At 41.1% G+C, this 72089-nt stretch overlaps 3 protein-coding genes across 3 annotated transcripts; 2 read left to right on the forward strand and 1 right to left on the reverse strand.

The window, feature by feature from the left end:
* Window positions 1-35540: 35540 nt before the first annotated feature.
* Window positions 35541-37103, forward strand: LOC119778697 (phospholipase A2 inhibitor and Ly6/PLAUR domain-containing protein-like). Its single transcript, XM_038278046.1, has 5 exons — window positions 35541-35589; window positions 36373-36474; window positions 36585-36752; window positions 36846-36962; window positions 37066-37103. The coding sequence occupies exons 1-5, from the start codon at window positions 35541-35543 to the stop codon at window positions 37101-37103; spliced, it is 474 nt and encodes a 157-aa protein (XP_038133974.1).
* A 68-nt stretch (window positions 37104-37171) lies between these two features.
* LOC119778698 (GATA zinc finger domain-containing protein 14-like) lies at window positions 37172-50731 on the forward strand. The gene is made up of 5 exons (XM_038278047.1): window positions 37172-38293; window positions 39154-39791; window positions 42525-42926; window positions 43242-43442; window positions 50457-50731. Exons 1-5 carry the CDS (start codon window positions 37248-37250, stop codon window positions 50729-50731), a joined length of 2562 nt encoding a protein of 853 aa, XP_038133975.1. The 5' UTR covers window positions 37172-37247.
* A 10407-nt stretch (window positions 50732-61138) lies between these two features.
* On the reverse strand, window positions 61139-67700 carry LOC119778712 (uncharacterized protein C1orf100-like). Its single transcript, XM_038278060.1, has 3 exons — window positions 67528-67700; window positions 63809-63892; window positions 61139-61822 (listed from the first exon to the last, which is right to left on the reverse strand). Exons 1-3 carry the CDS (start codon window positions 67617-67619, stop codon window positions 61639-61641), a joined length of 360 nt encoding a protein of 119 aa, XP_038133988.1. The 5' UTR covers window positions 67620-67700; the 3' UTR covers window positions 61139-61638.
* Window positions 67701-72089: the final 4389 nt, after the last annotated feature.

The raw sequence follows: 72089 nt of genomic DNA on the forward strand, positions 1-72089 counted from the left end.
ATGGATGGATGGATGGATGGATGGATGGGTACTCTGCCTTCTCAACCTACTGTATTTTTTTATTTTAAACATTATTTGATGGCCTTTGTGGCAGGGATGGAGATCCATATTTTATGTCAATCAATGTCATTTACATTGAGTTGCAATAAATGCAAAACTCTCTGCAGGTTCTTGTCTTTGTCGTCCGTTCTATTCAGCTGGCTTTGGAAACACACCGCGAGAAGGTGGGGGCTGGGTGGTGAGGGTTACGGGGGCGAGAAACGCAAAAGTAACGCAATAGTTACTTTTACTAGTAACTAGTTACTTTTATTGTGGAGTAACTCAGTTAGTAACTCAGTTACTTTTTGGGAGAAGTAACTAGTAACTATAACTAATTACTTTTTCAAAGTAACGTGCCCAACACTGGACACCAACCACCACAACTGTTGCACCAATCACCACAATGGCTGCACCAACCTCTACATCTGCTGCCCCAACAACTACAACTGTGGCACCAACTACCACAACTGTGGCGCCAGCCACAACAACGGCTGCACCAACATCCACAAATGCTGCGCCAACAACATGGACACCAACTACAACTGTTGCACCAACCACTACAACGGCTTCACCTACCACTACATATTTTGCCCCAACAACTACAACAGTGCCACCAACAACCACAACTGCTGCACCAACCACAACAACTGATGCACCAACCACCACAACATTGGCACCAATTATGACAACCGTTGCAGCAACCACCACAAAGGCTGCAGCAACCACTACGTCTTGTGCCCCAACAACTACAACAGTGGCACCAACAACCATAACTGCTGCACCAACAACATTGGCACCACTTACAACTGTGGCACAAACCACCACAGCTGCTGCACCAACCACTACAACTGCTGCCACAACAACTACAACAGTGGCACCAACAACCACAACTGCTGCACCAACCTCAACAACTGATGAACCAACCTCTACATCTGGTGCTCCAACAACTACTACTGTTGCACCAACTTCCACAATTGTGGATCGTACTGCAACAGTGGGATCAACAACCACAACGGCTGTACCAACCACTACATCAGCGGCCCCATTAACTACAACAATGACACCAACTACCAAAACTGTGGAGCCAACAACCACAACTGTTGCACCAGCAACTACAACAGTAGTGCCAATTACAACAGTGGCACCAGCAACCCCCACATCAGTGGCACCAGCAACTACAACATCACCTACATCATCCACAGCATCTCAGTCAGCCACGACCAGTAGTGCTTCCAGCGTCTCCATGGGAACACTTAATCTCTTACTTTTATTGACTGTGGTCATTCTGTAAAAATCTTTACAAAATTAAAAGCATTGCATCAACTGTAAATTAAGAAACAATTAGTGACTGATGTAACTGAAGTGTGTTTTTACTTTCTATGTGTTATTTTGATTTTATTTAGTGAAATGGCGTGCTCAAAGATGACCCTGCACATTTTGAGTATGTTTGGCTTAACCTGCTGCTGTGAAGTATCTCAATTACTGTGATTGAGGGGGATCAGATTCTAGAAAATAGGTCAATGGAGTCTAGGATCTTTAAGAAAATCTTTTATGTGACATGAAGAACAAGCACAGCACACCTCACAGAAATGAACAAAAATACTTATTAATTTTTTAATAAGTATTAAAATACAATAATTTAACATTGATTGGAGATACTAACGGCGTTACCTTATTTTAGTAACGAGTAATCTATATAATTACTTTGACTGTAACTATAACGCAGTTACCATTGACGACACCCCGTTACTGCACGTTACTCAGGTCCCACAATTAACCTTTTTTTCATGATAGGACTCGTGCGCGCCTTGTCATGAGAGAGGGGTGGATGAGATTGGTTGATGTATAGTGAGATTCTGTCTGTCAGTTGAGTAGGTGGGTGTTTCCGCTGGCAGGTGTTAACGTACAGCACACACAGAGAGACGGAGAGTGAGGAGGACTCCAGCAGCAAAACAGCGTTTTCCACATGGAAATACCGGTCTTACGTTGAGCTGCGTTTCACCATCAGATACGGTTTCCCCTGCATCTCTGCACAGCGCAGGCGGCATGATTCACCGCACAAGCGACAGGAAATGCGCATGCTCGCTAAAGGCGTAACAGCCGCCTTGTGCTAGCGCCACTGGGGAACTACGGAGAGCGCGAACGATCAAATGTTAGCCTATATGGAGAAAGGGAGAAATCGGGATGGATGGATGGATTAAACATCCCCAGTTCTTAATTTCATACACTCACCAGATCTGAACGCCCTGTTAAAAAACTCCACACCCATGAGTAGAGGTAATGCAGCCTGATGATATTTACACCGCATCAGATACTGTTCCCCACCATGTTCGACAGGGGGAACGCTATCTGACGGGTTTTAGAAGCCCATCAGAAACCATTCCCCCCATGTTAAGCAGGGGGAACACTATCTGACAGGGTTTATAGGCCCGTCAGATAGTGTTCCCCCGTGATGTCATTCACGTCGAGTTGCAATAAATACAAAACTCTCTGTAGGTACTTGTCTTTGTCGTCCGCTCTATTCAGCTGGATTTTGAAACACACGGCGAGAAGGTGGGGGCCGGGTGGTGAGAGTTACGGGGGCGAGAAACGCAAAAGTAATGCAATAGTTACTTTTACTAGTAACTAGTTACTTTTATTGTGGAATAACTCAGTTAGTAACTTAGTTACTTTTTGGGAGAAGTAACTAGTAACTATAACTATTTATTTTTTCAAAGTAACGGGCCCAACACTTATTAGATTTCATGTACTTTGTATGACACATTGAAATGTATGCAGCATCACATGTTTTAGATTATTTGATAGAGAGTTATAGCCCTTGCAGGGGTTTTTTGTATCTCTTTTTAAGATGGTTGTGGACCCAATTTGACAGCAGTCTGGAATTTACTTCCCTCATACAATGAGTACTTATTTTACTCCGTGAATGGTGCTTCAGATGCGCATGCGCATACAACGAAAAAAACGTACGAAATTACAGTACATAACTTTTCGTACGATTTAATACGAACTTATAATGAGAATACACTGTTCCTCTGATCATGGAGCAGCCGGCTTGCTTGGTCTCGCAATGAATCCTGGGAAAACCAAGGATACATCGGACCCATCCTTCAAATCGGGCTAAAAGAAGGATGCATTTTAACGGAGAGTTTTGGAATCCAACAAAACCTCGGGGTCGCGCTATGATGTAATCGTCCTTCGAATCTGGCCCATGAATTCAAACAGGGTTCATATTTAGCAGTAGTGTGTGTTCAAATGTTAATTACACAATTAGTTTTAATTACCTTTTATTCCTTTTTTAGACTTTGCTATGTATGAATAGGTGAGTTAAGGGTGTGTTGGTTTGTTTTTAGAATTTGGGACATTGCTACTGATCTTTGACACTGTACACAGCAGACAGAGGAATGAGCTCCTCGCTGTGTGGTAAAATCGCAGAGCTAATTTCCATAACGTTATAAAACCAATTGTTAAAACAAGGGATTGAATGTTCTGCATGAAAATCCGTGTAAAACTGAAAGATTAAACTATGCAGTTATTGGATTGTCAACATTAGCCAGTATTTTGAAACTTGGGGTAGTTTGATAGACTGCATGTGAAGCAAACACAAGTGTTAATTTTTGACAAAATAATTTTAATTTTAGGTAGATTTCTGGTGTTTTGATGAAGTTAGTGTGTGCATAGAAGGATCTGTTTGCATATTTCTCTAACAAAATGTGTGTTTATTAAAATGATTATCCATCTGGATAACTGTTTCTGGTAGATGTGAGCCTGTGTTAAGAGTTTTGAACAAATATCTGAAGTATGGGTAAGTGGTTGTTAGAGATGGGAATAAAAACTGTAGTCATATGTTTTAGTTTTATTTACAGTTTCTTTTTTTCACTTACTTAGTTGTGCATCAGCAGGAGAGTTAACTATGTGCTAACATGAAATTTGACTTGACGTGCCCACAATCGGTATGTGGATAGGTACTGTAATGTCGGTGACATTCACATCGGAGGTTATGTCGTAATCTAGCAACCGCACCTCTTAGCTCTTGGCTTTTCTTTGCATTTTTAACCGGAGTTGTCCGTATTTTTTGTATATAAGCAAAAAGCGGTTGCTAGATTACTACGTAACCTCTAATGTGAATGTCACAGGCATTAACTATCCACATACCGATTGTGGGCACGTCAAGTCAAATTTCAAGTTAGCACATACTTAACTCTCCTACTGATGCACTACTACGTAAGTGAAAAAAATAAACTGTAAATAAAACTAAAACATATGACTGCAGTTTTTATTCCCATCTCTACCAACTACTTACCCATACTTCAGCTAATTGTTAAAAACTCTTAACATAGGGTGACCAAACGTCCGTATTTCCCGGGACATATCCGTATTTCACGTCCTGTCCCGGGCGTCCCGGGTTTTTTTAGGAAGTAAGGAAATGTCCTGATTTCACTGCGCACAACGCTCCGTGTGACGTAATCCCTGAGCCGCGTCAGTGCGGGCAGCCCTGTTCTTAATCAGAGGCTCTTGCTCTGTTCGAAAACCTAGGACGTGTCCTCCAAGGATGCGGTCTACCTAGACTGGATCCTTCGAAGTCCTTGAAAATAAGGAGGCCAGAAGAGTTTTGGCTGTAAATTCGAACAGGTCCTCCCTTCAGCGGGTTTTACCGCCATGCTCTGTTGCTTAGCAACCGTGAAAGCTGACACACAAAGCAGGAAAAGAATGAATACTGAGGTTTTCAAAACTGTTTGTTTATTTATTTATTTTTAAAATAGTTAAAGTGAACAAAGACTACACTCACAAGAATCCAGAGTGGAATAAAGATTCCAACCACCGGTAGCAGGAACAAATAAAATCAAATGTAATGATAGAAACCTTAGTCAGTTAAATAACCTGCTGCTGTCATTCTGCACATCTCTGATGTTGCTGCTATTGTCAAATATCCATTACTGTAAAAATGTCCATAGCTGCATATTGGTTATTAATTCTCCAGTTTTATATTGTTGAAACACTTTACAGAATTTTATTTTTTATATTTTAACTCTTCCCTATTATGTTATTCTTATACATTTTTCTAAGGTCCTCATTTGTGTGACCATTTTCAATAATCTTTCTGCTACTGTAAATTTGCCCATTGTGGGACAGTAAAGGGATTTTCTATTCTATTCTATAAAAGGGTTAGAAATATATAAGTAAATCTAAACAATGTATCTACAAAATATATCTGCAAAATCTCTAATATTCAACAACAAAAAATACTTAGTTTAGCATATTGTGCAAAACAACAATAAAAAAATTAAACTCCTATCAGATTTATAGTTCCCACTCTGCAGATTTATTAGAATCTGTCCTTAAATTACAGCCAAATCCATTTACACAGTAACAGATAAAATCCTTTAGATAAACCAAACATTACCGCCACATATCTGACTCAATAACCATTAAAACAACTAGTAACAAGTAACATTTCCTCTCATCACGGAGCAAATCCCGATGATGAGACATTTGTTCTTTCAATCAAACCCCGCCCCGCTCCAAGGTGTCCTGGTTTTCCCAAATGAAAATATGGTCACCCTACTTAACACAGGCTCACGTCTACCAGAAACAGTTATCCAGATGTATAATCATTTTAATAAACACACATTTTGTTAAAGAAATATGCAAACACATCCTTCTATGCACACACTAACTTCATCAAAACACCAGAAATCTACCTAAAATTAAAATTATTTTGTCAAAGAGAAACACTTGTGTTTGCTTCACATGCAGTCTATCAAACTACCCTGTGGGAGTGGGTTTCAAACTCACATCCTCAGGATTCCAAGCTCTATACCCTAACCAGCAGCACTGAGCAGCAGCACTGAGCAGCAGCACTGAGCAGCAGCACTGAGCAGCAGCACTGAGCAGCAGCACTGAGCAGCAGCACTGAGCAGCAGCAGAGACAGACAATCTACAGGACAACTTGGCCAACAACAGGCCGGGCATTAGCCTCCACCACCAGGCCAAGCCAGGAGCCTCCGACACCAGGCCAGGCCAACCACCACCTCCAGGCTAGGCATTAGCCTCCACCACCAGGCCAAGCCAGGAGCCTCCGACACCAGGCCAGGCCAACCACCACCACCAGGCTAGGCATTAGCCTCCACCACCAGGCCAAGCCAGGAGCCTCCGACACCAGGCCAGGCCAACCACCACCACCAGGCTAGGCATTAGCCTCCACCACCAAACCAAGCTAGGAGCCTCCGACACCTGGCCAGACCAACCACCACTAACAGGCTAGACCCCCAGCCTCCACACCAAGCCAGCCTATCAGACCAAGCCCCAGCCTCCAACGCCAGGCCAGCCACCACCACCAGGCCAGGACCCAGCCACCACCACCAGGCCAGGACCCAGCCTCCACCACCAGGCCAGGCCAACCACCACCACCAGGCTAGGCATTAGCCTCCACCACCAGGCCAAGCTAGGAGCCTCCAACACCAGGCCAAGCTAGGAGCCTCCAACACCAGGCCAGGCCAACCACCACCACCAGGCTAGGCCCCAGCCTCCACGCCAGGCCAGCCACCACCACCAGGCCAGGCCCCAGCCTCCACTATCAGGTAACACCATACTACCTTGAAAAATGGGTCCCAAACAGCAAAGAAACACTGAGGAGGATTGGGTATCACTCACTCAGGTAAATGACCTGCTGAATCACCAGAAGGACATGTTTACAGCTTTATTACAGCAACAGCAGGACATTTTCAAAGACTTTGTTAAAGTTATAATGGATTCAACAAATTCAAGGATGGACATGATTACAAAAGAAATTCAGGAGTTGAAATTAAGTATACAATTCACACAGAAAGATGTGGATGAGCTAAAGATCACTCAGGCAAAACAGTCTGATCATGGTAATTCAATCCAGACAGACATAATCAAGATATGTGAAAGCTTACAGGTAATTGTGGATAAACAAGAGTACCTGGAAGGTTTATCAAGAAGAAATAATGTGGTCATTGATGGGATACCTGATACCCCGGGTGAATCTTGGCTAGAATCAGAGGAAAAAGTTAAAGAAATTCTAAAGCAGAAGTTGCAACTACAAAGGGAGATTGATATTGAACGAGCATACCGTATAGGAAAACCTGAAACAGATAGGGAAAGACCTAGATCCATTGTGGTTAAGTTTTTGCACTTTAAAGACAAAACTGCAGTAATGCAGAGAGCAAAAAATCTGAAAGGTACCAGAATATTCATCAATGAGGACTACACAGAGGCTGTAAGGTTAAAAAGAAAGGAACTCATGCCAAAACTGAAAGCTGCATGTGAGAAGGGTGAAATAGCTTACCTCAGACACGACAAACTCATAATCAGACCTCGTACCAGCACCCCAAGATAGGATAAACAAACGGAAATATGCTTACAGGACTGCTTCTTAAAATATATGGCAATGACATCCCAACACAAGCGACTAAAAAGTGGACTAATTATTGCACATATAAATATAAACAGTCTAAGGAACAAAACAAATGATATAGCTGAATTGTTAGAAGAACATAAGCTGAATATACTTGCTATTTCTGAGACTCATTTAGACTCCTCCTTTGAAGATAGTGAATTACATATAAAGGGTTACAACATTTATAGAAACGATAGAAATAAATATGGTGGTGGAGTAGCTTTTTACATTCAAGATCATTTACCTGTGAAAATGTGTACTGACATGATGAAATATAATATTGAAATATTATGGTTACAAGTTTATTTTCCTCACAGAAAGCCTATACTAGTAGGCTGCTGTTACAGACCTCCAAGTTCTAACAATGAATATCTTGACACAATCTGTGAAATGTTAGCTAATATGAATGCGGGTCTGGATGTCTATTTACTTGGAGATTTTAACATTGACTGGTTTGCTCATAACTGTCCACTGAAGAATAAGATACAAATTGGAGCTAATGCAGGTGGATTTGATCAAATTATGAATAAGCCAACAAGAATATGTGTAAAAAAAGATGGTACTAAAACAGCTACATGTATTGATCACATTTTTACAAACTCTCCAGAAACAGTTAACAAGATATCATCGGTCCCTATTGGAAGCAGTGACCATAATCTGATTATAGTAGAAAAAAACAATAAGGTAGATAGGCAAGGACCTACAATAATTTTTAAGAGATCATATGCATCTTTCAATCCTTATTCTTTTGTTGACAATGTGAGAGAAATATGTTGGTCTAAAGTGTTGACTGAAAGAAATCCTGAGCTTGCACTGTCAAAGTTTGATGATTTATTTCTACCTGTGATTGAGAAACATGCACCTTTGAGAAGGTTTACCGTCAGAACATCGAAAACACCATGGCTGGACAAAGAAATGAAAGAAGCTATGAAAATGAGAGACCAAATGAAAAAAACTGCAATTATAACTGGTAATAAGGAAGACTGGTGCCTCTATAGGAAAACAAGAAACGCTGTGACCAAGCTAAATAAAAAGAAAAAAAAGAATTATTATGAAGATAGAGTAAAGAAGGCGGGGAATGATTGCAAAAAAATGTGGAAGATAGTTAATGATTTGACAGGTAGGAAAAATAGAACGCATCCATTATTTCTTGAGACAAACGATGGCTTCATAACTAGACCTAGAGAAATTGCTAATTATTTAAATAATTATTTCATTAGTAAAATAGCAAAACTAAGAGAAAATATGCCTAACCTAAGTAATGAAATATCTCACTTATTAATAAGAAACGAAATAATGAAAGGGAAAAGGTCCAAGTTTAAATTAGAAATGGTTAACTTGCAGAGGGTAAAGGATTGCCTGAAAGAGTGCAAAGATAAACCACCGGGTGTTGATGAACTGGATGTCAGACTTCTCAAATTGGTTGCTGATGAAATCGCTCCTGTAATTACTCACATTATTAATTTAAGTTTTATGTCTTCAGTGTGTCCACAAGCCTGGAAAACAGCCAAAATAATCCCATTACAGAAAAATAAGAAACTGCCCTTTTCCAGCTCAAATAGTCGTCCGATAAGTCTACTACCTGTGTTAGAAAAAATAACAGAGACCATAGTATATGAACAAATTAATAATTATCTGTCGATTAATAACATAATTTGTCACTCTCAACATGCTTATAGAAAGGCTCATTCTACAGCAACAGCACTAATTAGTATGTCTGATGACTGGCTTAGGAGTTTTGAAATAAAAGATATGGTGGGAGTTGTGTTTCTAGATTTTTCAGCTGCTTTTGATTTAATTGACCACCATCTACTATTAGAAAAACTTTCCTGCTATGGTTTTGAACAATTTGCACTTACTTGGTTTTACAGTTATTTAACTAACCGGTCGCAAACGGTATATTTTAATGGTGCATTTTCTGAAAAACAAACTGTAACATGTGGTGTACCTCAAGGGAGCTGCCTGGGTCCTTTATTATTTTCAATATTTACTAATGACTTACCATACATACTCAAAAAAACTAAAATAATTATGTATGCAGATGATTCCACTATATATACATCAGCAAGAACAAATAATGAATTAGAAATTATTATGAATAACGAACTAGTGGGAGTGGATAAATGGGTGAAAGCAAATAAGCTGGTATTGAATACAGCAAAAACTAACAGCATGATTGTGAGGTCAAATTACAACGTAAACAGTAATCATATATTGAATATTAATATCAATAACGTCTCGATAAGGAATGTGCATGAGGCCAAGCTTCTGGGAGTGACGGTGGATAACACGTTATTATGGAGAAAACATATTAATAACATGATTGCAAAGATGGGTAGAGGAATCACAGTCATAAGAAGACATGCAACCTTTATGTCCCCACATATTCTTAAAATGATAATCCAATCATTGATTTTTTCTCAAATGGATTACTGCCCAGTCGTCTGGTCAAATGCCCCTGGAGAGATGCTAAATAAACTACAACGTGTACAAAATAGAGCTGCCCGAATAATATTGAAGTGTGATTTAAGGACAAATATCATAACAATGCATAAAAAGTTAAACTGGTTGTTGGTTAAAGACAGACTTTCATACTCATTGACTGTTATGATTAGAAACATATCTGTATTAAAAACACCTTATATGTTATTTACAAACCTTACTTTTAGTTCAGAGAATCACGAATACAGGACTAGGCATGCGACTGAAGGAAACTTTAGTTTGCCTAAAGTAAAGTCAAATGCCTTAAAAAGAACTGTTATGTATAGAGGTATGAAAGCATGGAATTTACTGCCGAATTACATTAAACTGATAACTGATTTAAGGAAATTTAAAAAAATCATTGAAAGAACATTTATTAAATATAGAGGTAAAACACGATTAGGACTGTCTTCTTCACTTGCTGTGCTTTGTAGTTTGTTTTGATTAGTTTGTATTGTTTCTGTTTATGTATATGGGTATGTATATGTATGTGTATATGTGTGTATGTATATATGTATATGTATAGATTATGGGAGATGTTGTTTTAATGTCCACATAATTTTATTTAATTTGTAATTTTTTTTTATTTCATGTTTTGTTGTTGGACCCCAGGAAGAATAGCTGTAGCTTGCTACAGCTAATGGGGATCCTAAATAAACTAAACTAAACTAAACCCCAAGTTTCAAAATACTGGCTAATGTTGACAATCCAATACCTGCATAGTTTTATATTTCAGTTTTACGTGTATTTTCATGCAGAACATTCAATCCCTTGTTTTTAAAATTGGTTTTATAACGTTATGGAAATTAGCTCTGCCATTTTACCACACTGCGTAGAGCTCATTCCTCTGTATGCTGTCTCTGTACAGTGTCAAAGATTAGTAGCAATGTCCAAAATTCCAAAAACAAACCAACACACCCTTAACTCACTTTTCATACATAGCAAAGTCTAAAAAAGGAATAAAAGGTAATTAAAGCTAATTGTGTAGTTATTATTTGAACACACACTACTGCTAAATATTGGCCCTGTTTGAATTTGTCGGCTGCGTCCTCAGAAGGCCAGAATCGAAGGACGATTCCGTCATAGCGCGGCACCGAGGTCTGGTCGGATTCTAAAACGCTCCGTTATGCGGCCTTAAAATGCATTCTTCTTTTAGCCCGATTTGAAGGATGGGTCCGATGTATCCTCGGTGTCCTTGGTTTACCCAGGATTCATTGCGAGACCAATCAAGCCGGCTGCACTGTGATCAGAGGAAAGGTTACTTGGCGCTGAACAGTGGTTAATATTGGAAGTTCAGTTTAATATAATACGAATATGTGAATAGTTTTGTCTGAAATGAAGGAAAATAGTTGTTTTAATGGTTATTGATTCAGATATGTGGCGGTAATGTTTGGTTTATCTAAAAGTTTTTATCTGTTACTGTGTAAATGGGTTAGGCTCCTGGTCAGTTCTATTCAGCATATGAATAATACTGATTAGAAAGGTAACTGAGTTACTAACTGAGTTACTCCACAATAAAAGTAACTAGTTACTAGTAAAAGTAACTATTGCGTTACGTTTGCCGTTTCTTGCCCCCATAACCCTCACCCCCTGGCCAGGGGCGGATTAAGAAATTTTGGCCCCCTGGGCCTGGCATGGTCTTGGCCCCTCAACCCCCCGCGCGTGCGGGCGCACACACACGCACGCACTATGCAAGAAATACTGTATACTGTGAACAGACATGCACACTGTCCTGTACAGAAGAGTGCACATACTGCACACACACTATTAGGTATACCACACAGACACTGACAAGCACAGGTTTCACACAGACACAGGGGGAGGGGATAAATGGCCTAAAAATAAACATTTTGGAAAATGATTATGCCCACTTCAGTGATGGTGCATTGGGTCATTTGAGAGATATTATGTATTGGAAGTTGGTAGCTATCATGAAATAAACCCCCCACCCCACCCAAAAAACTAAATCGGACATGATTTTTGCCCCCTTTTCCTCCCTTCTATCATTAAAAATAAAATAATATCTTAGGAAAACACTTTGGCATAACGGCAGCTGTGCAGCAAGTTGAGGCTCAAAGTCTGTATCTATTTGTGGTTAAGCTTGAGGAGAAGGAGAAAGGTAAAATGATAACATGCATCGGAGAGCACCACAAAGAAAGGTGTAGGCCAGTTCATGGTACAAGGGCTGCATGCAGGTCAAGATAGCCCATTTCCAAGAATGCTATAGTGGCTGGACAGGCACTGGACATGTCCTGAACTCAGTGTCAGACGTGGCTGCCAAATACTTGGATGAAGTGAAGCAGCTGAAAGATCTCATGCTGCCCCATCTGAAGACTGTCCTGGCCAGGCAGAGGATGGATGAGGAGACCTTCCCAATGGACCCTGTCAGTGAACAGGCTAGTAACATTGATGGCACCCCTGTGCACAACATTGGGATGGAGAGACAATGTGGCAAGGTGGACTACAAACTGAAGAAGTTGGGCACACTGAAAGCAGTCAATAGGTCAATAATTTTACAGAAGTGCCAGGAGCTTCAGAGGTTTCAAGGCAGCAGCACAAGCAAAAAGGGAGGTTGAACTCAACTGGAGTAAATTCATGAAGGCAAAATTAGAGAGTAGGGCAGATGAGAAACAAGAGATGGCTCAAAGAAAGGAGAGTAAGAGACTAGACATGCTGGACACACTGAAATCTTTTGATGGCCCCTTCACGATAGTGGGGAAGTTGAAAAGTTCCTTGTGGATGAAAGTCTGCACAAGAATGCAAAGCTGCAGAGAATGAAGCTTGAGGTTCAGTTTGCCAGAGAAAGCACCAAGCTTCTGCCTAAAGTCAATCCTATCTTCACAATCCAGGTGACACTTCCCAGAAATGGCGAAAGTGCAATTCTCCAAGTCATAATGGATACTTAGAATTTTATGGTGGTGGTAAGTATTCATGAAAACAGGTAGCCTAACATTAGTGAATGGGTGAATTCAGGAAATAACCTAAAAATCTTACACAGTGCACCTTTAAGCAAGGGGTTTCTTTCGTGCTTTCAATTTTGCAAAATCATCCACCACATCATTGAAGTCCAACTCTCTTGTCAGCTCACTCTCAATTGCCATTAGAGATAACGCATTTAATCTTTTCTGAGTCATTCTTGTGCGCAGCTCATTTTTTACTCTTGACAAAAGAGAGAATGAGCGTTCTCCCTCACAGTTACTGACCGGTAGAGTGAGAAAAATCTGTAGCGCAATGTATGTATTAGGAAACGTAGGCTGTAGTCCAAAATGTATTATTGTTTTGAGCAGTCCTGAAGGGGTCCTCTCCTCATCAGTGTTGTTGAGCTGTATAAAAGATTTGAACTGTATAAGCTCCTGTCCAAGACTTTCATTGAGGTCAGATGGGTATGATTCAGTGAGAATCTTGGCCTTGTGAAGGACTGAAGCATTGGACTCTGTATCCAAAGAGAAAAGGACACTGAACAAATTGTTCAGATGTTTGTAGGCCTCCAGACGGTGATTAAGGCTTGAACTCAGTTGATCAATAGAGGCAATAAATGTCTCTATTTGAAACAGTTGCCTTCCCTCAAGCACAACATCTGGGGATGCTGATTCATCAGCAAACTTTTCACGTTTCCTCGTCCGTTCAGCCCTGTAAGATGGGGTGCCACCCAACATGTTTAAGGCTTTCTGCTCAAAATGATCAAATAGATCTCTTTGGGAGAGAACAAAGGTGCGCAGAGATTCCAGCAATCTAACTGCTGTACCAAGGTCCATGTCTGCTTTTTGAAGTTGCAGACTTGTGGCCTGAAATCTGGACAGAACAGTGTCCCAAAAGCCTGCCATGAAGGCCATCTCAAGTGAATCCAGCTTCCGCACTAGACTGTCAGCTTCAGTTCGTGTGTCTCGTTTCTCTGTGTCATCAGTGGAAATAACCTGTAGTGCTGCTTTTATTTTACTGTAGTTCTGCCACAGTGCTTTGGTAGATTCTGCACGGCAACTCCAACGCGTGTTGGATAAAGCTTTAAGTGTGAGATCTATGTTGGAATTGCCAAATACCCTGTCCCATCGGTGTGTGGATGCAGTTGTGAAGTTGTAAATAGACTGAATCAAGTCAAAATACTTAGAGACTTCATTTCCACATCTGTCAATGCTGTTGACTCCCACCAAATTCAAAGAGTGAGCTGCACATGGAATATAGTGTATTAATGGGTTGCTTTTCTTTAAGTGAGCCTGCAACCCATTATACCTCCCTGACATGTTGCTGGCATTATCATAAGCCTGCCCCCTGCAATTTGACAGCTCTAACCCTAGATTTTCCAACACAGACATGACACAATTAGCCAAACTTTCACCTGTATGGCTAGTAATGGGCTCAAAACCCACAAAGCGTTCAACAACACTGCCCTCTTTGCTAACAAAACGGAATATGAATGTCAATTGGTCCATATGAGATAAATCTGGGGTTGAATCCACAATGATAGAGTAGTATTTGCTTGCTTGCAGTTCATCTGCTATAGCCTGTTTGGTTTTTGCACCCATCAATTCAATGAATTCCTCACAAATGGTGGAGGACAGATATTAGGTATTACCTCGACCCATCTGCCCAAACTTTCTGATGTGATCCTTTAGAAAGGGATCAAATTCAGCCAGGACCTCCAGAATACCAAGGTAGTTCCCATTGAGAGGAGACCCTAACGATTCATTTTTACCCCTAATTGCAAGGCCCCTTTCTTCAAGGAATTTAATGACTGCAACAAGAAGCTGGAGATATTTGGAACACTCTCAAGTAAAACTGATTCCTTTTTTTCTTTTCTTGCTGAATTTTTTTTCTAGCTCCTCCACTTAAACGTTTATGATCCATATTTCCCTTCTTTCTTTGCACATTGGCTCTTTGCCTATCACAACAGATAAACCAACTATGTGTGTGTGTGTGTGTGTGTGTGTGTGTGTGTGTGTGTGTGTGTGTGTGTGTGTGTGTGTGTGTGTGAGTTTGTTTGTGTGTTTATGATCGGTGCTGCTTCCTTCAAGTGTGTGAGGTGATTTAGAAAACTAGCAACCCAGCATCAACACTCCAAAGCAGAGAATAACAGCTTACTAGCATAGACAATTGAGAGCAGAGAATCAACTGATTCGTCTGATAGACAGCAGGAGAGCAGAGTGGTCAGTGATGATCGAATCAAGAAAATGTCTAAATGGCAAGGGAACAGACTGATTTGTACTGAGGAGAAAGAGAGAGAGAGCCAATTACAGTGAAATATATTCCAAAAGAGCCAAGTGACTAGCTGAAGGCAGGGACAAATGCCTTGGAGTGACCAACAAGAGTGCAAAGTACCAAATGGCAAAATGTGGGAAGACCAACAGGCAGATCTGCTTTTACCACTTATCTTCACAACCAAAAAGTCGCTAAATTATGTTTTTAGTCGCTAGCCAGGTATGGCCAAAAGACACGAAATCTAGCGGCAAAGTCGGTCAATCACACTGACAGTGAAACAAATATTTTGAAAAGATAATGATTGTACAACTTTGTGCATTTTTGTCTTCTATCTAAATATTTTCACAAAGGACACCAAAATGTTGCTATCTGCAAGCAGCTTGCTAGCTATGATGGCAGCAACTATGTCTGCCAGACAGGAGAGATCAGTGACGTCAGTGACGATCGAATCGAGATAATGACAAAATGGGTCAAAGACCAAAAAGTTATTAACTGACAGCAGTGACAAATGTCAGACTGTAAACTTTTTCGAAAGAAAAGGACAAAATGGGAAGATGCTGATAGTAACAGCAAAATGGAAAATATAAGAATTTCCAAGTAATGCTCAACTCAAGTGTGTGTGTGTGTGTGTGTGCGCGCGCGTTAAACTTCTTGTTGAATGATTTCAAATTATCTCTGAGTCTGAACTGAGGGAAAGGAAACCAAATTTTGAGCAGTCTCTCACGAGTTCAAAATACCAAATGAGGAGATTCTAAAAGAACAGACCGGTTTATGAAAGACTCGATGGGGGAGGGGCACAGCTAAGAATACTTGAGTGAGATTCTGTGATCCAAATTCGAGATAGAGCTTTTTGATAATGATAATTTGTCAGAGTAAGGTTGTGTAATCAAAATTTGAGAATGAGCTTTGTCAATCAATCAAGAATATTTGCATTAAGTTCTGTGATCAAAATTCAGAAACAACCTTTAATAATTGATAAAAAATATGTGAGTGAGGTTGTGTGATCCATCCAATTTGAGAAATAGCTTTGATAATAATGATTGAGAGCCTCTGGCCCTCTGTGGATCATGGCCGCGGGGCCAATTTTGCCTGGCCCCTTGGGGCCTCTGTGGGTCGTGGCCGCGGGGTCCAGTTGGCCTGGCCCCTTGGGGCCTCTGACCCTCTATGGATCGGGGCCAAGTTGGCCTGACCCCTCGGGGCCTCTGGCCCTCTATGGATCATGGCCGCGGGGCCAAGTTGGCCTGACCCCTTAGGATCTCAGGCCCTCTGTGGGTTGTGGCCGCGGGGCCAAGTTGGCCTGGCCCCTTGGGGCCTCTGACCGTCTATGGATTGTGGCCGCGGGGCCAAGTTGACCTGGCCCCTTGGGGCCTCTGGCCTTCTGTGGCTTGCGGCCGCGGGGCCAAGTTGGCCTGGCCGTTTGGGGCCTCTGGCCTTCTGTGGGTCGTGGCCGCGGGGCCAAGTTGGCCTGGCCCCTTGGGGCCTCTGACCGTCTATGGATTGTGGCCGCGGGGCCAAGTTGACCTGGCCCCCTGGGGCCTCTGACCCTCTATGGATCATGGCCGTGGGGCCAAGTTGGCCTGGCCCCTTGGGGCCTCTGACTGTCTATGGATCGTGGCCGCGGGGCCAAGTTGGCCTGGCCCCTTGGGGCCTCTGACCGTCTATGGATCATGGCCGCGGGGCCATGTTGGCCTGACCCCTTGGGGCCTCTTACCCTCTATGGATCATGGCCACGGGGCCAAGTTGGCCTGACCCCTTAGGACCTCAGGGCCTCTGTGGGTCGTGGCCGTGGGGCCAAGTTGACCTGGCGTTGACCTAGCGTTCCCCATGGGGGAACGCTATCTGATGGGGTGTAAATATCATCAGGCTGCATTACCTCTACTCATGGGTGTGGAGTTTTTTAACAAGGCGTTCAGATCTGGTGAGTGTCTGAAATTAATAACTGGGGATGTTTAATTCTGACATCCTGTGTGTTTGGGTTGTTATAGATACTGCAACATCCATCCATCCATCCATCCATCCATCCATCCATCCATCCATCCATCCATTCCGATTTTTCCCTTTCTCCATATAGGCTAGCATTTGATTGTTCACGCTCTCTGTAGTTCCCCTGTGGTGCGAGCACAGGGCGGCTGTTACGCGCCTTTAGCGAGCATGCGCGTTTCCTGTCGCTGGCGTGGTGAATCGTGCCGCCTGCGCTGTGCGGAGATGCAGAGGAAACCGTATCTGATGGGGAAACGCAGCTCGACGTAACACCGGTATTTCCATGTGGAAAACACTGTTTTGATGCTGGAGTCCTCCTCATTCTCCATCTCTCTGTGTGTGCTGTACGTTAACACCCGCCAGCGGAAACACCCACCTACCCAACTGATAGACGGAATCTCACTATACATCAGCCATTCTCATCCTCCCCTCTCTCATTACAAGGCGCACAGGAGTCCTATCATGAAAAAAAGGTTAATTGTGTGACCTGAGTAACGTGCAGTAACGGGGTGTCGGCAATGGTAACTGCGTTATAGTTACAGTCAAAGTAATTAGATTACTCGTTACTAAAAAAAGGTAACGGCGTTAGTAACTCCAATCTGCAAAAGTGTAAAACTACTGTGTGTGTAATTCAGTTTGCAAATGCGTAAAAAAAATCCACAAATCTGTATTCAGATTTACAAATCTGTAGTAAGATTTGCAAATGTGTAGATCAATCTGTAAGCACACACAGAGACACTTATGTCTGAAGTATTTTCGATTCAAGACCCAGAAATACAGACAAATCATTGGTTACAAGTCAAGCGGTCTCTCGGTGGGCTCTTTTTACAAACGTGATTTTTGCTGCACTTCTGCCTGTGAGATCCGCAAATGCGTAAAGGATTTGTATCTGTTATATCGGGACTTGCTGCCCTGAGCGCAGACTCACAGGCTGCCTCTTCCTGCTGCGGGAGTTCAGCACAACTTGCTGCACCTACACCCTCATACCACCAGGTGGTGGTATTGTATTGTCCGTGACATTACTGCAGCAGGGCCGCTTTTTTTATGCTGATTTACTTCACTCTCCCGCTGCTCCCAATCCCACCTCTCGGTGAAATATCATGGAATCTGTCGCTTTGGGACATAATATTATTTGGGTTCGCTATTCACTACGTACAGAGTAGCTACAAGGTTGAGAAGAGATACCGGATATGGCAAGCACATTTTGCGATACAGTCCGTGTCGTTTGACCAAATATGGCAAGCCATATTAGTTCTCTGGCATCATTATATTGGTAGACAGGTTCATAAATCTGTTTTTAAGCAGAGCAGAGAGACAATTAGGGACAGGTGCAGATTTAAAGGTGAAACATTTACTGGGAAATGCTAGATGCAATAAAATATAGCCTCAATTTTACAAGAAAAATATGCAAAGCTATTATAAAATTCAACATATCTTTTTGTCTTTTGTAGCTGAACGAGACTCAGAAATAGCTGTGCCAGCAACCCAGAGACAGCCAGACTCACAGGACACAGTTAAAATCAAAATATGAGAAACCTACAAGAATTAAAGCACAAATAATAAAAATCAGTGTATAAATGATTTTTGAAATATAAGGTTCAATATATAGACTTTGGCTGTCAATGATATATGGGACAAATTTCTAAATTAGATTTTGCTGCTTGTGAAGGAGGATAATCACTGATGCAGCTTATAGGGAAGCCAGGCATTGATGGATGGATGGAGGTGAAGTTGTTTCCATACTAGGGATGCAGGATATATTGATGTTGGCATTGGATATCGGCTGTTATTTGTCATTTTTTATACATTAATGTTTTTAAGCCCTTTATAAAATAATGCAATAAAGGCATCTGTCTATAAATATTGGTGTACTGAGGTACTCTTGTGTTCTCAACAATAGTAAAGTATAATAAGTATATATATCCGGAACCGGGTCGCGGGGGCAGCAGACTAAGCAGAGACTCCCAGACTTCCCTCTCCGCTGACACCTCCTCCAGCTCTGTTGGGGGAAGCCCTAGGCACTCCCAGGCCAGCCGAGAGACATAGTCTCTCCAGCGTGTCCTGGGTCGTCCCCTGGGCCTCCTCCCGGTGGGATGTGCCTGGAACACCTCCCGAGGGAGGCGTCCAGGGTGCATCCGAAAAAGATTTCCTAGCCACCTCAACTGACTCCTCTCGATGTGGAGGAGAACCGGCTCTACACTGAGCCTCTCCCGAATGACCGAGCTCCTCACCCTATCTCTAAGGGAGAACCCAGCAACCCTGTGGAGAAAGCTCCTTTCAGCCGCTTGTATCCGGGATCTCGTTCTTTCGGTCATGATCCATATTTCATGACCATAGGTGAGAGTAGGGACGTAGACCGACAGGTAAATTGAGAGCTTTGCCTTTTCCCTCAGCTCTCTCTTCACCACAACAGACCGGTGCAGCATCCGCATTATTGCAGCAGCCGCACCGATCCGTCTATCGAACTCCTGCTTCATTCTCCCTTGACTCGTGAACAGGACCCCAAGATACTTGAAGTCCTCCCCTTGAGGCAGGGACTCTCCTCCAACCTGAAGGGGGCAAGCCATCTTTTTCCGGTTGAGAACCATGGACTTGGAGGAGCTGATTCTCATCCCGGCCGCTTCACACTCGGCTGCGAACCTCCTCAGCGCATGCTGTAGGTCCAAGGATTCAAAAGAATGGTTGCTAGACTGTTCTGCATGTATGGCCTGATAATTGCAGTCATTATCACTCAGCTCTCTATAATATTCTTGAGGATTTACTGTTAAAAGAGCCAGAGAAATATATATAATCTTGTGTGTCCATCCTGTGATAAAAAGAAACAACTTAGTAAACAAGCTTGTATTTTTTTTAATAAAAAGGTAAGTGAGATGGTTTTGATTTCTACACATTGTTTCCTCATTTTTATAACAATACCTTAGATCAGCAAAATGTTTAGAAAGTATCATTTACTTTTGAAGATCGGTCAAATCAGTCAAAATAACTAGATTGTCCTATTTTGATATTCTTATCTTTGACTTCATTGAGAAGACACACTTTAAATATTGAGTCACAGCACCATCTGGTGGATCTTTTAGCACTTACTACTTCAAAAAGTACTTCAATAAGTTTAAACAAGTTCAGGCAAATCAATGACTCAAAATGTGTCCAGCCATTTGGTTGATTAGGTAATTAAAGGATTAGATTATTTTGTTACAGTCGTTTTAATTAGTGCAGCATCATTTTAAACTGTTTACACTTTTACCCACAACAAGGCTTCCATTTTCCATGCAATGTCAACATAAGACATGTCAATCCAACCTTCTTCCACCACGATCAGCTGATTCTACAGATTTCACATTAGTAACAGTATTATTATCTACAAAACAGAAAAATGGCATTTATAACAAATAATAAGTTTAAAATTTTTGTTCATAATTTATTTATTTCTTAAAATTGGACGCACATTCTCTATTCTTTGTCTGAAATGATTTGGCATTATTTTAAAGTAAATCAGTCACAAAATTATTTTCTTTTTAACTTTTTTTAATCGAGAGTGTTTGTTGTTTCGAGTGTTTGGAGGAGGTAGCAGCCACACATAAACTCTAAGCATACAGCATCATTACAGTACAGTTCAGGTAAGGTCTACTGGTCTCCTTCACATAACTTTAACCTCTTTAATTAAGCTTAATTTAGCTTTGTACGTCATTATCTGTTTTTGTTTTTCTCAAACCTGCTCTTCAAGTACTACATCCTGCATGTTTTAGATGTCTCTCTTTGCAGCAGACCTGATTGAAATTACATTCTTAGCAGTCATCAAGTACTGCAGTAGTCTGTTATTATTATTATTATTGTACATGAGTCAGGTGTGTTGCTCAATGAAGCAATCTTAAAAATAAACACACACACACATACACATATATATATATATATATATATATATATATATATATACACTATATTGCCAAAAGTATTTGCTCACCCATCCAAATTATTGGAATCAGGTGTTCCAATCACTTCCATGGCCACAGGTGTATAAATTCAAGCACCTAGGCATGCAGACTGTTTTTACAAACATTTGTGAAAGAATGGGTCGCTCTCAGGAGCTCAGTGAATTCCAGCGTGGAACTGTGATAGGATGCCACCTGTGCAACAAATCCAGTCGTGAAATTTCCTCGCTCCTAAATATTCCACAGTCAACTGTCAGCTGTATTATAAGAAAATGGAAGTGTTTGGGAACGACAGCAACTCAGCCACGAAGTGGTAGGCCACGTAAACTGACGGAGCGGGGTCAGCGGATGCTGACGCGCATAGTGCGAAGAGGTCGCCAACTTTCTGCAGAGTCAATCACTACAGACCTCCAAACTTCATGTGGCCTTCAGATTAGCTCAAGAACAGTGCGCAGAGAGCTTCATGGAATGGGTTTCCATGGTCGAGCAGCTGCATCCAAGCCATACATCACCAAGTGCAATGCAAAGCGTCGGATGCGGTGGTGTAAAGCACGCCGCCACTGGACTCTAGAGCAGTGGAGACGCGTTCTCTGGAGTGACGAATCGCGCTTCTCCATCTGGCAATCTGATGGACGGGTCTGGGTTTGGCGGTTGCCAGGAGAACGGTACTTGTCTGACTGCATTGTGCCAAGTGTAAAGTTTGGTGGAGGGGGGATTATGGTGTGGGGTTGTTTTTCAGGAGCTGGGCTTGGCCCCTTAGTTCCAGTGAAAGGAACTCTGAATGCTTCAGCATACCAAGACATTTTGGACAATTCCATGCTCCCAACTTTGTGGGAACAGTTTGGAGCTGGCCCCTTCCTCTTCCAACATGACTGTGCACCAGTGCACAAAGCAAGGTCCATAAAGACATGGATGACAGAGTCTGGTGTGGATGAACTTGACTGGCCTGCACAGAGTCCTGACCTCAACCCGATAGAACACCTTTGGGATGAATTAGAGCGGAGACTGAGAGCCAGGCCTTCTCGTCCAACATCAGTGTGCAACCTCACAAATGCGCTTCTGGAAGAATGGTCAAAAATTCCCATAAACACACTCCTAAACCTTGTGGACAGCCTTCCCAGAAGAGTTGAAGCTGTTCTAGCTGCAAAGGGTGGACCGACGTCATATTGAACCCTATGGATTAGGAACGGGATGTCACTTAAGCTCATATGTGAGTCAAGGCAGGTGAGCAAATACTTTTGGCAATATAGTGTATATATATATATATATATATATATATATATATATATATATATATATATATATATATATATATATATATATACACTATATTGCCAAAAGTATTTGCTCACCCATCCAAATTATTGGAATCAGGTGTTCCAATCACTTCCATGGCCACAGGTGTATAAATTCAAGCACCTAGGCATGCAGACTGTTTTTACAAACATTTGTGAAAGAATGGGTCGCTCTCAGGAGCTCAGTGAATTCCAGCGTGGAACTGTGATAGGATGCCACCTGTGCAACAAATCCAGTCGTGAAATTTCCTCGCTCCTAAATATTCCACAGTCAACTGTCAGCTGTATTATAAGAAAATGGAAGTGTTTTGGAACGACAGCAACTCAGCCACGAAGTGGTAGGCCACGTAAACTGACGGAGCGGGGTCAGCGGATGCTGACGCGCATAGTGCGAAGAGGTCGCCAACTTTCTGCAGAGTCAATCACTACAGACCTCCAAACTTCATGTGGCCTTCAGATTAGCTCAAGAACAGTGCGCAGAGAGCTTCATGGAATGGGTTTCCATGGTCGAGCAGCTGCATCCAAGCCATACATCACCAAGTGCAATGCAAAGCGTCGGATGCGGTGGTGTAAAGCACGCCGCCACTGGACTCTAGAGCAGTGGAGACGCGTTCTCTGGAGTGACGAATCGCGCTTCTCCATCTGGCAATCTGATGGACGGGTCTGGGTTTGGCGGTTGCCAGGAGAACGGTACTTGTCTGACTGCATTGTGCCAAGTGTAAAGTTTGGTGGAGGGGGGATTATGGTGTGAGGTTGTTTTTCAGGAGCTGGGCTTGGCCCCTTAGTTCCAGTGAAAGGAACTCTGAATGCTTCAGCATACCAAGACATTTTGGACAATTCCATGCTCCCAACTTTGTGGGAACAGTTTGGAGCTGGCCCCTTCCTCTTCCAACATGACTGTGCACCAGTGCACAAAGCAAGGTCCATAAAGACATGGATGACAGAGTCTGGTGTGGATGAACTTGACTGGCCTGCACAGAGTCCTGACCTCAACCCGATAGAACACCTTTGGGATGAATTAGAGCGGAGACTGAGAGCCAGGCCTTCTCGTCCAACATCAGTGTGCGACCTCACAAATGCGCTTCTGGAAGAATGGTCAAAAATTCCCATAAACACACTCCTAAACCTTGTGGACAGCCTTCCCAGAAGAGTTGAAGCTGTTCTAGCTGCAAAGGGTGGACCGACGTCATATTGAACCCTATGGATTAGGAACGGGATGTCACTTAAGCTCATATGTGAGTCAAGGCAGGTGAGCAAATACTTTTGGCAATATAGTGTATATATATATATATATATATATATATATATATATATATATATATATATATATATATATATATATATATATATATATATATATATATATATATATATAAAATTAGTTTGAGATTTAAAAATGCTTTGATTTTGACTGGTTTGTTGAACCAGATCATTTTGATGTTGAGGTGCAAATCCAATTAGAATCTTGCAGAGATGGTTTTCTGTTGTCATCAGGGCCAATAGTTAAGGCAAAAGTCAATGTTCTCTCACCTTAATTGTGGCTCTAAAAATGATGAATAAACATCTACCTCATGTTTTATGGGGTAAATATTACAGAGTAGCTGTAGACCTATGTTATGGTTAGACTTTACATGGTCAGTATTTACTGTTTCACAGATAACTCTAACCTGAATATGCTAACCACAGTGAAGCCTGAAGCCATGAAGATTCTTTACCAGGCTATATCTGAGCTTCAATCTGCTGGGAATTTTAACTAGATTAATACTGTCCTCCCTCATTTCTTCCAACTTGTGGCCTTTGCAAATTGGAGTTAAAACACTCTAGACCTGGTTTACTTTAACATTAAAGATTCAGAGCAGCCCCCTCCCCCACCTCGGGTCATCAGATCACATTTCTGTGATGCTAATTCCTACATACAGGCCCCAGCTCATAAGGGGCAAACCAACAGTGAAGCAGGTCAGGGTGTGGACTGAGGGGGCCATGGAGAAACTCCAGGACTGTTCTGAATGCTCTGACTGGAACATGTTAAAAGCTGCAGAGCTACATATGACAACAAGATAGATATAGATGAAGATGTTATGACCCTGTCAGCTTACATCAACAAATGCATTGAGGATTTTAGCATCATAAAGAACATCACCATCCGGGCCAAACAACAACCTTGGATGAATGGGGAGGATCGGAAAATCTTTATAAGAAGGGAACTCAGCTTTCAAGTCTGGTGATAGAGAGGCTCTGAGGGCAGCATGTGCCAACTTGAACAGTTCAGCAGCACCAAATTCCTGATGGTGCACATCACAGACAACTTCACCTGGACTGTAAGGACCACCTCACTGGTGAAAAGGGCACAAAAGCACTTGTACTTCCTGCAGAGGATGAGGAGAGCCCACCTGCCCCCACCCGTCCTCCCCACCTTTTACAGAAGCACCATAGAGAGCATTCTGACCAGCTGTCTGACTGTGTGGTGTGGAGGCTGCAGCGCCTCAGACTGTAAGAAAGAAGAGTGGTGAGAACAGCAGAGAAAATCATCGGGGCTTCTTTCCTTCCATTAAAGACCTTTCATCCCAGCGCTGGGAGAACAGTCCCCACCATGGACTGTTCTCCCTGGTTTTCATCTTAATCTTTTAAATAATTGTCAGATCAGTCAAAGCAACATTAGAAAGAATACAGAAGAAAGACTCTTTCTGTTTGGGATTTTAATTACATGTACTTCCCAAAGTCTTCATCATGATATCAGTGACTTGTTGAAACATCTGAGACTTCAGACTTGGAAGCCCAGGTAATAAATGGCCTGCTGCAAACTTTTTCCTCTGCTGCCTTATTGAAAGATTTAGGTTCGTGCAAATCACCTCACTTCTGCTCCTTTAATTTTAAATATTAAATGCAGTTATCTAGACTGGCATTTTAAGCATTTAGCAACAACAATACACTGTTATAAAAAACAACCAAGAGCGTAGGTTTAATTTCAATTTTGGTAGGGATACTATTGGTCTTAAGTTTCATTGGCCTGATATGATTGGTCCTATACAAAAAAGTTCATGCTTTTTTTATGCTTGATGTGAGCATCAGGGTACATTTCGTTTAAAGCAGCATTTCTTGCTACATTTATGCAAATTTTATAAGCATTACACAAACTAGATCCGGGGTCGGCAACCCAAACTGCTCAAAGAGCTATATTAGACCTAAAAAACAAAAAAATAAATCTGTCTGGAGCCGCAAAAATGTAAAAGTCTCATACATACCTCTTATGGAAACATGGGCTCTAAGTGTATTATCCCACTATAGAAAAGGACTTTGTGGGCTTAAATATATAATAAGCATTCATGATTAAATGTTTATCCTTGAGCAAATGTCACATAGCAGCATGAGGTGAGGGACGAGCAGTGAACGCTCCCATCGCGGGCTGCGTCACAATGCGCCGCTTAACCGCCCTTCACCGCGCGGTTTAAGTTTTGTTGCATTGATGAAATTATAGAAACACGATAAAGGAATCTTTCTACGGTGGACGTGTTTCTGTTGGGAGGAGTTGATTGAGTCATGAGGAACCAAGCAGGAACTGACACCCATCAGAGCTGTGCTCTCTAACCCTGAAATCCCACATCCTCCGTCTCCATCGTTCCTTGGTCTGATTAATATTTTTAGGATTTGGGGAAATAATGGAGGAAAGTTCCCATCCCTGCATCAGAGCGCTACCCGTTTGATCTGTGGATGGTTTTCCATTCTTGCAACAAAACTAGCAGCAGTAGTGGAGTTTGGAGATGCAATCCACTTCTTAAATCTACATTTGCTCTCCTCTAATTTATCCTGAAGTTCTGCAAACACACTTTTTCTCTCCCTTCCAACTTTAATGATCAGCTGCATATTTTCCAAATTTTTATTTTTATTTTTTGCCAAGCTCTCATCCATCCATCCATCCATCCATTATCTAACACGCTTGTCCCAATTGGGGTCGCGAGGGGTGCTGGTGCCTATCTCCAGCAGTCAATGGGCGAGAGGCGGGGTACACCCTGGACAGGTTGCCAGTCCATCGCAGGGCAACACAGAGACACACAGGACAAACAACCATTCACACACACACTCACACCTAAGGACAATTTAGAGAAGCCAATTCCAAGCTCTCATTACCAAGCAAAAATGCGGGCAATCCTTCCGCATTGATATTGAAAGAAAAAAATTCGGTCCATCCTTTGAATCCTTTCTCATCAGCTATCTTCCTTTTTTCCCCTTTGGGATCCATGGGGATGATGGGGACATCTAGACATTTAGGACGGGGAGGGTGTAACCCCCCATATGTTATTGTTGTTTGGAAAAATAACAAATTTAATTTATGCAACTTAATTTCTTATATCTATAAGATATAATAATTTCCAAGTATTTCGGTAACAGATTGAAATAAGCAAGTATGGAAACCCATTTCCGTCACTCTGTAAAAAAAAAAAATTATCTCATTATAATGAGATACTAACTCAATATAATGAGATACTATCTCATTATATTGAGTTAGTATCCCATTATAATGATATAGTAACTCCGTATGATGAGAGTACCCAAAAGTGGCAAGCACTCTGGCGTCAAGGTAGGGGCAGTCAGCAGCTTAAGAGTCCTCTGGTAATGAGGCAACCATCCGCAGGTGTGTCAAAGGACCAACGAGAACCAGGCGCCACGTGGTGGTGGAGGGAAAACAAACAAAAACACAACCCACACAGACTGGATTCCTAACAAATGATTTCAATAATTGATCAATCGCGATTAATCAAATTAATTGTCTCTACAGTTAAACAAACAATAAAATGTTTACTAATTCATCAAAACTCTGTAAACAATGTGTTTTAGTTACCTGATTTATTTTTGTATTCAGCCAAAGGAACTGTGGTGATAAGATCTTAAATTCTTCTGATAATTAATACTGGATTACACAGTATGCTTTTTGTCAACACTCCAGCCATACCAGTTCATATGTAGGATTCCAAAAGTCCAAATAATCAAATAGATGACAAACTCTTAAATCATCCATTCAAGCATGCCAGAGTCTGAAAAAAGATAACACATTCTTTTTTTATATTCAGTTGTTGATGGGTAAATGTGTTAAGGATGTGTTCACTTGAAATTTGACTTCGTCAGACAACGATTGGTATGTCGAGAGTTAACGCCTGTGGCAGTTGCTGAGATGAGATGTTATGTCATGATCTAGCCACCCCACCTTCTTAGCCCTGGGGTTTTCTTTGTTACTTTTTAGCCTGTTTTCCATATAAGCACTGCTAGTTCCAAAGCATTTACTGTTAGGGTTTTGGTTCTTATTTCTGAGTTTTCATTGGTCTTACTACCATTTCTGTGTTCTAGTTATTTTTGATCGTATTTGAGTTCTTAGATATTTCTTGTTTGTCAGTTGTAAGTCTCCTTTACCCTAGCTCCCTTCTTGCCACTGTTCACACCTGCTCCCAATATTCTAATTAGTCTGGTCTTTGTTGCTCTCTCCCATATATTCTCCTTCTGTTCAGTCAGGAAGAGCAAAAATAAAGAAACTGGTTTCTCAGATCATATTTAGCAATTGCGTGTGTTCGAATGTTAATTACACCATTAGCTTTAATGACCTTTTATTCCTTTTTTAGACTTTGCTATGTATGAATAGGTGAGTTAAGGGTATGTTGGAAGTTTTTAGAATTTCGGACATTGCTGCTGATGTTTGTGGCTGTACACAGCGTACACAGGAATGAGCTCCTCGCACTGTGGTAAAATGGCAGAGCTAATTTCCATGACGTTATAAAACCAATTGTAAAAACAAGGGATTGAATGTTCTGCATGCAAATACGTGTAAAACTGACAATTAAAAATATGCAGTTATTGGATTGTCAACAGTATTTTGAAACTTGGGGTAGTTTGATTTCTGGCATGTGATGCAAACACAAGTGTTTCTCTTTGACAAAATAATTTTAATTATATGTAGATTTCTGGTGTTTTGAAGTTAGTGTGTGCATAGAAGGATGTGTTTGCATATTTCTTTAACAAAATGTCTGTTTATTAAAATTATTATCCATCTGGATAACAGTTTCTGGTAGATGTGAGCCTGTGATAAGAGTTTTGAACATTTATCTGAAGTATAGGTAAGTGGTTGGTAGAGATGGGAATAAAAACTGTAGTCATATGTTTTAGTTTTATTTACAGTTTCTTTTTTTTCACTTACGTAGTTGTGCATCAGCAGGAGAGTTAAGTATGTGCTAACTTCAAATTTCGCCCACAATTGGTATGTTGATAGTTAATGCCTGTGACATTCACATTAGATGTTATGTGGTAATCTAGCAACCGCACCTCTTAGCCCTAGGCTTTTCTTTGCATTTTCTAACCGGTGTTGTCCGTATTTTTTGTATATAAGCACAACTACTTTAAAGCATTGACTTAACAAAGTGTTATTTACAGTTTCTTTTTGTTCACTTACGTAGTTGTGCATCAGCAGGAGAGTTAAAGGAATAGTACACCCAAAACATGATTAGCCTTCATTTTCTACTCACCCCCATGCTGAACAACACTCTGGAGTACTTTTTTGATATCTCAAATGCATCTGGAGATCTGGGAGGCTTCTTGCTGTCTGCTAACATTCAAATAATGGAGGTCTATGGTGCCCGAGAAAGAAAGGTCCATAAAAGTCCACAAAAAACGTGTCAATATTCCTCCATACTGCTCGTCCAATGTATTCCAAGTGTCCTGAGTGGGTAGCGTCCATAATTTACTCGAAACGAAGTCATTTAGAATGTTTTTAGAGCATAAACAGTAGTGTATAGGATTTCCTGAAAGCGCGAGCCTGCGCGGTCACAAGCCTACGGAAGCCGTCAGACCAATCCAGATGAAAGTGCGCATTCAGCGTCTGCTCTGCCGATAATGCAAGCGTAGAAGAAGAAATGTGCTGTTTACCTGTGCAAATAAAGAAACAACGAAAGAAAAAATGTCTGAGGACTTCAGTGTTGAGGAAGAGCATGAGTTATTTGCCGAGCTGAATGCGCACTTTCATCTGGTTTGGTCTGCCGCGGTTTCCGTAGTGTCGTGAACGCGCTTTCAGGAAATCCTATACACTACTGTTTATGCTCTAAAAACATTGTATATGACTTTGTTTCGAGTAAATTATGGACGCTACCCACTCAGGACACTTGGAATACATTGGACGAGCAGTATGGAGGAATATTGACACACTTTTTGTGGACTTTTATGGACCTTTCTGCCTCGGTCACCATAGACCTCCATTATTTGAATGTCAGCAGACAGCAAGAAGCCTCCCAGATCTCCAGATGCATTTGAGATATCAAAAAAGTACTCCAGAGTGTTGTTCAGCATGGGGGTGAGTAGAAAATGAAGGCTAATCATGTTTTGGGTGTACTATTCCTTTAAGTATGTGCTAACTTCAAATTTCGCCCACAATTGGTATGTTGATAGTTAATGTCTGTGACATTCACATTAGAGGTTATGTGGTAATCTAGCAACCGCACCTCTTAGCTCTTGGCTTTTCTTTGCATTTTCTAACTGGTGTTGTCCGTATTTTTTGTATATAAGCACAACTACTTTAAAGCATTGACTTAACAAAGTGTTATATAAATGCTTGGGCGCATGGAACCGCCCCACCATCTGGGGAGGTTATTGTAACAATATCTCAACCAAAACACAGAATGCCTCAGGACTGTGTTCCTTTTTTTTATTCTATTTTTGCTTTGTTTGTCATGGGATTAAGGGAAAACTTTTGCTTAAGTGAAATTAAAATACTGTTTGTATTTTTTGATTACAATATTAGTGCACTACTACACTGCGCCACGGGAAGTTAGTATCAGACATTCTAAGATACACTTTAATGCACTGCTCAAAAAAAATTAAAGGAACACTTTGAAAACACATCAGATCTCAATGGTGAAAAGAAATCATACTGTTTCTGTCCATATCATACTGATATGGACTGGGTGATGTGTAAGGAACAAAAGATTGCCACTACAGAGGGCTGAATTCAAAGGCACCCCAAAAATTTCAGTGAAAAAATGATGCGGCAGGCTAGTCCATTTTGCTGAAATTTTATTGCAGCAACTCAAAATGGTATTCAGTAATTCGTATGGCCCCCACAGATCTGGACCAGGGCATCACTGAGATCCTGGACAGTCTAGTTGCAACCTGGCGACGTCAGATGGATCGAAACATAATGTCCCAGAGGTGTTCTATTGGATTTAGCTCAGGCAAGTGTGGGGGCCAATCAATGGTATCAATTCCTTCATCCTCAAGGAACCCCCTGCATACTCTTGCCAGCTAAGAGCACTCCGTTAACGAAGTAACCATCAGCAGGTGTGTGAGGAGGCGGACCAGAACCAGGCGCCTCCTGGTGGAGGGAGGAAGACAAACACAGAAAACGCAAACAGACAGACAGGAGTCCTGACAGTGCCGTTGTCTAGCTTGTATAGATCTGTGCGCGCCTCCATAGATATGCTTCCCCAGACCATCACTGACCCACCACCAAACCGGTCATGCTGAACAATGTAACAGGCAGCATAATGTTCTCCACAGCTTCTCCAGACCCTTTCACGTCTGTGTGCTCAGGTTGAACCTGCTCTCATCTGTTAAAAGCACAGGGTGCCAGTGGTGGACTTGCCAATTCTGGTGTTCTGTGGGAAATACCAATCGAGCTCCACACTGCCGGGCAGTGAGCACAGGGCCACCTACAGGACACCTTCATGAAGTCTGTTTCTGATTGTTTTGTCAGAGACATTCACACCAGTGGCCTGCTGGAGGTCATTTTGTAGGGCTCTGGCAGTGCTCCTCCTTGCAGAAAGGAGCAGATACCGTTCCTGCTGATGGGTTGTACACCTTCTACGGCCCTGTCCAGCTCTCCTGGAGTAACTGCCTGTGTCCTGGAATCTCCTCCATGTTCTTTAGATTGTGCTGGGAGAGACAGCAAACCTTCTGGCAATGGCACGCATTGATGTGCCATCCTGGAAGAGTTGGACCCCCTGTGCAACCTCTTTAGGGTCCAGGTAGCGCCTTTTGCTAACAGTAGTGACAGTGACCCTAGCCAAATGCAAAACTGGTGAAAAGGAGTCAGAAAAGATGAGGAGGGGAAAAAATGTCATTCCTGTTTTGATGGTCGTCTCGTTGTTGCCCCTCTAGTGCACCTGTTGTTAATTTCATTAACACCAAAGCAGCTGAAACTGATTAACAACCCCCTCTGCTACTTACCTGACCAAATCAATATCGCATAAGTTTAATTAACTTGATGCTATACTCTGATTACAAAGTGTTCCTTTTTTGTATCCCTGTGTCAGTGAAGTTATAGTTTCCTACGAACACTTGAAACTGTAAATACTTTAAGACTTATGGTAATAACACAGTTACATGTTTATATCCTTTAATTTTCTTAATATAATTGTTACTGTGCTATTTTTTTTACTCTTTTAGTAATTATTTATCCGGCCCTTTCTGGAACCAATTTGACACCCCTTTTCTAGTGTGTCCTCCTAATTCCTCCTTTCTCTGGTCTCCAACAGAACCTGAACTGAAGCTCACCTGGATCAAGCCTGCTTCCACATCTCCTTGCAGCTCCGGAAGTGTCTCCTCTCGGGTTGACTCCTTACTGGATCCACCAGCCTGCCTGTCCACCCACCACCCATCACAATCTCTGTTCACGAAAAGGACCAGATAATACAAGCTCTCCTTCTCTGCTTCAACCAACGCTCCTTTCCTTTCCCCTGGTCAATTGTCCACAACCTTCTTCAAAAACTTCAGTGAATAAACCTTCTTCTTTTTCTTCTTCTTTTGTTAACAGTGTCCTGTCTGGTGATGTGGCAACAAGAATAATTGTCTTGATGCCAAAAAAAAAACCCAACAGATTTTGCTTTCACAAGTGGAGCAGTACGGCTATCGCCATGGTGTTCCATTTGATTAATGCATATAAATAGCTTTATTATTATCATACAGGGAGTACTACAGATTATATGGACACTGCAATGTGAGTAGAACAGGAAAGGAAAAACAGATAAAAAAGGAGAAAAGATTAAAGAAAGAGGAGATGAAAGGGAGACAACGATAAAACATCTTCAGTCTGCTTCATCACCTGCAAAGAGATGTAAAATAACAGCACAACCAACGGATATAGTATAAGGGATACGATCAAGTAACACCTTGGTACTATCGCTGAAGTATAAGTAGTATCATTTAATCTGACATGTATACTGTGGTCGCTGAAGATAAGAATATAGGCTTTCTGTATAGAAGTGAATCTTTAAGTACCTGGAAACAAGCACCTGTAGTTGTTTGTTAGAGTGCACTGGTGCATGTAAAGTTTATCCAAAGAAAAAATGCTCAATAGTGGTTGTGAATAGTCGAAGACGCGTCCCTCCAGAACACCAAGGCGAGCGCCAGGGGACCCAAAGCCCCAGACGCCTAAAGGGACCCCAAGAGCAAAGGCAGCCAGGAGGGGACAACCATGTAATCCAACCGCGTAAAGTTCACATTCAAATGAGCAGGAAAGATGCACTCAAGATGACTTCAAGCCAGACAGCTGCAAATATAACCAAAAGGTTGACTGGAGTAACACATATCCAACAATTCGTCTTCTCACTGCAGTCTCTTACAGAGAGCAGGGGATCCTTCGCCTTTGGAGTAGGGTGATGATCATCTGCTGCCCCCTTGTGGTTAAGCTTAACATCATAAGTAGGCTGGGTTAAAAGAGCTGTGCAGGTTGCCGCAGCTCCATTTGTATGGTGTGAGAGTTAAATTAACCTGGTTACACCACTACGACAGTGGGTCTTTACTAAGTAAACTATGCTGACTTTTACCTTGATATTTTAGCATTGTTGTAAATCTGGTGCCGATGTACATATGGGGGCGAGAACAAATCAGTCCTCTTATCTTTTTAGGCATACTGTGAAATAACCAGAGCGAGCCTGATGTGCTAACATGGATGCGGCTATACAGCACTTTGCTTCAGGGAAAAAATATTTTAACAAGCTTCCTAATGGAAACCTCAACAAGACTAAAGCTGTTTGCACCTTGTGCAATGCGGAATCAGTTTACTGCAGGAGTTCTCAAGTAACACCTTAATGCAAAGCATCCCTTAACCCAGCCAAGCAGGAACAGACCAGATGAAGCTAATATGGCAAATAGCAGATAGAGCATAATGTTAGAGATTGAAATAACAAATTCTGCAGAGACAGGAGAATAGAGATAGAATGAATCAGAATGATGAAAAAGGGGTCCCTATGTCCTCCAGCAGTCTACCGGTAAGCCTATTGCAGCGTAACTATAAACCAGGCGTCGGCAATCCGCGGCTCCGGAGCCGCATGCAGCTCTTTAGCTCCCCTTGCTGCTCCCTAGGGCTTTTTCAAAAATTTATGAAAAATCGTTTTTTTTTTCTGTTTGTTTGTTTGTTTTAATATGGTGTGCAGGAGGTCAAACAAAAAGTAATTATGTTTTCCAATGCTGTAAACATTTGTATAATAAATAAATTTAAACAATAATTTGCGTCATAGCCATAGAGATCAGTGGTCATAACTTGCAACCAGCGTGGCGCGGTGCCAGGCAAACAATGCTGCTGGAGTGTCTCGGACCATCCATCCCAAAGGGGCAAAAAAGGAAGATAGCTGATGAGAAAGGATTCTAAGGATGGACCGTAAAAATTAGAAATGAGATTTCTTTTTTTTACAATTTCCTGGAGATGAAAGAAGGAAATTCTTTAAACATCTTTGATTGATATGGTATTTAAATCACAGGTTAGGATCAAAAATACCATCAAGATTTTTTTACTTTATTATCTGTAATTTAATTACATCTGAATGAGATGAGTTAATATTCACCTTCTATTTCAAAGACTCTGAGAACAATATTAAGTATATTGATAAACCATGTCATTAGCTAACTAAAATCAATGTAATTCAACTCAAAAACTGGGTTACTGGAGAAAATTACTTTGATTTTCTAATTAGCTTGTTTTTAAGTACTTTGGCAACTTTTATTATTTAGAATAATGACAACAAGCAGTCTTTGCTGTAGAGAGCCCAGAAAGAGTCAGAAAAAGGATCAGCTGATGTTCAGGTTAATCCTGTGTGTCACGTCTCTAGGTTTTAACCAAGCAAGAGTCCCACTACACTTTAAATAGCCTACAGCACATATGACTTCAACGAAGTTGTCTGTTCTCCTGTGTACAGCGTCAAAGATCAATAATGATGGAACTAAAAAACAAATCAACACACCCTTAACTCATCTTTTCATGCATAGCAAAGTCTAAAAAGAAAGAACAGGTAATTAAAGCAAACATGTAATTAACATCCTGACACGCACTACTGCCAAATATTATAAGAGAAAACCAGTTCCTATATTTTTTCTCTGTTGCTGCTGTGATGCATTGTTTATTTTCTTCACTTGGTTACAATCCATAAAATATGAAAAGATGGGACTATACTATTTCCAACTGTTTTCACACGTTGTTGACAAATAAAACATGAAAACACACATTAGTAATAAATTATGAATGTGTTTATTTGACTTTTTTTTTCTTTCTTTCTTTGTGTGTTTTGTTCAGACAATATAGCTCTGGGAAATTATGTCCCAGAGCTGGATGATAGCCCAACAGCGTTGCTTTCACAAGCAGACCATTTAGACTGCTGGGTTCTGCTTGATACTAGTACATCAGACTTTATTGAAAATTACTATTACTAGTAATAGATGGAGAGAGAGAGAGAGAGAGAGAGAAAACAATAATTCTCTCATCTATCTATCTATCTGTCTGTCTATCTATCTGTCTGTCTGTCTGTCTGTCTGTCTATCTGTGGAGGCAGGCAAACTAAAATTGAAATAGGCAGAACTAAAAGGCAAATCAAGTCAACACTTTTACAAAGCGATCAAAAACTCTTGAAACGTTTAATCTGTTATTATAAACAACATGTAAAGTCTCAGTTGAGAATAGAAATTCTCTTTCATTTTGTCCTAAATCATATTTAGCAGTGGTGGACGTCAAATATCTGTTAGTTTTAGTTACCTTTTCCTTCAACATGAATAGTTGAATTTAGGGTGTGTCCATTTTTTTCAGATTCTGTGACATCTTTATGGATCTTTGACGCTGTAAACATTGGAACACACCCATTCATTGAGGTCATAGGTAGAGTATTTAAAGTGTAGAAGCCCTCTTGAGTTTTAGTATCAAAACCAGGAGACCTAACACACAGGATTTACCTGAACACCTGAACTATGAAGCTGATTGTTTCTCTGACTATCATTTGGGCTCTTTACAGCAGAGGTAAGATTAATTATTATGTATTTATTTAATATAAGTTTCTTATGGTAGGAAATACTGGAATAGATTTTTATCTTTTTTTCAGCTGACATTGTTATTCGTGAAAAACTAGAGGTGAATGATTTGTAATTGTTTTCATTCTATTTATTGTTTTGTATTTGTTTATTGGATGATCACGACATGGAATTTAAAACAAATAGCAGTCTTCATCACAATGTTGAATGTTGTGATGTGTTGAATGATGCGAATGTGATGCTTCTGATTTAAAACAGGTTCTTTGATTCATACTGTGATCAAAGTGTTATCATACTTAATCTCAGACAGTTAAATTATTTCATTTGAGTCATAAAGGCTTTTTTTCTCTTTAGGTTAACATTTAAAATTTCAAATCTGATTTTTGTGTTACATATTGTATTTCTGCATAAGAATTATTTAGTGTTAGTTTCTATCATCGTCTTATTAGTGAGGACTTATTTTTCTTATGATTAAGTATTTTTCTATCCATGATTTGGTTAAAGTACAATGATTCAGTAAAGGATATAAATCTTTTATTTTCTCAGCCTTTCTTGAAATGTAAAAATAAAAATATATTTGGTCCTTAAGGAAAGTAAATGTTACGTAATGACTAGGTGTTTACCATCCTTACTTGAGCTTAAGGCCTTTTTTCCAATAAATTTTAGACCAATTTCAAAGAATCAGAGTTGTTTTTTAATATAGCTTCCAAAGAACTGTTTCCTGATATTTGAAATAATATATTTTTAATCAATACTTTTCAACTGTTTGCAGCTGGGGCCCTGCAGTGCATCACCTGCACCGATCCGTCATGTTCAATCTCAGTATCACAACCATGTGGCTCAGAGACGATGTGCATAACAGCTAACATTAGAGGTATTGGTGTGTTTGTTTCTTACTTCTCTTTATAGTCGGAACTGCTGCTTTCATTTTCAGACTGTGTATACTTTCTATTAAAAACAACAAACATCCCATTGGCTTTGCAGGAACTCAGAATGGAGTTACAGGAACACAAATCTACAAGGCCTGCGCACCACCCTCTCTGTGTCCAGCCACAGGCAGTCAGACGTTTTCAGTCAACTTGGGTTTACAAAGCGCAATTGCATCTGCTGAGTGCTGCAACACTGACAACTGCAATTCACAAACTCTGACTTGTAGGTTTTATCAGGAGTTTTTGAAATCCTGACATTCCTCTTGTGTTTTATGTGTTAAACAAGTGTCTCTTTCATCTGCTGGTTCAATTTCAGCGCCACCTCCTCAGTCAGTAAACTCCCTTCAGTGTATTGTTTGTAACCCCTTCACATCTGAGTGCGCCACTCCCATCACATGTTTAGGACCTGAGACCAACTGTATGACAGCAACTGGTAAGTTCATGTGTATAATACTTTGGATAAAATATTGTCTAATTTTAAAGAATACTTTAAACTAGTGCTGGAATTAAACAAAAACTTATGTTTAAAACTGAAGAAAGCAAGAAAGCAGTCTTCTGCTGTTTGAATATTTGATGTATGTTTTTTTGGAAAGAATTGTCTTACTCGACTTTCTTTTATATATTAACAGTAATGGATGGAACAACCACAGTTCCAGCGCTGGGATGTATTAGTCCAAACACATGTGCAGCTGCTTCAAGTCTGGGTAATTTGCCATTTATGAAGAATGTTGGTTCGATAAGTAGTGGACCAAGCTGCTGTACAACAAGTTTGTGCAACGTTCCAATAACAACCGCTACAACAGCTGCACCAACAACCACAACAGCTGCAACAACTACTGCTGCACCAGTAACCACAACAGCTGCACCAACAACCACAACAACGGCTGCACCAACAACAACGGCAGCAACAACAACAACAACAACTGCTGCTCCAACAACCACAACAGCTGCACCAACCACCACAACTGTGGCACCTACTATCACAACAGCTGCAACAACAACGATGGCAACAACAACTGTTGCACCAACCACCACAATGGCTGCACCAACCACCACAACAGCTGCACCAACCACCACAACTGCTGCACCAACCACAACAACGGCTGCACCAACAACAACGGCAGCAACAACAACAACAACTGCTGCTCCAACAACCACAACTGCTGCACCAACCACCACAACAGCTGCACCAACCACCACAACTGTGGCACCTACTACCAACACAGCTGCAACAACAACAACGATGGCAACAACAAGTGCTGCACCAACCACAACAATGGCTGCACCAACCACCACAACAGCTACACCAACAACTGCTGCTCCAACAACCACAACTGGTGCACCAACCACCACAACGGCTGCACCAACCACCACAACAGCTGCAGCAACAACTACAACTGGTGCACCAACCACCACAACGGCTGCACCAACCACCACAACAGCTGCAGCAACAACTGCTACTGTGGCACCTACTACCACAACAGCTGCACCATCAACAACGATGGCAACAACAACTGTTGCACCAACCACCACAACAGCTGCACTTACCACCACAACTTATGCTCCAACATCTACAACTGTGGCACCTATTACCACAACTGTGGCACCAGCCATGACATCGGCTGCACCAACAACCACAACAGCTAGACCAACAACGACGGCAGCACCAACCACCACAACTGCTGCACCAACAACCACAACTACTGCACCAACCACCACAACGGCTGCACCAACAACCACAACTGCTACACCAACAACCACAACTGCTGCACCAACCACCACAACGGCTGCACCAACCACCACAACGGCTGCACCAACAACCACAACTGCTACACCAACAACCACAACTGCTGCACCAACCACCACAACGGCTGCACCAACCACCACAACGGCTGCACCAACCACCACAACGGCTGCACCAACAACCACAACTGCTACACCAACAACCACAACTGCTGCACCAACCACCACAACTGCTGCACCAACAACGACAACTGCTGCACCAACCACCACAATGGCTGCACCAACAACAACAACTGCTGCACCAACAACCACAACTTCTGCACCAACCACCACAACGGCTGCGCCAACAACCACAACTGCTGCACCAACCACCACAACGGCTGCACCAACAACTACATCTGTGGCACCTACCACCACAACTGTGGCACCAGCCACGACAACGGCTGCGCCAACAACAACTGCTGCTCCAACAACTACAACTGTTGCACCAACAACCACAACAGCTGCACCAACTACTACAACTGCTTCCCCAACAACTACAACAGTCACATCCACAACCACAACAGCTTCACAAAAAACGACAATGGCTGCAACAACAGGTGCACCAGCAACTACAACAGTGGCACCAACAACCACAACTGCTGCACCAACCACCACAACGGCTCCGCCAACAACCACAACTGTTGCACCAACCACTACAACGGCTGCACCAACAACCACAACTGCTGCACCAGCAACCACAACTACTGCACCAACCACCACAACGGCTGCACCAACAACCACAACTGCTGCACCAACAACCACAACAACTGCACCAACCACCACAACGGCTGCACCAATAACCACAACTGCTGCATCAACCACCACAACGGCTGCACCAGCCACAACAACGGCAGCACCAGCCACAACAACGGCAGCACCAACAACAACTGCTGCACCAACAACTACAACTGTTGCACCAACCACCACAACTGCTGCATCAACATCTACAACTGTGGCACCTATTACCACAACAGCTGCACCAACAACAATGATGGCAACAACAACTGTTGCACCAACCACCACAACGGCTGCACCAACAACTACAACTGTGGCACCTACTACCACAACAGCTGCACCAACAACAACGATGGCAACAACAACTGTTGCACCAACAACCACAACAACTGCACCCACAACCACAACTGCTGCACCAACCACCACAATGGCTGCACCAACCACTACAACTGTGGCACCTACTACCACAACAGCTGCGCCAACAACAACGATGGCAACAACAACTGTTGCACCAACAACCAAAACAACTTCACCCACAACCACAACTACTGCACAAACCACCACAACGGCTGCACCAACAACCACAACTGCTGCACCAACCACCACAACGGTTGCACCAACAACTACATCTGTGCCACCTACCACCACAACTGTGGCACCAGCCACGACAACGGCTGTGCCAACAACCACAAAAGCTTCACCAACAACAACGGAAGCACCAACAACAACTGCTGCACCAACAACTACAACTGTTGCACCAACAACCACAACTGCTGCACCAACTACTACAACTGCTTCCCCAACAACAACAATGGCTGCAACAACAACAGGTGAACCAGCAACTACAAATGCTGCACCAACCACCACAACGGCTGCACCAACAATGACAACTGCTGCACCGACCACGACAATGGCTGCAGCAACAACAACTGCACCAACAACCACAACTGCTGCACCAACCACAACGGCTGCACCAACAACCACAACAGCTGCACCAACCACCACAATGGCTGCACCAACCACCACAACAGCTACACCAACAACTGCTGCACCATCAACCACAACTGCTGCACCAACCACAACAACGGCTGCACCAACAACAACGGCAGCAACAACAACGACAACTGCTGCACCAACAACCACAACAGCTGCACCAACCACCACAACAGCTGCACCAACAACAATGATGGCAACAACAACTGTTGCACCAACCACCACAACGGCTGCACCAACAACTACAACTGTGGCACCTACTACCACAACAGCTGCACCAACAACAACGATGGCAACAACAACTGTTGCACCAACAACCACAACAACTGCACCCACAACCACAACTGCTGCACCAACCACCACAACGGCTGCACCAACAACTACAACTGTGGCACCTACTACCACAACAGCTGCACCAACAACAACAATGGCAACAACAACTGTTGCACCAACCACCACAACAGCTGCACCAGCAACTACAACAGTGGCACCAACATCCACAACTGCTGCAGCAACCACCACAACTGCTGCACCAACAACCACAACAGCTGCACTAACAACAACTGCTGCACCAGCAACTACAACAGTGGCACCAACAACCACAACTGCTGCACAGACCACCACAACTGCTGCACCAACAACCACAACAGCTGCACTAACAACTACAACTCTGGCACCTACTACCACAACAGCTGCACCAACAACAACGATGGCAACTACAACTGTTGCACCAACCACCACAACAGCTGCACTAACCACCACAACTGCTGCACCAACAACCACAACAGCTGCACTAACAACAACTGCTGCACCAGCAACTACAGCAGTGGCAACAACAACCACAACTGCTGTACCAACCACAACAACGGCTGCACCAACAACAACGGCAGCAACAACAACGACAACCGCTGCACCAACTGTGGCACCTATTACCACAACTGTGGCGCCAGCCACGACAACGGCTGCACCAACAACCACAACAGCTGCACTAACAACTACGGCAGCACCAACTACCACAACTGCTGCACCAACATCCACAACTACTGCACAAACCACCACAACGGCTGCACCAACAACCACAACTGCTGCACCAACCACCACAACGGCTGCACCAACATCCACAACCTCTGCACCAACCACCACAACTGCTGCACCAACAACCACAACAGCTGCACTAACAACAACTGCTGCACCAGCAACTACAACAGTGGCACCAACAACCACAACTGCTGCACCAACCACCACAACTGCTGCACCAACAACCACAACAGCTGCACTAACAACTACAACTGTGGCACCTACTACCACAACAGCTGCACCAACAACAACGATGGCAACTACAACTGTTGCACCAACCACCACAACAGCTGCACTAACCACCACAACTGCTGCACCAACAACCACAACAGCTGCACTAACAACAACTGCTGCACCAGCAACTACAACAGTGGCAACAACAACCACAACTGCTGCACCAACCACAACAACGGCTGCACCAACAACAACGGCAGCAACAACAACGACAACCGCTGCACCAACAACCACAACTGCTGCACCAACCACCACAACGGCTGCACCAACATCCACAACCTCTGCACCAACCACCACAACTGCTGCACCAACAACCACAACAGCTGCACTAACAACAACTGCTGCACCAGCAACTACAACAGTGGCACCAACAACCACAACTGCTGCACCAACCACAACAACGGCTGCACCAACAACAACGGCAGCAACAACAATGACAACCGCTGCACCAACAACCACAACTGCTGCACCAACCACCACAACGGCAGCACCAACTACCACAGCTGCTGCACCAACATCCACAACTACTGCACAAACCACCACAACGGCTGCACCAACAACCACAACTGCTGCACCAACCACCACAACGGCTGCACCAACATCCACAACCTCTGCACCAACCACCACAACTGCTGCAACAACAACCACAACAGCTGCACTAACAACAACTGCTGCACCAGCAACTACAACAGTGGCACCAACAACCACAACTGCTGCACCAACCACAACAACGGCTGCACCAACAACAACGGCAGCAACAACAATGACAACCGCTGCACCAACAACCACAACTGCTGCACCAACCACCACAACGGCAGCACCAACTACCACAGCTGCTGCACCAACATCCACAACTACTGCACAAACCACCACAACGGCTGCACCAACAACCACAACTGCTGCACCAACCACCACAATGGCTGCACCAACATCCACAACCTCTGCACCAACCACCACAACTGCTGCACCAACAACCACAACAGCTGCACTAACAACAACTGCTGCACCAGCAACTACAACAGTGGCACCAACAACCACAACTGCTGCATCAACCACCACAACTGCTGCACCAACAACCACAACAGCTGCACTAACAACTACAACTGTGGCACCTACTACCACAACAGCTGCACCAACAACAACGATGGCAACTACAACTGTTGCACCAACCACCACAACAGCTGCACTAACCACCACAACTGCTGCTCCAACGACTACAACTGTGGCACCTATTACCACAACTGTGGCGCCAGCCACGACAACGGCTGCACCAACAACCACAACAGCTGCACCAACAACAACAGCAGCAGCAACTACCACAACTGCTGCACCAACATCCACAACTACTGCACCAACCACCACAACGGCTGCACCAACAACCACAACTGCTGCACCAATCACCACAACGGCTGCACCAACATCCACAACCTCTGCACCAACCACCACAACTGCTGCACCAACAACCACAACAGCTGCACTAACAACAACTGCTGCACCAGCAACTACAACAGTGGCACCAACAACCACAACTGCTGCACCAACCACAACAACGGCTGCACCAACAACAACGGCAGCAACAACAATGACAACCGCTGCACCAACAACCACAACTGCTGCACCAACCACCACAACGGCAGCACCAACTACCACAACTGCTGCACCAACATCCACAACTACTGCACAAACCACCACAACGGCTGCACCAGCAACCACAACTGCTGCACCAACCACCACAACGGCTGCACCAACATCCACAACCTCTGCACCAACCACCACAACTGCTGCACAAACAACCACAACTGCTGCACCAGCAACTACAACAGTGGCACCAACAACCACAACTGCTGCACCAGCAACTACAACTGTGGCACCTACTACCACAACAGCTGCACCAACAACAACGATGGCAACTACAACTGTTGCACCAACCACCACAACAGCTGCACTAACCACCACAACTGCTGCTCCAACGACTACAACTGTGGCACCTATTACCACAACTGTGGCGCCAGCCACGACAACGGCTGCACAAACAACCACAACAGCTGCACCAACCACCACAACTGCTGCACCAACCACCACAACTGCTGCACCAGCAACTACAACAGTGGCACCAACAACCACAACTGCTGCACCAGCAACTACAACTGTGGCACCTACTACCACAACAGCTGCACCAACAACAACAATGGCAACTACAACTGTTGCACCAACCACCACAACAGCTGCACTAACCACCACAACTGCTGCTCCAACGACTACAACTGTGGCACCTATTACCACAACTGTGGCGCCAGCCACGACAACGGCTGCACAAACAACCACAACAGCTGCACCAACAACAACAGCAGCACCAACTACCACAACTGCTGCACCAACATCCACAACTACTGCACCAACCACCACAACGGCTGCACCAACAACCACAACTGCTGCACCAACCACCACAACGGCTGCACCAACATCCACAACCTCTGCACAAACCACCACAACTGCTGCACCAACAACCACAACAGCTGCACTAACAACAACTGCTGCACCAGCAACTACAACAGTGGCACCAACAACCACAACTGCTGCACCAACCACAACAACGGCTGCACCAACAACAACGGCAGCAACAACAACGACAACCGCTGCACCAACAACCACAACTGCTGCACCAACCACCACAACGGCAGCACCAACTACCACAACTGCTGCACCAACATCCACAACTACTGCACAAACCACCACAACGGCTGCACCAACAACCACAACTGCTGCACCAACCACCACAACGGCTGCACCAACATCCACAACCTCTGCACCAACCACCACAACTGCTGCACAAACAACCACAACAGCTGCACTAACAACAACTGCTGCACCAGCAACTACAACAGTGGCACCAACAACCACAACTGCTGCACCAACCACAACAACGGCTGCACCAACAACGGCAGCAACAACAACGACAACCGCTGCACCAACAACCACAACAGCTGCACCAACCACCACAACTGCTGCACGAACATCTACAACTGTGGCACCTATTACCACAACAGCTGCACCAACAACAATGATGGCAACAACAACTGTTGCACCACCCACCACAACGGCTGCACCAACAACTACAACTGTGGCACCTACTACCACAACAGCTGCACCAACAACAACGATGGCAACAACAACTGTTGCACCAACAACCACAACAACTGCACCCACAACCACAATGGCTGCAACAACTACTGCTGCATCAACAATTACAACAGTGGAATCAACAACCACAACTGCCTCACTAACCACCACAAGAGTGGCACCAGAAACCACAACTGAGGCACCAGCAACCACAACAAATTCCCCCACATCATCCACAGCATCCCAGTCAGCCACCACTACATCAACCACCAGCCGTGCTTCTAGCATCTCCATTGGAACACTTCATCTCTTACTTTTATTGACTGTGATCTTTTTGTAAATTAAAAGCACTGCATCAATGGTAAATTAAGAAACCACTAATCACAAAAGTAACGGAAGTGTGTTATTACTTTCTATCCATTGCTTTGATAGATTTTATTTATTTTTTCCTTTTTTAATTATATTTATATCACTTTTTAATTATTTGCATTCTAATCAACTAATAAAATTTGCTCTCTTCATCAAGTTTAATTAAGTCTATGGCAGAAGTGTCTTATTAAAGTTTTATTTAAAATATATTTTCTTTTACAACAGAATTTCTAAAATATAAACATCCTTGTGTTTGGGAGCTTGAAGTTTACACAATTTCCTCAAGATGTTTGAGATGCTGCAAAATAAACCTGCTTAAGAAGTATTGTTTGATTGATTTTATGAGGGACAAAAAAATTAAATGAAAATAAATATATACCCTTATAGTCTTTGATATACACTCACCAGCCACTTTATTAGGTACACCTGTCCAACTGCTCGTTAACACTTAATTTCTAAGCAGCCAATCACATGGCGGCAACTCAGTGCATATAGGCATGTAGACATGGTCAAGACAATCTCCTGCAGTTCAAACCGCGCATCAGTATGGGGAAGAAAGGTGATTTGAGTGACTTTGAACGTGGCATGATTGTTGGTGCCAGAAGGGCTGGTCTGAGTATTTCAGAAACTGCTGATCTACTGGGACTTTCACGCACAACCATCTCTAGGGTTTACAGAGAATGGTCCGAAAAAGAAAAAACATCCAGTAAGCGGCAGTTCTGTGGGCGGAAATGCCTTGTTAATGTCAGAGGTCAGAGGAGAATGGCCAGACTGGTTCGAGCTGATAGAAGGGCAACAGTGACTCAAATAACCACCCGTTACAACCAAGGTGGGCAGAAGAGCATCTCTGAACTCACAGTACGCCGAACTTTGAGGCAGATGGGCTACAGCAGCAGAAGACCACACCGGGTGCCACTCCTTTCAGCTAAGAACAGGAAACTGAGGCTACAATTTGCACAAGCTCATCGAAATTGGACAACAAAAGATTGGAAAAACGTTGCCTGGTCTGATGAGTCTCGATTTCTGCTGCGACATCCGGATGGTAGGGTCAGAATTTGGCGTCTACAACATGAAGGCATGGATCCATCCTGCCTTGTATCAACGGTTCAGGCTGGTGGTGGTGGTGTCATGGTGTGGGGAATATTTTCTTGGCACTCTTTGGGCCCCTTGGTACCAATTGAGCATCGTTGCAACGCCACAGCCTACCTGAGTGTTGTTGCTGACCATGTCCATCCCTTTATGACCACAATGTACCCAACTTCTGATGGCTACTTTCAGCAGGATAATGCGCCATGTCATAAAGCTGGAATCATCTCAGACTGGTTTCTTGAACATGACAATGAGTTCACTGTACTCAAATGGCCTCCACAGTCACCAGATCTCAATCCAATAGAGCATCTTTGGGATGTGGTGGAACGGGAGATTCGCATCATGGATGTGCAGCCGACAAATCTGCGGCAACTGTTTGATACCATCATGTCAATATGGACCAAACTCCCTGAGGAATGCTTCCAGCACCTTGTTGAATCTATGCCACGAAGAACTGAGGCAGTTCTGAAGGCAAAAGGGGGTCCAACCCGTTACTAGCATGGGGTACCTAATAAAGTGGCCGGTGAGTGTATATTAAATAAAAGAAGCACAAAGAATAATTGTATCTGCCCAAACTTTCACCAACAAAGCACATGCTGTCTATTTGGAGTTTTTTTTCCTTCAAACACCTGCCCATTTTAAGTCCTTTTTGCATACCCAAATAGAAAAACAAGTAACTTAAGAAATGTAAGCCACCATTACATGTGTGATACATCATTTGAAATCTAACACCTTCAAGTTTCTGTAAATATAACTGCTAAATAGTGTGACTAAACTACTGCCAACACTCTAGCAGTTAAATCATGACTCATAGTTGTGTTTTTTTTTCTTCTTCTCGGAAATAAAAGGTATTTTTTTTTATTGTTTTTATTGAAAGTGATAGTGTAAAAAATATACAGGAAAAGGTAGATTGTTTCTTTCTTTTTTTCTAACACCACCCCCTACCCTTAACACACCCTGACGGGACTTGAATTGTAAAATAAGTACAAATGTTTTACAAGAAGGGAAAGAAAAGACAATAGAAATCCCAATTTCAAATCACAAGCATCTGCTTTTACAGAAAAAATAAAACTCAGATCAAGTCTAAAGCTATGTCTGGCTATAGCTTAAATTGCGTGGAGTTGGTTACCCCAGTATAGTACCAAATACAGTCATTGATTAAGGCATGCTCTTTGGTAATGTATCATGTCCATCAAAATGTGAGATTAAAGGTCCCCACACTAACAGAAATTTGTCAGAACCTCGTAGGGTGAATTTAGTTGAGTATAAGAACATCATCACATCTTGCAGCCACCGTGCTGCAGTCAATGGAGTGTTTGGTTTCCAATTCAATAGAATTTGCCTACGCACCAATCGAGTAACAAAAGATATGATGTAACATTGTTTTTTAGTCCAAGAATCAATTTTATCTGGTACCCCAAATATATTCACTATTACACAGAGTTCGATTCTCACCCCCAGAACCTCACACAATACACTGAAGACCGTTGACCAATATTGTGTAAGTGTGCGACAGGACGAGAACATATGTGTCAGCTACATCTGCATGACATCTAACACATCTACTGTCCATATGTGGGTAGAAAGAGGAAAATCCTGGCTCTGCTCCAGTGGAGACGATGCACTACCTAAAATTGGATTAATCCCAGTCTTGCACAGGAAGTGCTGCCGTTAACTCTTTTTAAGGCCTCTGCCCACTTCTCTTCTGAAATATCCATTCCAATCTCTTTTTCCCATAATGATGGAGTATAACCGTGCTGTACATCCTCTCATTCCAAAGGGGACTTCCAACAGAGAATCTACCAGTGGAACTACAGGGAATTGCGGGCACTCTGTTTTAGGATGATAGCGAACTTGGAAATAACGAATAAATCATTCTGTGGAAAATCATATTTTGAACAAAAGTCATTGAAGCTTGAACATTTTTTATTTTCATAAAAGTCACTAAAGGTTCATAGACTTTTCCTATGCCATACTGCAAACATCTGATCCAACCAGAAACTTATGGTTACAAATTACAAATTGGGTTCTGTACTAGAAGAGTATGTTTGATGTTAATATGCCTTCTAAATTGATTCCATATTTATAAGGTAGAGATGACCACAGGATTAGATATATAATGCTTAATTTCTGCATCTCTATATTAGAGGAGACCAGTGCTGGTAAAGAGGTTGATATGCATGACCTGCTTTCCAGTTCACACCAGTTAGTATCTGGGGATTGCATCCAATTCTGCTCATTCCATATAAATTGTGACACTATTTTATCTATCTGAGTGAGAAAATGATTTGAAGAAGAAAATAGGGATACATTAAAACACAAAAATGTATGCAAGATGTTCATTTTGATACTGTTTACTCTGCCAGCAAGGGTCAGCTGCAAGACATCCCATCTTTGTAGATCAGATTTAACTTTTGATACTAGCGAGGCAAAGTTTTTATTAAAAAGATCTTGAAAAGATGATGTGATGTTAATGCCCAAGTATTAAAAACATTTTTTTTTATATCTTAAATGGTAAAGATTGGTCTGGAAACACCATGGCTGGTTTATTTAATGGAAAGCATTCACTTTTGGTGTGTGTCATCTGCATATAGGGATAGTTTGCTTTCCAAATCTCCTCTGCGTATACCATGGATTTAGTGTATAGATTTAAGTAAAAGAGAAAGAGTATTTGCATTCTAGCCTATGCATGGGTCGCACCTCCAAGGTAATTTTCGTCAATTAATTGTCATATATATATATATGATATATATGTGTGCACACGGAATGCAAAGCAGGGCACACAGTTTATTGATCCCAGCGCATAGTTCAATAAACCGAGAGAACAGTTTCATAATCCGCGGGCACGGGTTAATAAACCGAGAGTACAGTTTCTCAATCTGTGTAAACTCAGTTTATCAGTTGTTTTTTTACCTTGACACCCAGAATCAAATCAGCAATAACTTTACATAGAGATTAAAAGTTCTCTCCTTTGTTTCAACTATCCGCTGTTTCAACAGATGTTACATGCTGGTCAAGGGTATCCACCGTTTCCTGAAAGCCCGTTAGTGAAGATTGGATAGGTGCCAGAGATGACTGAAGTTCATGACTAAGTGTGGTCATGTCCTCTCAGAGATTAACTTGCTGCTTTTCCATTTCAGACGCTAACATCAAGGCTAGTTGTTTGCATCGCTGGTTGCCATCTTAGCCACCTTGCTACTGATCATTTCTTCTGATTTCTTCTGAGAATCTGATTCTTCTTTGCCTTCCTGTGTGACTGCCATATTTCACTGCATGAAAGAAAGAGAAACAGCGCTGCACCTACAAAGGAGAGGAAGATGGCTAGGGAGAAGATTGTTGCTCCAGTTAAGTCCATTAATTTATATGGCAGGCCGTTTTTACATTAATTAAAAGCTCTCTCATGCCTGTTGTTCAATTTGTAGATCACTAGAATAAGATCTTCCTGATAAAAACACACTCCTAGACTGAACTGTAGTAATATATTTTCTAAATTACATTTTTAAATAAAATTTTTGTGTAAGGTACGCAGAATATAGAATCCAGTCTTCAGGCAAGACTGAGAGTGTGAAGTTTCAAAAACAACCACCCAAAGCACCCATCACTGGCACTCTTGTTTAACAGTTCAGATCCAGCCGATGGACTGCCTACCAGTGTTAATTTTGTCAACCATGACGATGATGAAAATATTTCGTCAACGCCCCTTTTTCCCGTGACAATGCCGAGACGATAACAAAGAAAAATAGTTTCCAAAAAACAAAAATATGACGAAAATAAAAAATTACGAAATTTACGATCCATTGACGAAGGGACATAAAGAAATTTAATTGTTTATGATTAATTTATAATTGTTAATATAAGTGTTTCTTGAGCTTCATAGATTATGCGTTGTTGCCTTGTTTGTCCCTACACAGCACCTGTCCCTCAGTGCCCAGCAGCACTCAGTCAGTAGTAGCATAGCTCAACTTCACAGTCATTGCGGATACCGGCGGTTTGTTAGACAATGCCTGGATGTATGGAGCCATTTCGTTTACAACGTGAGGGAAAACGCCATGAACAGGTGGGCCTGTAGTAGTGGGAACGGGTGTGTGTGTGTGCGCATGGGTGTTAATTTAAATGTATATGTGTGTGTGCAGGCGTGCATGGTCTTGTTTTACCTACAATGTGAGGGAAGTATTTTGTAACATATCCTACATGTGAGGACTTAGAGGTACATATAGGGACATTCAACTGGTCCCTATATGCTAAAGTTTTGTTCTTTGAATTGAGGTTAGGTTTAGGAATACATCTTGTTAGGGTAAGGGTTTGGGTTAGGCCATATAAAATGAATGCAAGTCAATGAAAGTTCCGCATATGTCATGAAAACAAATCTGTGTGCTGTGTGTATGTGTGTGCCTTCCCGTGCCTGTATCAGTCTGTCTCTCTGTCATAGAAGAAAGATGTTCTACTGATACACTGGATATTAATCATTTAAATTTCTTCCTTCCAACCAGATACCTGACAGAGTGACACCAACGCCAAATCACAGGTTGGGGTAGGAAGGGAAGTCTGTTGCAGAGATGCACCCCCACCCCTGACGCCAAAGAGCAGAAAGCCCTGGAGAATTCAATGGCAAAGTGGATTGGGCGTTCTGGCCTGCCTGCAAGGACCATTGAGAACAAAGACTTTGTGGATATGATGAATCAAGCCGACCACAGGTTCAATGTGTGCAGTGTGATATTTGCCCTCTGCACTGAGTCATCCAATCACAGAGCTGGCCTTCCTGATCAGCTGATCCAGACGCATTCTCTCAGCCACAGATAAGTCACTGCTCCAACTGACGGCTCCGTAGAAGATGATTGATGGCACAATAGAGCCATAGAAGGTCTTTAGAAGCACCCCCTGCACTCCAAAAGACCTCAGTCTCCTCAGCAGGAAGTCTGTTCTGACCTTTCTTATACAGAGCCTCAGATGAACACCTATAGATACTTATGAGTCCACTATCTCAATGTCCCTTCCCTGGATGTTCACCAGTGTCAGTAGGGTTGATCACCTTCTGCAAGAGTACAGAACTAGCTCCTTGGTTTTCCCTGCATTAATCAGACCGATTTTTTGACAGTGATTACCTTTAATTCAATCAACAGATAAGTTACTTTATATTGCATCAATTTTCAGTCCATCCATCCATTATCTGACACGCTTGTCCAAATTGGGGTCGCGAAGGGTGCTGGTGCCTATCTCCAGCTGTCAATGGACGAGAGGGCGAGACAGGTTACCAGTCCATCGCAATTTTCAGTCTGATTGGTTAAAAAGGTTTTTATCTAAGAAAATCAAGCTGACTGCATCGAGTCATTGGCTACGTTCACACTGCAGGCCTTGATGCTCAATTCCGATTTTTTGTGAAGTCATTCATTCTCGACTAGTATTCTTTTTTTTATCTAATACAAGTCAAGGTTGCACTGGACTGAATGATGTGTCTGTCTGAATGTTTCTACTTAAAACAGTTTCTGTGGATCCATGTATTTTAGCATTTATCAAAATAAATCCAACAGATTCCAAAGGACATTCAAAGCCTTTCTGTTTCAGTTGTGCCTAGACATTTTTATTCAGACTATGGTGTTCCAGTTTTATTCTCAACAGTGGTTGGTTAATGATAACTCGTACTCCTCGTCGTTGTCGTCTTTTTCTTTATCCCAGACATCTCTATCTGCAGACACCTCCTCCAGCGTTTCCTGGGTCAGAGAGAGCGAGAGAGAGGCGTTCATGTGGCATCCAAAAAAGAAATCCAAGCCACCTCAGCTGACTCCTCTCGATGTGGAGGAGAAGCAGCTCCTCACCCTATCTCTAGAGGTGTGTCCAACCTCCCTGTGGATTTCAGCCGATTATTTTTGGGATCTTGTTCTTTGGTCATAATACAGATTTCATGACCATAGGTGAGGATAGGAACGTTGACCGACCAGTAAATAGAGAGCTTAGCCTTTTTGCTCTGTTCTCTCTTCGCCATGATAGACTGGTGCAGCGTCTGCAGTTTAGCAGCAGCGACACTGATCCGAGTCCATTCTCCCCTAACTCGGGAACAGGACCCCAATATATATATATTTGAAATTTTTCGCTTGAGGTATTTTATAATAATTAATTGTTTTTATCATACTTGTATGTAAAATACAACATTTCAGGATAAGATGCAAACAATGGATCTCATGCAAGAAGCGTTTGCATGAACAAATTCATTCTTAAATTGTTACGAATTTAGGAGAAAACGTAGTTGATGTGGTTGTTTATGTAAATAATATATTACTCTTGGTAAATATTCCACCACCCCCCATTAATTTAGAAGATTGGGAACAAACGGCAGGGACTGAGGAACAGTTTTTCTGGATTTTCTTCAAATGTCTGGTGTGAAGATGGGAGGTGGAAAAAAGATTTTTCAACCGCTTTTGATCGTTTCATTTTTTCAAGGATGTAACAGCAGATTAAGTTGACTTTCGTCTTTATAGAAGCTGTAAGATATTTTTAGTTATGCTCTGTCCTGGTTTTTTTGTCTAAAAATAAACAAAATATATTTTTCTAAGTCAGAAATGCATACATGAAACACCACCTGTTTCCACTAATGGCGTTCGGTTACATTTTTAGGTTTTTGGAACACAGAGTGCCGCGACATTTAAGTCGGAATCTAGAAGACAAAAAATAAATTAAATTCATGCCCTAATTGATGTATGGAATCAAAGGCTTCTATAGATGAGCATTTGGAAATGTTTAATAACTATTTAGGGGAGTTCATTGAGGTACATTCGTCAGTGCAAAGACTGCTGAAAAATTATCAAAAGTAAACTGATCACGGTGATTATGAACCTGAGCATTGATTCGTTCTAGTGTTTTTGGATGAAATCGAAGCGTTGATGAATGCTGAGCCGGATGCTCAGAAGGGCGAATTATGCTCAGCATCTGTCATCGGATCAGAGGCACCATCTCGTGACATCATGCCGGATGTCAGAGAAGGCAAAAAAAAAACAGTCGTCAAGGTGTCTAGAAAATTATCTAGGACTACAGCTAAACCACCCTGCAAGGTCACTAGTAAGATGCCCGGTAGTGTTAGTAAAGCTTCTAGTGCACAGAGTGAAAGCTCCCAAGCAGCTTCAGTGGCGTTAATGTAAGCTGAGGTGCAAAAAGCTGCTCTACAAACAGAGGTGGACACTTTGCAATAAAAACATGCACTGGAAGACTAGCTAAAAGCAAGAAAAGCATTGGCTTTAAGAACTAAGTTTGTGCAGGCAGATGCAAAAATGCACATTTGCACCCAGACAAGGAAAGCAACAACTGCAGTGCTAAAGTTGAAAGCAAAAATACAACAGGTTCTGCAACTTCTACTGCTCAAAAGGCTCCAAGAACCACTGTTGGCTTCGACACCTGTGCCAATGCCCCAAGGGATCCCTGTTAATATAGCATTGAAAGTGAAACCAGTGAAATAATGCTTAATTATTTAGAGCAGTTTACCGCAGGGCAGCCTAGGACCTTAGTGAGAAGTTGTGTGCATATAAGTCTACAGACTGCAAGATAGATTTATCGATAAGGCTCTAAATTGGTCAGTTTTAAAGTCTGATGATGTAAGAGATCTTTGAGCTTTTACATTGCTTTTAAGAAGTTGTTTCAGCAGTTAGACTTAGACAGAATTAGACAGACTTTATTGTCATTCTATACACAATGGATGAAACTGGGTTTATTTATGAACTTGAAAACTCAAACAATATGAGGATTCTTGCTTCAAAGTTGGCTTTTAATCTTTATGATAAACAGAGAATAATTGTGATTGACATATCAGAGAAGTATGATCGTAGAGCAAAATGTAAAGATCTTCTTGATTTTCAGGAAAGACAAACAAAAGCTGTGTTAGATTCTATTTTTGGGAATAGTCAACATCCAAAAGAAAAGGTGACTTTAAAACCATCAAAGGTTCCTTCTAAAACTAAAAGCAGCAGTTTTGCTACTTCTGTTGCTGTAGTTTCTAAACAGAGCAATGAAAAACAAAAGGTGGAACAGGTTGGCCATTAAAAAATAAAGGTTGTAAGAAAATGTTGCTTGTTTTGTAATAGAAAAAATTTTATGGAGAACTGTGACTTATTCTAATAGTGAAAAAGAAAAGATTACTAAAACGTATCATTTATGCTTTGGCTGTTTAGAGAAGGGGCATATGACTAAGAATTTCCCCCAACGTTTGAGATGTCTCAGCAATAATAAAAGTCAACCTACTGTTCTGCCCATTCAACTGAATGAACACTAGTGGCAAGCAATTAAGGCTAATTGTGAAGTCATCTGTTAAATGAGGAAGTTGTGTCCGCTTGAAGGCAGTTGCGCCTCGGGACTTCCCTACCGGTTCTTTTACTGGGAGCAAGTTATTTACTACTCTTAACTCAAACTGGGTAAAACCATATAAAAAGGGACTATAAAAACAGGAGTAAAAAAGTAAAAGAGTTTATTCCAGATCAGGCATAGTTCAAGTTAACGCGCACTGTCCTCAGTGCCTCTCCTTCAGCAGACTTGAGGGCTGAATTCCACGCTTTCAAAGATTCCCGAATGTCCTCAGTCCTCCAGGGTCATTGGTTGGCCCAGGTAAGCATATTCTTTGTGGTGTTGACATGCTCAATGCATTTGTTGATGTAGGCTGGCACAGTCATAGGATACTCATCAATGTGCTGATCAAGATTCTCAGTCATCCAGGTCATAGTCATTCCGTTAAAGTTCAAAAAATATCCACTGGACTTGGTTTCAAAATCTTCAAATCTTGGAAACCAAGTCCAGTGGATATTTTTTGAACTTTTACGGAGATACTCATCATTATTGATCTTGTTATCATAGGTTTCTGCAGCTTTGAACATGTTCCAGTCAGAGCATTCAAAACAGTCCTGGATTGCCTCCATGGCCCCCTCAGTCCACACCCTGACCTGCTTCACTGTTGGTTTAGCTCTGATAAGCTATGGTCTATAAACAGGAATTAGCATTACAGATAGGTGAACGTACTAGCCGAGGTGGGGGCGGGGGGCTACTCTGAAGGCATCTTTTAGGATATAATAAACTAGGTCTTGCGTGTACTGTCCCCAAGTCCACGTGTTAGTAAAATTAGCGATAACAGTCTTCAAATTAGCGTGGTTAAAATCCCCAGTAACGATGAACAGTAATGAACACCCTCCATGTGTGCAACTTGGAGCTCAGTGATACTCTGCAGGGGTTGATGTTAAGGTTTTTTGCCCAGAAAATTTTTTTTCTTACCCAGTATAATATTTGATAAATATAGTTCCTAATATTCATTTTTGTATATATATCAATGAAACATGTTTGTTTTTTTAAATGTTTTTTGTAATTCAGTATTTTTAAGTTTCCAGGTTCCTTGTGTGTATATGCGCGCGTCAGATAATGTAATCAAGCCTACATTACCGTGTTAACATGCTTTTCAATCCTTCCTGCACATTCTTTTCAAGCTAAACTTTGCTTTAAACTGTTGTGTGCTTGGAAAAATATAAATTGTAATGTTAAAAATCTAAAAAAAACTTGACAGGTTAAAAACTTAAGATAAATCACAAGATAGAAGTCAATGTCACAAATGAATAACTTTTTTTTTAGAGTCACGGTATGTTTATACAAGATAATACTATTAATATAATGTGACTTTTCTAGAAAATCATTAAAAATAGTTATTTTATACAAGGTTTCCACAGTCTTACATCATTTCAGAATTCCCTGACTTTTAACTGAGTCGGGATTAGTTTTCCCTGATAAAATAAATGCAGCAACAAGACAGTAATAATAACATAACAGGTCACCAATTTAACATGTTTAGCTCTATAACATTTAAATGCACCTCTCCAATGTCTAAGAGAAACAAATTAATGAACATTTTATAATGTATGACCTGCATCACTGTACAGAAGACTGCCATATGATAGCCATATTTACACTGTGCGCATGGCATATAATTATGCCAATTTTCCTAATCCCTGACCGACATTTTTAATCTAGGGTTATCTGGGTGGTGGGTGAAATGGGTGGAGGGTAAAATAGGTGGTGGGTGTGTTACTGTACTTACATTTTTTTGCCTTGTGGTTGTTTTTTAGCCTGCTAAGTCACAAAAATGTGTCTGATTCGCACCAATTCCCATACAAAAATCACGCCATCTGGCGGAAAATCATGCGGCTTTTTCAAATCACGTTGTTTTTCCAAATCACGCAAGAATGTGTACAAAACAACAAAAATGCAGCCGGAATGTTGGTGATTTTAAAGTAATTTTGAGTGATAAAGTTTTTTTTTTTTTTGCGATCATTGCACTTGCCCGGCGGGCAAATGCAATTAACTTTGTACTCTCCCAACAATAAAAACTACTTGCCCCAGGAGATCGGGCGATGGTTAACATCGAGCCCTGGTCTGGTATAGAGCAGTCAAGGCATCTTTTGTATTACCTCTTGGGGGTACATATACAGCAGTGATGCTAAACACAGTGAGCTCTCTATGTAGATAGAAAGGTCTGCAGTTCACAGTCAAAAACTTGATGTCTGGAGAGCAAAAGCCGGTGACCAATTCGGCACTTTTACACCAGTATCCAAAGAAGGCCTTTAATTCAACAACTCACTATGCCAGTTCTCTTCTGGACTTGTGTCTTACCATCACATACTTCCAATTCAACCAAGATTTCTCCAGGCAGAAGCATGGATGGACAAGTGTCTGAGGCTCTCCTGTGTCTCTCATAATGATGACTTATACATGGAAGAAGTGGAAAGCAGAAATCAACACTCTTACAATGGAACCAAACCTATTCACTGGTTCAGATACGTGGATGATACATGGGTCTAGATAAAGACCAAGGATATTAACACATTCACAGACCATATCAACGAAGTGGACAGAAACATGAAGTTCATCCGGGAAGATGTGAAAGATGACAGCCTTGCCTTTACGGTTCACATTGTTGTGCAAAATAATATCCTGCAGATAATGAATAAATGATTAACTAGAACTGGAGTTGTAGTTAATTATTTAACTTATTCAAAATCGGGGTTGAAATCAATTTAGTGTTCTTGGTTGAATAATCGTAGCTCTTTACTTATTTACCAGGGTTTATACCTTTCACCTCTGGATGGTTCCTGGACCGGCTGTTAAAATCCAGGTATCCACACCAATTTAGTGACCCAGGCTAGGTTATCAGCAGAGCTATTAATTATCAATCAAATAACTATTTATCTCTGTTTATTCACACCATTACCAAAAGAGGGTGGATCTGGCCTGATTGATAAAACATCTGTTTATATGGATCACAAACGACTACAAGTTAAACAATGACGTCTTTATTCTAATAATTCAGAATTACAAAACACTACACGCTATTAGAAAATAAACAAGAGGTAGACTAGTGACTAGTTTAAAAGAAAAAAAGAATAAAACCCTAAGAGTCCGTTTAACTGGCTTCTGACATTGTTCAAGATAGGCCAGATGTTAATACATTCAATAATGTCTGTTTGGAATAGCAGCAGGTATGATGATCACAACAGCGCAACTAAAACAACATAAAATACATTCAGCTTAAAATGAGAAATGGTTAAAATGCATTAACAACAGCAGCAGAAGTCGTTTTAGCAAAGCGGCATCAACAGAGGTGTGTATGTGTGGAGGAGAAATGTAAATGTGAGTGTGTATTGATTTATGAAAGACCTCCCTCTTCATGTGATGAAAAGGAGGAGAGGTGGGGGTGGCAGCTTGTAACAATGGGCCCTCAACCACGTGACCACACATGGTTGAATGTGAGCAAACTCTCTATAAATTACCTTAAAGGAATAGTACACCCAAAACATGATTAGCCTTCATTTTCTACTCACCCCCATGCTGAACAACACTCTGGAGTACTTTTTTGATATCTCAAATGCATCTGGAGATCTGGGAGGCTTCTTGCTGTCTGCTGACATTCAAATAATGGAGGTCTATTGTGCCCGAGGCAGAAAGGTCCATAAAAGTCCACAAAAACGTGTCAATATTCCTCCATACTGCTCGTCCAATGTATTCCGTGTCCTGAGTGGGTAGCATCCAGAATTTACTCGAAACGAAGTAATTTAGAATGTTTTTAGAGCATAAACAGTAGTGTATAGGATTTCCTGAAAGCGCGCACATGCACGTTCACGACGCTACGGAAGCCGGCAGACCAAACCAGCGCATTCAGCTCGGCAAAGAACTCATGCTCTTCCTCAACACTGAAGTCCTCAGACATTTTTCTTTCGTTGTTTCTTTCTTTGCACAGGTAAACAGCACATTTCTTCTTCTACGCTTGCATTATTGGCAGAGCAGACGCTGAATGCGCACTTTCATCTGGTTTGGTCTGCCGGCTTCCGTAGCGTCGTGAACGCGCATGTGCGCGCTTTCAGGAAATCCTATACACTACTGTTTATGCTCTAAAAACATTCTAAATTACTTAGTTTCGAGTAAATTCTGGACGCTACCCACTCAGGACACTTGGAATACATTGGACGAGCAGTATGGAGGAATATTGACACGTTTTTTGTGGACTTTTATGGACCTTTCTGCCTCGGGCGCCATAGACCTCCATTATTTGAATGTCAGCAGACAGCAAGAAGCCTCCCAGATCTCCAGATGCATTTGAGATATCAAAAAAGTACTCCAGAGTGTTGTTCAGCATGGGGGTGAGTAGAAAATGAAGGCTAATCATGTTTTGGCTGTACTATTCCTTTAAAACAGAAAAAGAAGGAAAGCAGGATAGAAGAAAAGGAATACAGAAATATCACTTGCAGATTTTCAGGCGAAGGATGATTATCCATATGAGTCACTAACCCGGTTTAAAAGTTCAGTACATCTCTATAGAACAAGGTGGGTTCCAGCTGGTGAGCTGCCATGAAGATGCGGCGGAGGCCGCCCAGAGTGTCCTAGATGCTGCAGCTTCAGAGAACATGTAGGTGTCCGAGCCAGGTCGCAGAAACAGATCAGATCAGGAAGGCTTAAAGGTCCAGGATTCCGGAGCCCGGACAAAGTGGCATGTGTATGACGTCATCCGCACCTGGGGACTGGAGTCGTAACAGGCAGCCCGGGCCACAGGCAGCTACGCTCCACCCCTCCTATTCATTCTAGCTAATCTGAATCGTTCAATTCTATTTCGAGAGCGAGATCATCTGTGGTAGTAGCACTAGACATCTTCCAGGCATGTGAGTAAAACTAGCAGCAGTTCAGCGGACATTATGAAGGAATGGTAGCCGGTGCGCGGATGACGTCATACACGCTCCGCTTTGTTTTTAAAACATATAAATATAAAAAATATAACCGTGGATGTCTGGGGGACAGTGATTCGCCTACGTGTTATGAATGCTGGCGTACCATAAAGAGTAAATTATGAACAGTTCAGTTTGTGCCTTCAAGTCGTTTGCCCATAGGAAGACGTTACTTGGATATAACCTAACGGAATATCTTCAGAACGGCTCCAAATGACACAAAACTAATATGGGTGAGTAGAAAATGATGTAATGACGTAAAATCAAGGGCCCAATGTAAAAAAAACTGGTGTTCCCCTTTAATCCCCGAGAGTTCATTTTGTTGCTTTATACTTGTTACAATGGTAATCACAATAAAGTTGAATTCCATTCTTCTATTCTATTTTAAAAATTTGTATGAAACATCTACAAGCTGGGGCGTAGTGTAAAGGAAAATCAAAATAAAATGCTGTTGCAATTTTGATAAAAAACTAATTGCAATTTTGGCAAAATCATTCTGCCTTAGTATATTAACCAAAAGGTGACCAAAAACAGTTGTTTATAACAATATACTGTAACTAAAGAGGACCAATATAGAATTCATGTCATGATCTGCTCTGATAGCTGGCCTTAATTGCTCTTTTTATCACGTGCCTAGTTCTCATCCAGCTGTAGGTTCTGCTTTATATTCGGTCCAGCTCAGCTATCCAGGCCAGATCATTGTTTGATGTTTGTTTGTTTATGTCTCTAGTTTGTCTATTTTGTTTATTTTATGGTTAAGGTCCTGGTTCCTCGCAGCCAGTTAAGTGAGACCATTTAAGTGTTTTTCCTGTCTTTTGATAGCTTCCTAAACATTCTCTGCAGAGTCTTCAGGGTTTTGGCTCGAAATGCGGTGAAGGTCAGTTTTATTCCATTAATCCAGGCTCAGAGGAGGAAAGCAGTTTAAGGTCCTGCTGGAATCTGGGTACAAGGATTCCAACTGGTACAACACTCAGAATTAGTGTTAAATTAGAACTGAATATAATGTATATTTTACTCCAGACGTTGTTGTAATAACTGTAAAAGGGTCTATGTACTTTGACACTGCATATTTAACACTGTGGAATTTACTGTGTAGGATTAATTATGCATTAATGAAATAAATTATGAATTTATTTACAGTTTTAACAAATTAATGATGCAGTTGAATAATTTATTCATTTATTGGATTGTGGCAGGTGCTGTCATTAGGGATGCACAATATAATCGGCCCCCTATCGGTATCGGCCTGTATCGGCCTTAAAACTGAATATCGGACATCGGCCACCCCACCGATATTTAACCCGATATTTGATCAGCTTCTGAGTTTCTAAAGTCTAAAACAAAAATAAAAAATACTACTACTTCTTCCTCAAAAACTTCTTTTTTACAGACTTAACTTCTAAAGACAAGGGAAAAAATATTGATATATTAAAATATCACAATATCTTCATATACTGATATATTGCCATTTAAAAACACCATATCAATCTCTTTTACTAATGAAATATTGCTATATGTCATCATTATGCAACGAAATCCCCCGAAAATCCACAAAATTTTGCCATATTTTTATATGTTGATATATTGACGCGGTAGCGATCTATTTTACTAACAAAATCTCACAAGAATTTGCAAAATATCACGAGAGTTTGTAACAGAACGATGAAATTTCATGAGATTTTGAAAGTAAAATAGATCGATACCGCGTTTTTAAAAATCAATTTGATATCAGCATATGAAAATATATTTGAGTATATTATTTTTCAAAGTGTCAGAAATGGATAACAAAACTGCTATTTTCAATGACTACTTATTTTTGTCCAGCTTTAACATTGGTATCGGTTATCGGCTACATGAGTTTTAAAATATCGGCATATCGGATATCGGCCAAAATCCCAATATCGTGCATCCCTAGCTGTCATGGTGGGGTGGAGGTTTGACAGGACCCAAATGCAGACACTGAAGCAGAAGTGGTTTCTTCAAGGTTTAATGACAAAAAGGTTAACAGAAGCAAAAATCCCAAAACATAAATCAACAAAAATCCAAAACTACTGCAAACCAGGAATACTCACAACAAGGAGGCAAAGACATGGTGACAAACCAGCAAAAAATGACTGAACAAGAGGAGAATATATGGGAGAGAGAAACAAAGACCAGGCTAATTAGCAGATTGGGAGTGAACAGGTGTGCAAACAAGGGATCTAGGGAAAAGGAGACTGACATAAGAGGGCAAACAAGAAATATCTAGGAACTCAAATACAATCAAAAATAACTAGAACACAAAAATGGAAATAAGACAAATTAAAACGCCGAGATAAAACTTGAACAGAACCAAAACCATGACAGTTGCCATCCTCCAAACTTTTCCATCTGAGGTTTTACATTAATAAATATGACTGTTTCCTATATTGGTCATAACAACCAGCTGCATCCGATTTGGGACATGTTGTGATCTCTTTGAAAATCAAAACAAGAAATCTATGATTGAGGAAAGCAAGGAGACAGCAATCCAAAGTGCTCTTGATAAGTGGTTTGAAGGTCACACTGTTCCAATGATTTTTTGTTGTGTCGGTGATGACTCAGTATTCTCAGAATTTGGAGATCAAAACTTGGCTGATAGTTTGGAGAAGAAACAGGCTGGCGAAGAGAGGAGGAGCTTTCACTGAGGGATGAAATACATTGTTAGTGGGTTTTTTTTAGTCAGATCAAGGTGTGATATTAACATACAATAAAAATAAATGTCAAAGACTGTCATGTAATAATACTGTTTTTGGTTTTGTTTGTTTTTTCCAGATAATTTTGAACTTTTGAAGCATGTTTGCAGCATTAAACCCCATTGAATAGACATATTTTATAACTGATCACTTCCAGTAGTCTGAACACTGAACTGCTCTGGAGAAACCATATTCCCTTTTTTTTTCTACCCGTGTTTGAAACGGCAGCCGATGTTCCATCAGTCTGTCAGAGCTCTTATTTTGTTTAGGCTCTAATATGATTATTTGGAATGCAGTCGCTGTGATGTGCTTTGATCAGCGAGACAATCCCCTAAACAGGATGGCTGTAGGTGCTGGACATAAAAGGAAGAAGCCACATTAAAAAGCACAAAGCGGTTGTCTGTCTGTTTTATTGTGCCATTAACAGGCCTCACCCCTCCTAATACAAAAAGAAAGGGCGAGGCAGTAATATTCCCACTATTGTACACTCTTCACTGCTAATGGCAAAAAAAACCCTGCCCATTTGACCTTATTTAACTCTTCTGAAACAAGTTCTGTGAGCTATTTGCTTATGTCGGTACGAAAATTAAGAGCACAAGAGAAGCAGCATGTTGCTTTACCTCTGGAAACTTAACTTCATTATACCTTCACCTGTTTTTTCCCCCATCTACATTTTCGTAGGCCTAATGTATCTGTGACAGAAAGTACAAATGATCTAAAACCTACAGCCTGCTTCCTTCATGTTGCAAACAAGTCTTTAAAATATCTTTTAAGGATTAGTAATTACAGATAACTAGTTTGATCTATTTCAAGATCAGGGACTGGTATTTTAGGGTTTACTGTATTTTATTAGCAATGTAAATTGTAGGAATAATCTTTTTTTTAATAAAAATCTGTACGCTGCACTTGTAAAACTTGAAATGAAAAATGTTCAACAAAGAGCCATCAAATTGATTTAAAAAGGTAAATCTATTTTTTATGAGGGGCCTGGCAAGACGGCAGCGGAAAAACAGCAACTGGAAGAACAGCTGAGGCCAAGTTTGAGGCCTGCCATTAGGATGAAAAAAAATAACAAACAAAAACATGTTAGTTCTGGATTTTTTTTATGTAACAACATGACTAAAAGCTGTGTGAGATCAACACAGGAGTTTCTGAGGAGTTTCTTTCCTAGTGTTGACCCCATGAAAGCTGAAGGAACAGCAGCAAGGGGCTACAATTAGATTAACCCAAGTCCGGCCTTTTGCTTCCTTCTTGCAGTTTTGCGTCATGAAAATGGAACATAACAAATGCAGTTTGTTTCCGCATGCAAAAAAAAAAAGGAGTCCAATTACATTTCTTAGCTACTCATCTGGAAGGACTTGTCAAAGCCTCACAGGTCATTATGGGCCTAAATGAACTTTCACAGAGGCAGAATTAAACAACAAGACATGGCATATAGTTTCAATGTTCCCCCAAAAACTAGAGCCAACCTCTGGGCTTTTAAATCAGGACTGAAAAGAGTGTTTACTGCAGCTGTGCAATGCAACAAATCGGTTCATTATCAGTTATTAAAACAACCTGTTAGAATTTAGCTTCTTTTTAAATGTAAAAAAAAAAATCCTTTCTATGCACCTGTTTAGTTAACATGTTATATTGCAATTTGTAATAAGGTGTGTTGTGGCTGACCTGAGTGAGATTAACTTTAAATCCTCTCTTATACTGCCACCATCTGGAAGATGTTATACTTGCACTAAGTCCCTTTATTCTAATACTTTAAAAGTTCCCTTTTACTTTTTTATTGGTATTTTAAAAACACATTATAAACAAGAACATGCATGTCCATCATAACCCGTGTTGTTCCTTATTTGTCCCCTTGACCAACTGTAAAATGAAAAAGATTGAGAAACAATTTGTGACAACAAAGATGAGACAAAAAGAAAAACATTTTGTCTTACCCACAATCCTTAGAGAGTGTGTTGTGGACTCTAGCCAGCTGACCAGGATACAGCCCTTGTACATCTCTTCCCAAACGTGATGTTCTTTAGAGAATGAAAATAAATATCTTAAGCCCAGAGCGTATTAGGAGCAAATTCAGCCTGAAATTACATATGTGAATTAAAGGAAGTAAAGCTCCAAAACTATAAATTAGAAATACAATGCTTGTATGCTTGTGTGACAGAAAGATATTGAGGAACATTTTTCAGATGGAACCAATATTGTAAATGTCACCATGTCTGATTTATAGGTGATTAAACAAAGAAAAAATTAAAAATATCTAGCCTCACCCATTTTTTTCCAAAATAAACACTGAAAAACACCATGAAAACCCATTTACAACTTTGGATGAGGCCTCAGACTTTAAAGATCAACTTCCTGACTATAAGTCAAGCAAATTTGGACTGAATTAGTTTAAGCAAGTGGCTAAAATTATGCCTAACTCATAAAAGAGCATCTGGCCAGACAAATGTGCTGATTTACATTATTGGAGACCTTTTATATAAGACAAAGTCTTTGCTCCTAAGATTTAGCCGTTGTTTCATTGAAATTTACCATTGAACACTCAATAATATCCCCAAACTGAACAGAAAATAAGAATAACAGAGCAAGCTTATGTAACACATGCTGGTTAAATCACCTAAAATGGTGACAATTACCTCCAACCCCTCCTTGGAAAGGTCTGAGCCTCTAGTTTCCAATGATGCCGGCCATTAGGGGGCGTGGCTAAAAATAATTACCCGCTGTTGTATTACTCCTGCAGATTCAGGTGGAATTTAAAATCTCATTTTATTTGTTTACACAGCTATAAAACAAAAAGTATTTGTGAAAAATTAATTTTGAAGCATGTTTTAGAAATTTTAAAGACCCCATTTTGAAAGGCATGTGGATGAAACAGCATGTGACTGAGTTTTGGCCATTTCTAGAACTGGGTCAACATGGGCAGGTGTCAGATGGGCCCGGTATTAGTTTAACGTGATTCAAATGAAACACAATTTTTCAAAATCTCTGTTTTAGTTCATGTCATCTTTACAAAGACTAAATTTAATACTTTTGGATAAGAATATTGTCCATATGTGTAGAGGAGCAGGATTGTTCTGATTTCTACAAACTCGGAAAATACCTTTCTGTTGTTTTGCACCAGGCAGCACTCTGGGAATTATCTGATTGGCCCTTAATCTGTGTCTTATTTCTTGAATGAAATAAATTCTAAATATAAGCATTCCTGTTAAAGTTTTCCAGAAAAAGGAAATAAAAATTTGACACTGGCTGTCAAACTTTGAAACCTCGTGTTACCTTCAAAGTAGGACACAGTAAGTGATTGGAGAGCTTTATGGTATAGGTTTTTATGGCCAAACAGCTGCATTCAAGCCTCCCCTCATCAACTGTACCTTAAAGTGTTGAATGCAGAACTTCAAAGCATGCAAACAGCTGCAATCCAGAGAAACTTCAGCATACCAAGGCCTTCTGAACCATTTTTTGCTTAACCTTGTCAGGACAGGTCTGCCTTGGTCCCTTCCTGTTTCACCAGTGCAGATGGCAAGGTCTACAGAGTGTATTAGTGAGTGTGGGAGAATGTGACGACCTGTGTCAGAAACCATTTTGATCAGTTACACTGGAGACTGTGAACCAGGCCCTGTTGGACTTTACAGAGGCATTGGAAGAATTGTAAATATTCCTCAAAGTCCCCATCCAGTTTAAAACGTATGGAAAGCCTCACCTGGAGAGATTGAGCTGTTTCATTTGCAGACGTGGTCAACATCATTTTAACCGCAAGATTCAAGAATTGGATGTCCCCAAAGTTCTTATGAGTAAAGGTAGATGAGCAAATTCATTTGGCAAGATCTTTAGTTATTTTTAAAATGCTAGCCTTTCTTAAAACATCCTAAAGGTTTATTAAATTTTTATATTTATATATATATATATATATATATTGTATATATATATATATATATATATATATATATATTTTTTTTTTTTTTTTTTTTTTTTTTTTTTCTTATTAGTGATCAGTTTTGCTTTACTCCTTGTTTTCTAATGTCAGTGGATTTATTTTTATTGTGATGTGTTGTATGGTTTATTCTTAGTTACTGTTTCAGTCTTGGCTCTGTTATGTTTTTCTTTTGAGTGTTCAGTTTTGCTTTACTCCATGTTTTATAGTCTTAGTGGTTTGATTCTTATTTTGTTCTTTCTGGTTATTTTCAGTTCTCAGGTTTTTATTTGTTGCCCTCTGCTGCCCTCTTGAGTTCTCCTTTATTATCTTGCTCCTTTCTTGTTTCTGCTCTGCTCACACCTGCTCCTAATCTGTTTATTAACCCTCTCTTTGCTTCAGTCTCCTACATACTCTCTCTGTTCTGCTCTTCTTTGCTGGGTCCTCGTCTAACCTCATCAGTACTACCTACTCGTCTCTCTGAGCCTTCCTTCTGGTTGCAGTTCTTCCCCTGATGACTCCATGGTTTTTGGTAAAGGTTTGACTTGTGTTTTCTTTTTTCTTGTTAGAAATTATGTCAATGGAAATTTCCCTCAAGGATAGAGACATTTGATGATATGTGGGTGTCTGCTGCCCTTGTGTGGAGAGTATTGGTTGTTGCATGGGCATAGAGGCACTGTGTACATGTGTGCAGGTGAGGAGTAGCTTTCAAAGTGGCACATTCACCTGAGTAGAGGACAGGTTGTCGGGTAGTCGTTATTTTTTGTTGACCCCTATTACTTTATTTTGTTTAGTTTTCTGTTATGATCTTGGCGCCGATGACTGACTGGATTAATCTCTTTTTTCACCTGCTTAGCTCCGCTCGTTTTCTCATTACTGTTCATCTGATCCACGTGCTCCTGTTTCTATTTAATCAGCCCCCTAACCAGTCATCAGTGCCAGATTATTCTTGAGCTAGTGGGGAGGGTTTTCTAGCATTGCATTAGTGTTTCTGATTACCTGATCCTGACATGTTATACCTCTCAACCACTGAGCTTGCCTCTTCCCATCTGATCTCTTTGCCTGACCTGTCTTGGGACTCCTACTGGATTCTTCCTGTTAACTGAACTTGGAGCTTCTTTCTGTCACTGACCTGGATTTCTAAATCCTGAGAATATCTTTGACACCAGCTTTGGCTTTGTCCCCTGATAATCCTGCCTTTCTATGTCCCCTTGGACCTGATCTTCTGCTTATTCTCCCTCCTCTGGGACTACGCCTCTTGTTGACGGCCAACCGGCAGGAATCAATCTTGTTCTCTGGGCATGGAGTGAACTATACAACCAGGTTAGTGACTCACATGTTCATAATGATCCTCTGTCAGATTAACATGGTCACTAACCTATGTTTTCCTCCTGCAGAGGTTCCTGCCTTAGACGTCCTTGCTGTTACTCCAGATCCGCCTTTTTTAAATAAGCACTTTTGAGATATGGGTCCCCTGTTCTGAGCCCTGAAAATTTTCTACAATCTTATATCGAGATTTTCAGTATTCCTGCCTCATATCCAGACTGTATACCACTACGGTAATAGCTGCATGTTTTTTAATAAATTGCACATCCTGGATCCAGCAGTCTCTGCAAAGGCCTAAAGCATGTTATGCAGAGCTACCGAAACCAACCATACCTTTGTGTCTAAGGAACATCGAATAAGGGGCCACAGGGATTTTTACAAATGAGGAGAACAGGGAGAAATAATTTGAAGCGGCACACTCACCTTTTTGTTAAAACTGTTGTTGTGGTGATGTCTTTGCAGTCCTGAGGCTCTCTGAATTCATGCAGCCTGAGAGCGATACCAGATCCAGCCATCTCTGAACAGATGATTCACTAAGACTAAGAAGACTGCTTCGCCCCGTTTAGATCTTGCAAAGGAAGAACACCAGACATAATAAGGACACAATAGGATTCTGCATAGTTTTTAGCATCATTATCCATTATCAGGGCGTGAGGTCCCTCACAGAAGAACAACTTTTGGTCAGAACACTCTCTCTGTGAGAGCCACTAACATCTGGAACAGTCTTCCTCTGCACATACGGGAGAGCCCTACACTGATCAGCTTTAGAGCTCAACTCAAACTACAGATGAAAACAGACCAGTCATGTAACCACTAAACTCTTAACATTTCCTTGTGATGCTTGTGTTGTATGTTATATGTTCTTTCTTATGTATTTTCCTGCCTGGGGACTACGGATGGAAACTAGCTTTGCAGCTATAATCCGGCATATTTACATTTGTTTTTATACTGATGTTCATAAATGTGCTTTGTCCCTATTCAAATAAATAAATAAATTATGTGTCCTCGTTTATGTTATCTATTTAGGACCTTATCTGGTATATAAACTACTCCTTCGCAGCCCAGTAGGGGTTATATAGACCATATAAATTCACATTTATGATCAATTAATTATTTTAACCTCTCAAACCCATGTTTTAAAGGGTTTAGAAATGATAACTCAGAATGCATGAAAATTCTAAGAGTATAATGTTTGCCAATATAGACATATTAGACATCGTTGTAAAGCTTGGATTCTCCACAATTCAACCACCTAGTTCATTTTATGGACATAGCGTGCACCAAAGTACAATTATAGCAGCATGTCGAAATATAGCATGACAAAGAAGCCACAACTAGCAAGCGTGTCTTTATTACTGCTGTTCAAAACAGACTTATCGTTTTCGAGAACAAAAAAAGGCAACTTTGAGTCACGTTTGAACTGATGCAGCTTGGGTGTTTTACTCACCCAATTTTCATGTATATATTCAGAAACTAGAAGATGTAAGCTTTCCAATAACGTACCACAAATGTAATTTGGGCTTACAGTTCCTTAGTTATTTGCTTTTCCATTTGGGTATGCAAAATAGGCGAATTTCCCAGAAATGAGGTGGATATTAAGAGACTATCTTATTCCCTTTGCATTTTGTTACAAATTATATTCTGATTTTAAATGTAAAAAACATTTGTTTTTCCATAATGTTTTACACATCATGGAAAAAATAAACTAATATGTCAGTTTGTCTGCTAAATATCTCAAAAAATGTGTTTAGATATAGTTGTGGTTTTTGTCTTGTGGTATATGCCGTGGGGAAAAAAGTATTTAGTCAGCCGCTGACTACTTAGAAAGATGTTATTGATGGCATATGTTCAATTGTACTTTTTCTGTTTTGGAATTGTATTTTGAATTTCTAAAATAAAAATAAAAATAAAAAATAAAAAATAAATGGAAAAAAAAAGACATCGACTGCTGCCAGGTTATTTTCAGGGTTATTTTCACTTGAACAAACATAATCACTTGAAATGTTTATTTTATTTGAATGTTCAAAACTAGCAGAATATTGACATAGTTTTGTGTACATTTGTAATTGAAACGCAGCTCTTCTGTCCTCCATCCATAATGGCACCTTTTTGAACTGGTTATCCTTATAAAAGACACCTATCCACAGAAACAAAAGGTCAGAAATTATTGGTTAACTCACATAGTCAAACAAGTAATGTAATAGTAGTAAATAAATTATAAATCTTGCTAATTCGTTTTAAATATTAATGATATTTAGAAACTGGCATTTTCTTAGCTGCTCCAGGATTTTCACCTAACATTAGGCCAATCTGTAACCTTCCCCTGTCTCTTCCTGATGCTTTCTTCTCTTTTTCTCCATCATTGCTGCTAAATGACATTAATTTTGTTTAAAGGATATTTTAAAATAAAGCAATCAAACCACAAATACATTTTTTTTTCCCAGCAGTGTCCTGTCTGGTGATGTGGTCAAAAGAAAAATTGTCTTGATGCCAAAAAGAGCCCAACAGATTTTGCTTTTATAAGTGGAGCAGTACGGCTATCTCCATAGTGTTCCGCTTGGTTTATGCACATAAATTGCTTTATTATAATTATGCAGGGAGTATTACGGGTTATATGGACACTGCAATGTAAGAAGAACAGGAAAGGAAAAACAAAAAAAGGAGAAAAGATGAAAGAAAGAGGAGATAAAATGAGAGACCGATAAAACGTCTTCAATCTGCTTCATCACCTGCAAAGAGATGTAAAAAGAACAGCACAACCAACGGATATAAAAGATACAATAGTAATTAAAACCTTGATACTATCGCTGAAGTATAAGTAGAATTATTTAATCTGACATGTATACTGTGGCAGCTGAAGGTAAGAATATGAATTTCTAAGAAACTGGAATCAAGCATTTTATTTTCAAATATTATCCTTGTTAGATGTCGGTTACTAACTTAATGTTGCATATATAATATCATTTTTATTTTTTTATGGGTTAAATAAATTATTTACGTGGAAACAACCTCAAACAACTCATCCTGTCATGATCTGTTAAAATACTTATTAATAGGGGAGGCAGGGGAAAACACTATTTGCATTTTTCTCTGTTAATCGGAGATGGTTTAAATCAAGACAAAACACATTTTTGTTAAATACATGTGTTTAAATAGTCAAACCAATTTAAAGCTGATTAAATATAGTTTTAGAATTTTCAATTTACTTTTAATGCAGAGTCAGATGTAACAACGGAGCCGGAACCTTTAAACCTATAGGTTTGAGCTTAAAATAAAATAACAAAGTTAAAGCAGGAATAGTTTTATACCCTGAAAGCAGTATTAATAAATCCAGGAGCGGCTCTAGAATCTGCTGCCATTTCTCTAGAAAGGAGGACATCAGTCTAACATGTTAACCTAACATAGACTAACTTTCAGTCATTTTTACTCATCTCAATGTCTTTATCTTTCTTCTTCCATTTATTGGTTTACTGCCTCAGACAGCTGTTGTTTTTCTTTCTCTCTTTTTATTTTCCCAACCATCATCAAATGACACCTCCTTTCCAATGAGTGAGAACAGAGAAAAATGTCCTGGGTTTTAAAATAAACCTTTATGCTGGCAGCCATACCTGATATAAAGGTTTTAAATCATTAAATAATTTTAAAAACTTTCAGAAAAAATACAAGACTGTGACTCTTTTTTACAAATCTGAAGCTTTAGCTCTTTGTTTTAGAAGTCAAGGTCCTAAGAGGTAATTGTTTCTGGGTTCTGATTGGCATGCATGCTCTGTGTATGGGTTGGAAACCACTGTCTACCTGGAGATGATGCTACTTATTCAATGCAAGACCAATGAAGATAAATACTGTTAGAGAAAAACTTACCTACAAACACACGACTCTTCTCTTCTCTTCTCTTCTCTTCTCTTCTCTTCTCTTCTCTTCTCTTCTCTTCTCTTCTCTTCTCTTCTCTTCTCTTCTCTTCTCTTCTCTTCTCTTCTCTTCTCTTCTCTTCTCTTCTCTTCTCTTCTCTTCTCTTGGTGAAACCTTACACTCTCCAGAGTAAACTGACACTTGTAACAGCATCTCATCCCTTGCAAACAGGTAAAGTCAATGCGGTTCCCTGAATGCATGCATCTACAATGTTTAGGAAATAGTCAGCTACATGGATACAGTCTAGCAATACAGACACTGGTTGGCTTTTTTAAATAAAAATGAATTACTGTAATCTGACATTCAGAGTCAGTTTAGTTATATTTAACATGAAACATGGATTTAGTTTTGAAATATTACTTGAGATGGATGTAAAGTGCACTTCTCCACTACGTGTCGTCACGTCTCATCTCATAGCTGATCCTGGCTGACCTGAACCCTAATTGTTTTTTCACAGGCTGTAAGTGATTCATTCAAAGCAGCGACAGCATCACTCCAGCAGCCAGACTGGGACGAGGATCTTCAAACAAAAACACCCATTCATAAGGGAGGCAGGGGAGGAAAGGAGGAAGGCGGGAGGCATTGGGTGGGTACTTTGTGTGTGTGTGTGGGGGGGTTGCTATATTTGTACTGAAACCCATAGAAATTATTTCAAACCAGGAGGTTTAAAGTGCCTTCTGTTCATGATCCAAACTGATCATCAGCAGATCACAATCAATTTATTTATGAGCCGGAAACAAACAACTGAACTGACTTAAAAAAGACACACCAGAGAGAGAGAGAGAGAGAGAGAGAGAGAGACAACAAAAGCTGGGGACCAACAAAAGCCCTAGATGCCATGAGGAGACTGATGATGCCTTCAGGTGCACTCTGTAAAATTATAAACGATGTGAGAAACTAGGATCCGATCAGATAAGATTGGAGGCTTTCTCTAAGTAATTGCAAATATTTTATCAGAACAATCTAAAGTGGTTTTCAAGCCATCGAATGAAACAGATAACAACGCAGGCACAGCAATGATCATTTTAGCAGACTAAAATCTGTAATAAATCTGCAGCATTGTAAATAGAAGAATA

The sequence above is a fragment of the Cyprinodon tularosa genome, unplaced genomic scaffold (assembly GCF_016077235.1).
Source record: "Cyprinodon tularosa strain WSP-4 unplaced genomic scaffold, ASM1607723v1 ctg137, whole genome shotgun sequence".
Classification (NCBI taxonomy): domain Eukaryota; kingdom Metazoa; phylum Chordata; class Actinopteri; order Cyprinodontiformes; family Cyprinodontidae; genus Cyprinodon; species Cyprinodon tularosa.

Coding starts and splice junctions, on each gene's coding strand:
- LOC119778712 (XM_038278060.1), bottom strand. CDS start 67,619: ATGGCTGGATCTGGTATCGCTCTCAGGCTGCATGAATTCAGAGAGCCT. Junction 63,893..67,527: donor ACAACAGTTTTAACAAAAAG/GTGAGTGTGCCG, acceptor CATTCTCTAAAG/AACATCACGTTTGGGAAGAG. Junction 61,823..63,808: donor ACACTCTCTAAGGATTGTGG/GTAAGACAAAAT, acceptor TTCATCCCTCAG/TGAAAGCTCCTCCTCTCTTC.
- LOC119778698 (XM_038278047.1), top strand. CDS start 37,248: ATGAAGAATGTTGGTTCGATAAGTAGTGGACCAAGCTGCTGTACAACA. Junction 39,792..42,524: donor CAACAACTGCTGCACCAACA/ACTACAACTGTT, acceptor GTTGCACCAACC/ACCACAACAGCTGCACTAAC. Junction 42,927..43,241: donor CTGCACCAACAACAACGGCA/GCAACAACAATG, acceptor ACCACAACAGCT/GCACCAACAACAACGATGGC.
- LOC119778697 (XM_038278046.1), top strand. CDS start 35,541: ATGAAGCTGATTGTTTCTCTGACTATCATTTGGGCTCTTTACAGCAGA. Junction 36,753..36,845: donor CAATTCACAAACTCTGACTT/GTAGGTTTTATC, acceptor GTTCAATTTCAG/CGCCACCTCCTCAGTCAGTA. Junction 36,963..37,065: donor CAACTGTATGACAGCAACTG/GTAAGTTCATGT, acceptor TTAAAACTGAAG/AAAGCAAGAAAGCAGTCTTC.